We start from the raw sequence: 67,431 nt of genomic DNA, 5'->3' as shown, positions 1-67,431 counted from the left end.
TAGTATGTTACATGCTTGGGTTGACAGGCTATAATACGGAATTTCATCATCATTTAATGTTCATTTTATCATCCATTTCATGTTCATCGTCTGAATATAGATAAAATATTGCTGCTCAGACGTTAAACCCCAACCAACCAAAAAACAAACAAGCTACTTTTTGGCATGTGCGGTTTTCTCATCATACATTTGTGAGAGAGTAATATTGAAATAAATTGAAAATAGACAACGCATTATAAGGACGCGAGCTCTTTGCCGATCATTGACACTTTACTATGTATGAAGTATTCTCCTTTTACAAACGTAATGTTTTCACTGAACCGTGATTTGTTACTATAATTAGATTCCATCTTCGTAGTTAGAGATCTAATTTAATAGGATTATAAATTGTTTGTTGGGGTTTAACGCCCGAACAGCAATATTTCAGCTATATTCAGGCGATGCACATGAAGTGGATGATAAATGAACATGAAATGATGATGAAATGAAAAATGGGATGGGACACAAGGATAATGGGGTCGACAAATTTTGATTGCCACTGGAAATAGGGAGAGGTGGGTAGGGTCGGGCAATTTAGCCTTCTGTGGCGGAGCCCTATGGTTCCTACTCCGGTAGAATACCACAGTAGGGTTTTGTAACGTGCGAGGAACGTGGCATCTTTCCCAACACGGTGCACCACTATGGTTTGCGGTCAGGTTTTCCGTATTATACCCTGACAACCCCAGCATGTAACATACCAGGGGTACCCCATTCCACCACCTGGGGCACACAACCCAGTTGCTCTGTGGGCAGAGCGCCCTAGCCCCCGGCTTAAGTTCTCAGCACTATTTAGTCGCCTTTTACGACAAGGTTAGCGCTGCTGCAGGCCTATTCTTTTGACACCCGGACCTGCACAGGTCGGGGATTATAAATAGTATAGAATACATCAATATATTGCAAAATAAGAACACTTCTAACTTTATGGATTGTTTGATAAGTCATGTGTTATTTTATACACATATTCTGGTAACGTCACGTACTCAGCATTCTGTCATAGATGTTCTTTTCAATTACCTTTGATCTATATTTGGTTGTTTTCAACGCTATCTTTCTTAAACGAACTTTTTCTAAAGGACTCCAAGGATTCTTTTACTCTTATACATCGGTGAGATAAAAACTCTCATAACAAAATTGTATGATGCAGGAGATGTCTTCACTTTTCTAATTGTCATTTTTTTAAATTTTCTATGGTAATGTTATATTTCATCTGCTCAAGCGTATGCATGGGTTGCATCTCGCTGATGCTTGTATTGGTACTGGACTTAATTTGCCGACCCTTTATATTAAAAAAAGTCCAATGAAATATTTTTCACTTGTATCCCAGTACTTGGTGCAGTTGGGTTACTTCTTTACTTTGTTTCCTATTATGTCATAAATCGTATGTTTTTTTGCATATTGAATTTGACTGTTTCCAGGATTCATCCACGCATTTAGCCACTCGTGATTTTTATCTTATGGGGCTGATATTGGATGTCTGAATGTTTTTTTTTTCGCGCAATAGCTTATTTTTATTTATATTTCAGCAGCACAACCAAAAGCAAATATTATTAGTTGAAAAAATGCCTTGTAAAATACAATGTTATTGGGAAATTATAGAATCATTATTTTCTCCTAAAAGTCGAGTAAATAAAAAAAAATCCAAAATTTGGATCAATTATTTAAAAACAGAATCCAGGTACCCCCTTCCAATCCCTTCACATCAAAATTGATCTAAACAACATTGGTCGGTACCTAAACAATAGTAAAAATCATCAGGAATACAATGTATCAGCTAGTCATGCTTTATTATCTCATATGTTTTAATAAGGATCTTGCTTAAATACATTTAAAATATTTCATAATAAAAAAAATGCAAGAAATTGACGAAGTAAGAAAAAAACCACCAAAATTAATCTAAACAAAGATCGCAATCTATTTCGTAGTCAGATAGCATGAAGTTAATGTTTGCATAAAAAAATGACTATTTTTAAATTTAGATATCGGCAAAAAGACCGAAGCGTCAGTAGTGGGGTGATTCAAATTTTTTTAAAAAATGGCATAAACGTGAATACATGCATCAAAAACGATAAACAACACAAAGTAGTGATTCGAATAAAATTGGTAACACATAAAAACTGGAGATAAGGGAAACAAGACGTCACATATACAACTAAATCATTAGCAATATCTACTCCCACAAAAAAAATCGGGAGTGACATCAGGCGTTCTATAAGGGTAAGCATGTTCTCAATCAGGCGCTGTATACGGGCTAGCATGTCCTTAGTCAGGCGCACTATAAGGGTTAGCATGTCCTCAATCATCAGACGCTCTATACGGGCTAGCACATCCTCAATCAGGCGCTCTAGAGGAGTTAGCATGTCCTCAATCAGGCGCTCTATAAGGGTAAGCCTGCTCTGGTCCACCAGTGGCACCCGCCATATTGCAAGTGAGTATAAATGAACCTGAAAAGGTTTAGTGGAGGTGTTACTTTCCATTTATGATAACCGTACCATTATCTGTCTATTAAGCTTTGCTCGTAAAAATACCACATATGAAAATTCGTGTTGAAAACATTTAATATTGCACCAAAACGAGATAGTAATAAAGAATAATTTCAAATGTTTCTTTTCCCCAAATCAAGTTGCATTTAATGGATTTTTAACAGAGATATAAAAGAATTTTGTCACTTTTGTCGAAGATGCGTAGACAAAATCTGTCTAGTAAAGACAAGATATTTTTGTATGAATTAATCTAACTAATGTGTTTTGGAACTCTATCTGATGATTATGTATTATTTGCCAAGGTGATAAAAACGTGAACGTGTTGTATTAATGGTCGTTTCCTTACTTAAGTCGCGATCAGCAAATGACAGATCAAAGTCGCTGTAATGTTTAGAATAAATTCAAATCCGTTTATTACATAAAGCTTCCCAACGATCACGATAAATGTAACTTTCGCCGTTGCATGCCAGAAATTGATACACGATTTTCACCATTAGCAAACATATTTATTATAGCCTTAAATTGTAATGGTCTTCCGTTCACCATTGGCAAAACATATTATAAATGACTATCTGTACTCTAAGCTAACAAAAGAAAGAATTAAAATGTTTTACACCGATCAGTTTGAACTGATAATGTCATTTTAATGTACTTACAATAGAAAGTAAACAAATGACGATGTGAAGAATCATATTTGAAAAAAAATATTGTGTTTGTTCATGACGAGCAAATATCTTAAATCCCTGCAATATTTACTTTCTTTTATGTTTAGTATCATGCACAACAGTACGACTAGCTTATCTCACTTAAATGTTCTTAGAAAGTATTGAAATCAAAGAACAGATGCTGAAACGAATTTGAAAGCTTCATTCTTCAAAGACATATTGGGTTTTTTTTCGTTAATTTTTAAAGATATTTCACAGATAAAAATTCAACATGAAAGGAGAAAAATGATATAAACTAGAAACAAGAAAAAGAAGAGAAATAAAAAAAACTGAAAGTATATGAGCAACCCTTACTATGCTTAAACTTGAAAATAAACCGTAAAAAGTGCTGGTGCTGGTGTGAATTGAATAGAATAGGCCCGCAGCAGCGCTAAGCTTAAGATGGTGACTAAATAACGCCCAGAAAACTGGCCGGGGCTAGGGCGCTCTGCCGCCCATAGAACTGGGTTGTGTGCCTCAGGTAGGACACTTTGCGCCCCGCTTCAGTAGGCCAAATTGCCCGACCCTATCCGTATTGCCAGTAGCGACCCCCTATAATCCGCGTGTCCCATCATATTTTTCATCCTCATTTCATTTGTATTATGTTGAATATTATTAGTTGAAATATTGAGCGTTAAACACCCACAATCAATCAATCAATCAATCTATCGTAAAACGTGAGCATTCTCTGTATTGTTAAGAATTTCTGTCATGTCTTGTAGTATACGAAAAAAAGTTAGTATTGTAAACTTATCCCGGCTTTTTTTATTTAAGTAAGTATTTTTTTTAAGCTCAGTTATGTGTGTGGTGTACTGCTTCTCAGGTTTTATTGAATAGATGTAATTTTGGTTATTTCCAAATTGACGATTACTGACAATACAACCATACATATAAAACCTTTCGACGAATGCCGATTTTATTAACATCTGTTTTCTCTGTTATCTAAAGAGCTCTTCGATGATATTAAATGTAGACTATACAAGTTGTAACACCGTAATATTCATCAATAAGGCCCATGTCACTTCGATGTCTCCATGATGTTAACTGTATCTTGCGAAATTTGACAATTATGTGAACACTACATATTAGTTAAAGACGTGTATGAATAAGCCCAACATTATACGCGTAAAGGTATGAAAACAATAAAATAAATACAAAAGATCAAATTAAGAAACAAAAAATTGAAAATATTTTTCTATTCAATACCCGGATAAAATTACATATCTTACATTTGATAATGAATATTTCTTCCCATAAATGCGTGTACGTGTCTTGCAAGGCAATTTTATTACTGTATTAACGATTGGGGGACATCCAAGCCGAAGTCCACAATTGATTCTTTAAAGCAAGACAAATATATTAACATTGAATTACTAAAGAATCTTTAATTTCAAAGGCATGGTTACAATATTATGTTTAACAGTTTATTGTCTCTTTTTTTATTAATATTTTTTTTACTTTCTAGTCTTATCTTGTATCATGCTTCTTTATCGACAAATAAGAGTTTTTATTCAAGCAAACAGAGTTCAGAACACTTCTTGGGTGGGTCGAAGGTTTTCTACCAAAGTGAAAATATATATTGGAATATCTTTCACATGAAATACGACTCACCATAAGGTTAGCTCTTCTCGTTATACCATGTTAGAAATAACAATGTTACGATAATACAATCGGTAGTTTTATTTTACTTTGCGCTCAATTTTTTTTCTAAAGATTCTTTAAAGTATAAAAATCAGATTCTTGATGTTTTTCCTCACTTATTAAAGAGTAAGTAATCAAGGGAATCAAGGTTATAGCGGTAATCAAAAGAGTTTAATCCAAGGACAAATACCAGACATGGACAACAGATCTAGACATACACAACAAAGAACATAAAGTAACAAAAATCATACATACAAAGTAACAAAGCAAATGAGCAACTCGGACTCCACTAAAAACTGGGAGCATGGGCCAGGTGCACCGGTTGGGTAATTATTGTTTTAATCAAGTTACTCTTCTTATCATAAATAAAAACGATTTATTTCAAATTGATTTTAAAAAAAATAGAAGTTTTTTTTTAAATTCGTAGTTCATTATGTAGGATAGAGGATCAAATTAATGATGCATGTCACAACAAATCAATATTAGTTCATTAACGGTGTATTAATTTTGTTCGTTCAGTACCCGTTACCAACGCATTCAGGTCTTTGGAAATACGTTAGTGTTTTAATCTGACTAACTGTTTTGTTTGTCACTTAAAAGTCCTGATATAGGGAAAATTGCTGATATTTAAGATCTCTGATCAACAGTAAACGAATTATTTATTTTAATAGATTGATCTTTGTTGTCTAGAGGTTTTTTCTTTCAGAATATAATGCTGCGCATATGCATTTGGTTAATCTACGTCGTTATAGTCTGTAAACCTGAACAACAAAACTGATCTAATGCTGGTCTATTCTTAATTTATCCTAGATTTACAATTTCAAAAAGGAATGAAATACACACCTATGAAATAAATCACATGAATCCATTTAGTTAGTATGTTGCACAACACTTGATACTCAAATGAAAATTAAGAAAAAAATGCGAGATTGGATAATGTGCGATATTTTAAGTCCAAAATTCTGCAGAAATATTATGTATTATAGTAATTGATCTTACAATTGAAAAAACGATTACATTGTGCTTAATTGACTATAATCTATAGTTCACCATTCTTATATTATCAAAAATACACATACATATATATTATAATTATTAGTTTATTCAACTCCCTTTTTTAATCTGGACGATCTTTTAAAATTTAACATGATTAAGTCTTCATAATTTCTAGGTCTCACTAATCAAAAAGAATAGAGATTTGCATTTTACCAAGCTGAAGATGCGACTTAACATGTGTTTTTCTCTTGCTATGATGCAGAGTTTAAAAATACCTCCTATGGTTTTCGGATGTCTATGATAAGTCATGTGTTAAATTTATATCAGTTATTTAATTCACGTCAAACTTTTCACGGACTATTCAAGCCAATCAGATACGCATACTAAGCATACGAAACAAAATGCCAAAATGTCTTGACAGGGGCATACATGTAGTAATATAAGCAACATGTTAAACAAGAAAAGTGTATGGAATAAAGTGTACAAAGTAAAAAAAAAACATGAATGAGTACTTTGAGATAATTGGTTGATTGATGATAAAGTCCATTGATTTAGCGATCAATTATAGTTTCGAAGACTTTTCATGCATTCAGCTGGAGAGAAAACACATTGTTGCTTTCTTTAGATATATGATGAAATGCTGTTGTCATCGATTGTTATAAAATTAATTACAGCTCCTTTTTTTTGCTTTTGAAACTTTATGTGCTTTATTGCACTCTAAAAGCAATTTTAAGCAGTAATACCATTATTGTTTATTCCAGTTCATGAACAAGTGGATTGGATTCCTAGTGGACGTTCCGAGCAGCTGGGTACGTATTTTGTCTGGACAATTTTGTTTATTGTGTACATTATGTGTACCAAAGATTACCAATGGTTAGAAATAACATCCTTTATTACTTTATTTTTTAATGTATGGATCCACACCTTTTGCATCTAACAATTTAGCTAAGAATAATATACATTAAGAACTTTAGGATATTACGTATTCTGGAGAAAGAGGAATCAATGTGACCAGGATTACAACGCTATTCAGCAGAAAACGACAGGGAAAACAGACACTCACTCCAAAGAACCTGAAATCACCAAATAAACACGTACAAAGAAACCAAGGTAAATAACATGGCCTGTACTACCAAATGGAGCTTGGACCGGGTGCATCGGTAAGGGTACAGTTCTGGAAGACAACCAAGAATTGTAAGCTTTGTTAATAACCACTTCATTACTATATAAGTTAAAAAACAAATATATATATATATATATAGAAGGGTCTGAAAAATTCCCAACGATGTTGATTTATGATTTATTCCATTTCGTCCATGGGTGGACATAGGGCGACTACAGTTTCTCTCCATTCGCTTCGGTTTTGGGCGATGGTGTTACAATTCTTCCACGTTAGTCCTACTCTCTTCAGTTCAGAGTTCAAACCCCTCCTCCAGGTGTTCTTTGGTCTTCCTCTTTTTCTTTGCCCTTGGGGATTCCAATCTAAAGCTTGCTTTGTAGTGTTTTTATTGTTCTTCCTTAAAGTATGACCAATCCATTTCCATTTTCGGGTTCGAATGGTGTTTTCTATTGGTTGTTGTTTTGTTCTTTGCCAGAGTTTCTTGTTTGTTATTTTTTCTGGCCATCTGATATTCAGTATATTTCTTAGGCACTTGTTAACAAAGACTTGTATAGATTTCATGGTGTTTTCTGTTTCTCTCCAGGTCTCGCAACCATATAACAGGACAGACTTAACATTGCTGTTGAAAATTTTGATCTTAGTAGTCGTTCTCAGTGTTCTACTTTTTCATACTGGCTTTAGAATGGAAAAAGCCTGTAATGCTTTCATCTTTCTGGCTTGTACATCTTCGTCAGTGCCTCCAGTTGTACTCATGACACTTCCAAGGTACGTAAATTTATCTACATTCTCTATCTGTTGGTTATTTACCAATATTGGATCCATCTGGTTTTGTTGGATTCTCATGGCTTTGGTTTTGGCTGTGTTGATATACAATCCTGTTCTTTTAGCTGTTTCTTCGAGATGGTTGACCTGGTGTTGGGAATCTTGAAGACGATGCGATAGTGTGCATATGTCGTCTGCAAATTCGAGGTCTTCTAGACGAGATGTTAGTGTCCATTGTATACCATGAGGGTCGATATAGAGTAAGATTATACTGGATAGGATTTTACTAGGAATGGACAAAAGAGTTATTCCTCTCCAGTTGTTGCAATTGGATTTGTCCCCCTTTTTAGGTAGTTTTACCAAGAGTCCATTTTGCCAGTCTTTTGGAATTTTTTCTTTTTCCCATATCTGGTTTAATAGCCCAAGAAGATATTGAATGGTAGTGTCATTCATGGACTTGAGGGCTTCTGGTGGTATGCCATCGATTCCCGCTGCTTTCCCATTCTTAAGATGTTTTAGGGCTTTTCTTACTTCATTTTCGGTAATTTTGTCAGTCTCTATGTTAAGTGTTGGACCTTCTTCAAGTATTGGTGGATTTGTTGGTGGTGGTCTGTTCAATACCTCACTAAAGTGTTCTTTCCATCTGTCAAGCTGATCTTCTAGCTTTGTGAGGGTATTGTTGTTTTTATCTTTGACTGGTAAATTTTCATTTTGAGAGATCTTTCCACTGAGTTGTCTTGTGATGTTATACAATGTTTTGATGTCTCCTTTTAAGCAGGTTTTTTCAGCTTCTACTGCTAACTTTTCAGCATGGTTTCTTTTATCTCTTTTACAGCTTTTCTTCACTTCTCTGTCTTTTGCGCTGTAAAGGTCTTGCAGGTTTTTCTTTTGCTGTCTGGTTTTGGCACTCATCAACTTTTCTTTTATTTCCCTTCTTTCAGATATTGTATCCCATGTTTGATCTGACATCCATTTCTTTCTTTTCACTTGAATGAAACCAACTGTTTCTTAACGATGTTAACGATGTTAGAACTGTCAAATTTGCGAAGAAAATTTTTGTCGTTCTCTCCGCGGGACTCGACCTCGTACGGCTGTGACATCCATGGCAACACCGCCTGCACTAAGTCCAGCGCCCTAGACCACTCGGCCAGCTAGGCTATATAAAAATATAGCTTTCGCTGGCCGGGTGATTCCTCCTCATAGGATTAATCTAGGGCTGTAACTTAGTACACGATGTATGGTAGTACGGGACAGTTCTTCTAGGTGTTATTATGTAGGATAGAGGATCAAATTAATGATGCATGTCACAACAAATCATTATTATACAACGTCTCAGAATGTGACGACTCTATTCTCTACACTGCTCCATCGGATCAAATTGATACAGGGAAGATAACGTAAACTTATAGAAGGGTCTGAAAAATTCCCACGATGTTAGAACTGTCAAATTTGCGAAGCAAATATTTGTCGTTCTCTCCGCGGGACTCGAACTCGTACCGCTGTGACATCTATGGCAACACCGCTGGACTTAGAGAATAGAGTCGTCACATTCTGAGAGATATATATTACTTTACTTACTTACTGCCCTTTACGCCACTGGCATGTAGGGCAGCAACGAAGTTCCTCCACTCTTGTCTATCATTGGCAAGTTTCTGTAATGTGCCCCAAGTCTTCTTATGTTCTTTGACTTCTGCTTCAATGGTGCGTCTCCAGGTGATCTTTGGGCGTCCTCTCCTGCGTTTTCCCTCAGGTGTCCAGAATAGGGCTGTTTTCGTGTTGTCTTTTGGGTCTTTTCGCAGGACATGTCCTAACCACTTCCATCTTCGTTTCATAATGATGGTGGCCATGTCTTCTTGTTGGCATCTATTAAGGAGGTCCTGATTACTGATCTTAAGAGGCCAAAATATTCTTAGGATCCTCCTCAGACTCCTGGTGTGAAAGGTTGAGAGTTTGTGTTGGTCTAACTCTGTTATCCTCCAGCACTCTGACCCATAAAGCAGGATAGGCAAGACGCAACTGTTATACAATTTTAATTTTAGTTTGGTGCGGATAGTGTACTGTCCTGATCTCCAGACAGGTTGCAAGCTATTAAATGCTCCTCTTGCTTTTGAGATGGATGGTGGTTTAGGATTAAGGTGGATGTCGCTCTCCGTACCTCCATCAGTTGTAACTATACTACCGAGGTATGTGAATTTGTTGGTAAAAGGAAGACATTGTTCGTGCAGTTTGATAGGTGTTGGTGTGTTTACATTCAACATCATAACCTCGGTTTTCTTTTTGTTGATGTTTAGCCCAATTTGTCCTGCAAAATTCTGAAGTTTCTTGGTCTTTTCTTGTATGTGTTGGTGGGTGTGAGAAAGCAAAGCTGTGTCATCGGCAAAGTCTAGATCTTCCAAGATGGAGAAGGTATTCCATCTGATGCCTCTTGGAGTATCTTTCGTTGTTTGACGCATCACCCAATCAATGGCTATGATGAAAAGGGTTGATGACATAACACAGCCTTGACGGACTCCAGTTTTTTACATTGAAATACATGTCGCTGTTGTTTCCGACTCTGCATCTGAAGTTCGTGTAGAAACTTTTGATGACGTCTATAAGTTGTTGTGGTATTCCGTATGATCTAATTATTTTCCATAAATTTTCTCTATGTATGCTATCAAAAGCTTTTTCAAAATCTATAAAGTTAATATAATGTTGTCTCTGCCATTCAGTGCTCTGCTCAATAATATTGCGTAGCGTGAAAATTTGGTCGATGCAGCCTCTACCTGGTCTAAATCCAGCTTGTTCTTTTCTCAATAGTTCATCTACAGATTTTGCAATTCTTATGATGACAACTTTGGCTAGTATCTTACTTGGGATAGAAATCAAAGTAATACCTCGCCAGTTATTACAATCATTTAATGACCCTTTCTTTGGTAATTTTATGATGGTTCCTTTGTTCCACTCATCTGGTACTTTGGTCTTATTCCAGATATCTTGGAAGATGGGATGGAGAATTTTTGCGGATAGGTATGGATCGTTTTTAAAGAGTTCTGCATTGAGATTATCACTACCTGGTGCTTTGCCACTTTTCAGACTTTTGATTGCTGTTATGATTTCAGATATTTCTGGTGGTTCTATATCTATGTCAAGCTCTACTTCTGCATCTTTAATTTCCGGTTCTTGAGAAGGTGGTGGCCTGTTAAGTAACTCTTCAAAATGTTCTGTCCACCTTTTTTCTTGAGCGCTTTCTGAGGTTACAGTGATTACAGTGTTTTATCACTTCGTGTTAAATGGAAAGATGTGTTCAGCTTTATTATACCCCAACCTTACGTGTGAACATATGAAAGAGCACTGAACTGGAGAAATTTAATTTGTACACAAAAGCAAGTTAGAAGACTAATTGTACCCGTGCAGGTCCTGGTATTAAAAGAATAGGCCTGCAGCAGCGCTAAGATTGTGGTAAAAGGCGACTAAATAGTGCTTAGAACCCTAGCCGGGGGCTAGGGCGCTCTGCCCACAGAGCAACTGGGATGTGTGCCCCAGGTGGTGGAATGGGGGTACCCCTGGCGTGTTACATGCTGGGGTTGTCAGGCTATAATACGAAAAACCTGACTGCAAACCATAGTGGTGCACCGTGTTGGGAAAGATGCCACGTTCCTCGCACGTTAAAGAACCCTACTGTGGTATTCTCCCGGAGTAGGAACCATAGGGCTCCGCCACTGGAGGCTAAATTGCTCGACCCTACCCACCTCTCCCTATTTCCAGTGGCAATCAAAATTTGTCGACCCCCATTGTTCTTGTGTCCCATCCCTTTTTCATTTCATCATCATTTCATGTTCATTTTATCATCAATTCCATGTGCATTGTCTGAATATAGCTGAAATATTGCTGCTCGGACGTTAAACCCCAACAAACAAACAAACAATAGAAGACTAATTATCTATTATGCTCATGTCATAAAAAATACTCAAGGAAGATCTAAGAATTTTTGTTACAATTAAAATATATTTATTTTAAAAGTAAATGTGACGTAGGACTAGAGGACGTAATTGCTGTCTTTCATTAATTTCTGTGTATGTTGATGTATGACACCTTGTTATTGTAAGAGATGTAACTCTTTCAAACAGTGATATCGATCAATTTCATCAGAGGCCTATCAAGTATTCAATTGAAGCAGAATGAAAACATTCCAAATTATATACTATATGCTTACATTATATTTACGTAAAATAGTTTATACAGAACTACATGTTATTTCTAAAGGCTATGACTCTTATCGTAGGTCTACCTCCTTATATAATTAAGCTTGTTATTTTTGAAAGTTAATTAATTTTGTTGCTTCATTTGCCTTCCATATTTTTTTTTATATTTGTTATGACACGGTATTTTGGTAGGTAACACATTTTATTGGGTGCATAATTAAGAAAGAACTATATTTTTCGGCATTTTTTACAGTCTTATAATACGCTAAAATAAGCATTCCGCAAACATTACCTGCCATACGATATAAGTAAGAAAACAAGATTTTAAATATCTAATATTCCTATAAAGGCTGTTGACTCTGAATTTTAAATTCTAAATATACAAGACTTTATTTTTCCTACTGTTCCCATGATAATAGATTTATAATTTCCTCGTTGTTTTAATGGCAAAATGACAATGGTGATATACAAAGTCAGTTTTTGTTTAAACTGTGGCTTTAAAAAGGGCACAGGGATGAATTCCCAGGCATATCCATTATTGCTAGGCAATAATACAATGCAAAATACTTGTTTTGTTAATATCAATTACGCACTCCTCGATTACATGCTGTTTATATTGTTACATTAAACAAAAGGATAGACTCTGACAAGTTTTCTATCGTCTTGTACTAATCCGTCGTTCTCAATATATTGGCATTGGTATTATAAGATTTGTAAGAGAACGTATCGCAGGATTTTCCTTGTTTGATAAGGATCTGAGTTGTAACGGTGTGTCATCGAACAGAGTGTATTGTGCCATATTGACAGAACTAGGACCAAAGATGTCAGCTTTGATGTTGTGGAGGTAATGTACTGTGACTAAGGAATTTTCCTGTTCTCAGTTTCCACGCAATATCACAATTTATCAATAAGATTGCCGGCTGTCAACACTAAAAACCAACAAGAGTATACAATATCTAATATCGCTTATTTTTGTGTTGAGATAATTGAAGACACTCTCTTCTCGGCATGCAATAGTTACGGTTAAGATTTCATTACGGACTATTTTATTGAATTTTGTATAGCATGAGTCTTGAGTGTGAATCTGGAAATTCTGATGATATAAGTCTCTATCTTAACTATTTACTGAACATAAACTGAACATGAAATCGTACATGTACATTTTTAAAAATCAATAACATCGTTATTCAAATTGTGATGAAGTTGTTCACTTTCTAATATGTAGGTGCGCATGACAATATATATATATTCTTAATCTAAAACAACAACCAAAAGACAATGAAACCATAAATACTATGTACATCTGATTATTTTCTGAAGACTGATTTTCTTATCATTTCTGCTTTATCCAATATAACTATAAAGTATTAAAACTAACGAATGGTAAATTAGTAGAGACGAAGACTGAACTATTATCAAAAGCTTCGCGGAGTGCAGTATGGTGAAATCTTTCTGCGAGTGTGAACACGATATTTTGACACACTTAAGCATAGGAACTTACAGTTCATTAAATTGGTTTGGACACCATAAATCACAACATTTAAATTCAATCAAAGGTCTAAACAGTTCCACGGGAAGTGTGCCTATTAGGGACTTCAGCGTGCAATCATTGTTTCTTTAAAAAGATATAAATCTGATAGAAACCTGCAAGCTGGGATTTTCATAAGGAATCCAAGAAAAAAAAATCAAAATTTGACCCCCCCCCCAAAAAAAAAAAGACTTTTTGGACCCTCTATGGTCCCTTATAACAAAAAACGTAAGAGAAATCTGATTACAAAATGAAGACAGGAATCCAGTGAAAAATATTTCAAAATCGAACAGAAAATTAAAAGTTGATTTTCTTTGTTGTGGCTCCCTTTGAACTCTGATATTTCAAAAAATGTAAGAGATATCTATAATCTGATTGAAAAACGCAGGCAGAATTTTCCTCAGAAATCTGAAAAAAATCCAAATGGGACAAAAAACTAATTAAAAAAACCTTTTTTTTCATTTTTGCATTGCCCAATTATGTATTCCTTTCAATCCAGAAGAAAACTCTACTATGTACAAATTTAAACATAATTTCAAATGGAACAAATCGACATCTGATCATTAAAATCAGATTAAAACTTTTCCATCAACTATAATGATAACACCTTTTTTCCCTTTTACTAAAGGGGAAAAGGGTTGGGCAAAAATCTCACAAAACTATAGGGAACTCTACTCACTCCATATGAACTACTTATTGATATCATTATACGACCGAAAAAAATATTTGCGGTCGTATAAAATGGAAGTATTCTAGTATATAATTTTAAAATTGCAGTTGTGCAATATAATAATAAATCGTCCTGTTAAAAATTACGTAGAATAAAATGCAAGATGACTGATAAAGGTGTAATTGCTTAATGACAATAAATAACTATAATTGCAATGCATTTCCTTTCATTTAATGGTCACATGTTGTGTCTTTATTCTTTATACATAGTTCAATTCGAACGACAAAAATTCAACAACTAGCCAACGATGCCTTACGTGTATAGTTGAACAATGCAATCAGTGTGGTCTGCTATGAATTGTTTTCAGACCAGAGCTATTCCAAATACGTGACAATGACATGTAGAGTACGCATACTTAACATTTGTTTTTATCTTTAAACAAAATTTCTTTTGGAATTTTCTTTGACAAGTATGTGACAAACATAGTCTGAAATTAGGCAGCAATATAGAGGCATGCTTTTATAGATGGACATAATGGCTTTGGAATTGAATTAGCGGATGCATTTAAAACTCTGCTTTCTAACACTTTTTACTGGGACAACCAGATTAGACTAAAACATCATATTAACTCAACCTGGCGTTCAGTAAGGATCTTATGGAACCCATTAGCGCTTGGTATTTACGAACTAAGGAAAATATGATCACTTGATTTCAATTAATTCATTGTGGATCCGGATTTATACTTCAAACTGTTAAAATGCCGATTGACTTTACTTGTAATGGATGGAAATGTTTAGAATTAATTACCGTTATCAAAATCCATTGACTTCCATTATTGCTATAGAGGAAAAATGGAAAATTGTACTTAAAAACTCGATAATGTCCCCTTTCTTCATTGATTGTAGCACCGTATGTGCCTATTACGTTTTATGCATTCTATTATCGCTAATAGCTTTTTAAATGCAACATACAAAAGTTGTCAACTCCTAAGATATCCATTAGACTAAAATGTATGGTGCTAAAATACTAAATTGGTTGTTGTCTCCGACTCATTGCTGTACGAGTTATTCCACTTAGTATGGTGGCATTTAATGGAATTTCACCAATTTACAAGGAATTAGAAGTTTTATCTAATATCTGTTTTAAACAATATGTTTACATATTCTTTTGCTTCAAATTAAGTTCAACATGCAGCACCTAACAGCTGGGAAACTAGGAAAAATATAGCTCAACCTGTATGTTGTATTCAAGTGGTATACAATATAATTAGACAGTTGATTATCGAATGTACAGGGTCACAAGTGGTGGTTTGGTTAATAATTTACTTTACTTCAAACTGTGTTCACTGCCTATGGAACATTATAGCTACTTATTATAAGCTTGAAACATGAAATCGTGAGCAAAATAAGTATATTGATAGCATGCGTTATATGTATAGCCAAGTTATTATGTTGTTGTAGATGTGGTCAGTAACAATTGCAGAAATAAAACCTTCAAAAGTAAAAAAAATAATATCTGCTCGTTTTGTAATCATCGGATTATAACAAAAGGAATTCTTATATAACCGAGAAATTACCTCAAGGTTTTCGATATAACAAACTCGTAAAAATTATGCAATATGTTTTTCATAATGGCCTGGCCATAATGCAGTCTGTCCTGTGGTGTGATGGTTTCCTCGTCGACCAATGTGTGGCCTTGCGCTGGGCTACTTGTCTCTTTGACGTACTCAACATACCTATTCTCGTTATATTAATAGATTTACAGGAACAACAAAATTCTCAAAACTCAAATAATACCAGTCAAGTGTGTACAGGATAACAGCAAAACAATTCGAGAATGCAGATTATAGAAGAATTACGCAAACAGAACTTTAGATAACAGATAAATGTATTCTTGTTTATTGGTTTTTAAAGCATCAAACATAATAATAAGGCAAACAGCTTTACAAAAAGTGAAAAGTTTTAATAACAAATCTCATAAAGATTATCATTTTTACATTTTAACCACATACGTTTATTTAACTTCAACAAGCTTGCCAGGTGAGTGCGTAAATATGATAGGAAATATCTTATACAATGCCAGTGGTATATTACTACTTATAAAATGAGCGAATATTAACTATACAAAATAAAGTGACTCGAGTTTCATGTCCCTTCGGTTCTAGCAGAATATGCAGGTTTAAATGTTCTGCATAGATCATGACGTATTATTAAAAGAATTAACTGGCACAGACGGAAACAAGAAAAACATTGTTTTAATTAGTAAGTTAAATTAGTGAGAATATGTTTTTTTTCAAAACTGAGACACTCAAAGCGTACCACTTAAATTTATTTTATACATAAACAAATCGATTAACGTTTGTTATATGGTTGTTTTTGGTTGATTCTCCTATTGTTTATACCCGCGTCACCAACGGTGTAAAAGGGTCTAGAAGGCGCCCGATTCAGTTCGTTCGTCCTTCACGCTTAGAAGGTATCTACTTTGTTTAATCTGAAACTCAAAAAGGTATATATTAAACAAATATATTTCAAACTTTGCACAGTCTTTATATTCATAGTGTAGATGTGTACCTCCTATTTCGAGAAATTAGACAAGTATTTTTTAGGATTTTTTACGTATGGAACTTTGTCATTTAGTATACAATTCAGGCGTTTTTTCTTACATATTTAGCAAGATAAACTTTATTGGCCTTAATGATCAAATGAATGTGTATTTATAACTATAAAAATTATTAACCAATATATTTTAAACTTTGTACAGTGTAATACTAGTACTTTTAAGAGTTATGCACCTGGGATTTAGGGAAATTTGATTAAATTTTCTTACATTTTAGCATGTCTTCAGTCATTTTGTGACACTTTATGCTCTTTTATGGTGTTATCTGTAACTCAGGCGGTGTTGAACCAATGTGGTCTCAACCTTACACCGTGTTAAAATAGTTTTGAACATGTACACTTTCTTTTATTGACAAATTTGTCAAGTATCTATTATAATTTTTTTCTACGGAACTTTGCTTTCATAAATTCATAGTAGAAATAAATGGTAGCACATACTGTAATAGTTAACTTGCCTAGTTTTTTTTATATCCTTTATGTACATATTGACGATAATTTTAAGATATTGACGCAGGGTTTTTTTTTTATTTTATTTTATTTTATTTTGTGCGGTTGAATAGCCCTTTTTAAAATTATTTTTCTCTGAGTGCTTGTTTATTTTATTTTATTTATTTTTTACTTTTAGCATGACATTAAGTTTGTCATTTCTAGTCGTGTGTTCGGCTTTCTCTACTCTACTCTACTTTGTCCTAGTCTTTTTAAAATCTAATTTACCTGTAGATACCTATATTTTCACCTTTAACATGACAATTATTGTAAAAGGAAACAAATGTAAGGATGCAAGTATTGACGGCATCTTTTTAGTTTTAACCTAAATAGCTTTATAATAAACACTTACTTTACATCATGATCAGAAGTTAAATTGGAGCATGCAAAATGAAAAGCAGAAGAGGTCGGGATTAATAGTCGAAATTTAGCAGTAGCTGCAGCATGATATAGTAAAGTGAAAACTACCTTAACCGGACCACTTTTATTCTTTTGAATTTGGTTGGTTAAGTGCAGTGCCAAAATATATTTACATGAATATTGAGATTTAAAACTGTCTGATAAAGTAAGATATTTGGTTTAAACAGGCTTTACTGTAGTTTCAAATATCATCATGGTCACACTGTCATATAAGTCATACAGAAATATGAATAGTTAGTAATATGCTTTTCCAATACAATTTTCACCCCCGTCACACTGTCAAGCAGGAGAAATGTATGTGAACAGATCGATAAAATATGTCAAGTATTGCAGCTTGACCGTGAATTTTGGATGCTAAGTATTGTGGAACTAATGAAGTGAATTTCATTTCATTTTTGTTACCTTTTCAACAATTGCAGCAAAACTGTTACAGAAAACAAGGTTGTATGTCAAAATGATTGACATTTACAAAGGAAAATTTCTTTGATTTTGAAAAACAGTTTGTCAGAAAATGCTAAAGGAAACACTCGCTCTATTCATTTCATCATGGACGTATACCCATTATATTAAGCTTTCTTCAATTTTCTATTACATTGTAGGCAATTAACAATCTACTTCTTACTGAGCTATAATATTTGTAATGTTGTAATATAATTTTTTTTGGTCTTTATTTTGATTAACTGTATAAATAATACCGAATTATATATAAAATGCATGTGAAAAAATAGGTTAGATCTTTTTCATTCGTGAATCATTTACTTGATTTAGTGTGTAACTACAAAAGGTACATTAGAATCTGTTTAAAATATAGTTGAACCATATTTTATTGTCATACAACAGCGGCAATTGGATCAAACACAAGTAAATAGACTATGGGATCCTTACTATAGAACATTAGCTACCTTGACTGATTCCCCTGAAAATCGTAATCCTTTAAGGAGGTAGACCCTGGGTAAGGGATATGACTCTTGAAATCAGTGATATTGTAATGCTGTCTTCCCCATTTTTTCTGTATGAAATTTTATGTGTGTGCAATTAGATGTGATAATGAAGGACTAAGTTTCAGAGAATGGTGAAAACAAACATATTACTGCTGTTGATATGGGTATCAATTCATAATTTGCTGTCATTGATCAACGGCAACAATGCCGTAACTGTAACGAGCTATGAAATACTGAATAAAACTCTAGATCACTAATTGGTCAGTGTATGCCTATATAGTTTTGTAGTTTCGGAGTAGAATTATCTGCATATTATATGCCGAAACTTGTCGGGTGCTGTAAATTTAACCTCCGGTGACCATTTCTAAATTTTGTCACCGTCGCTGACTTTACTAACTTTTCCTTGTTTAATTTCAAAATTTAACGTCTAGAGCTGTAATTTCTATTAATTTCTATCTGGCGATACGGTATAAACATAAATTATCTCCAGATATCCAATTTATTCCAAACTGTAGGCCAGTGATTCACTTTATACATCCTGAATATCGTTTCGTTTATAAACGGCGCTGTCAATAAGGGGATTTCCCTATCATAGTAAGATGGCAGTCAGTTGGTTAATATGACTGCCATCTTAAAAACTGTGCTGTCATTGGTCAATCGAATGTATAAATGCCAGAAACATCACCGGAGAAAGGATGACGACGGATGCAGGGTGATGCGCATTTACAGAGAAAGGATATTGTTGGAAAGTTATTGTAGCGACAAAATTCAAACTGGACGTAGAAAGTCAAGTACCAAAAGTTAGTATTTAAATATATAGTTCGGTGACCTTCGCCGGTGACGGTGACGGTGATAACATTTCATTGGTAACGGTGACTTTTACCAATGCTATATTAAGGGTGACGTTGACGTCCGGTGATAACGGTGACGGTGATTTTGTTGTAATTTCGTTGTTAGTGAAAATGGGTAGCAATCTATGACCGCTAGTTGTATTGTTCTGGTGGTCGATACAAGCTTTTATAGATCAGTTGTTGATAGCGATGTCTTATTACCAGATCGTTGTGGGTTTTTAATGTGCTCAGTGATTTCACCAGGAATCTTTACGCAATCACGGAATCTTGATGTTTTATGTAGTGTAGTATTTTCAATCGTTTATGGAAATAAAGTGACTTGAAATTAATATAAACTGTTAGACCAATTCCCTTCCCGAGCGACCCAAGCTGACTAGTGACAGTCCAGCAGAACCAAACCATTGCCGAATATTCTAATTCTTATTTAATAAAGAATGTTAGTTGTATATTTTCTTTCTCTAATAAAAAAAAAACAGGTACCAAACGTTAATGAAATATAAAAATGTCCTGTACCGTGCTTGGACAGGCGGCATTGAACAAACACCCGTCCTTGCAACTTAAAGAACTCTATATATTTTTCTACATATATATATATATTTGATGTGGTGTTGTGATCTCTGGTGACCGAATCTAGCACCCGAGAGGCGGCTTTACAATATGTTTGTATCATATTCAACTTCACCGAAGCCTATCAAGTTTTCATTTGAAACAGAATGAAATCAGTCTTAAGTTACTTAGATGCTTACTTGAATTAATGTAAAATGCTGAATAATAACGATCCAATTATTTGTAAGAGTTGTGTCCCTTACCCTAGGTTTACCTCCGTAAATTGATCAGTGGAATGAATATGATAAATTAACTGTGATCTTCAAACCTGTCACATATTGATTGGATTTGTGTTAAGTATGGTTAGCACATTAAAATTTACCCGCATCATGTGCAAGGGCATATACAACAGTTCCATATACTCAGTGTATATTCGTTTTGACCATGTCAATCACATACGAATACTTTTAGCCTCCTTTTATCTGTACTATAGTTTTTAACTTTTCAATGACATATCCTTGCTTTTTTATCAATTGTCGCATGTCTTTTGCTGCTTTGCTTACATAAAATTAGATGAATTGAGAAATTCTGACACTCCAAACTGTTGATTTGTCAAAGCCCTTAAGCCGGTTATATAATTTAGAATCTACAATAGTAGCGAGTTGATTACGGAAATTTCTGACATCGAGAGTAATAAATTATCACAGTTTTGATATCAAGCATCCCGAGATATTAAAACTATGAAAATTTATTTCCCAATCATCCCATTCTGTTTCGGCCAATCAGCGCCTAAGTACCCGAAACTTTCTGGAGACAAGAAATATTTTTCTCACACCGGTCAAGAAGAGTGAATATCTATTTAAAATTAAAGAAGTCTATGGTTTAGATGATAAGTGATAGTAATATTTGCTGTTTCTCTTTCAAAAGAAACAGCAAACATTACTTTTGTTTCATTTTTCCAAAGAAAACACATAGAACTTTCGTAAAAATTATTTAGTTTGTCAGGATGACACTTAGTTTCAATTTAACTTTGTAAGAATTCCACAGTCATTCTTATATATACAAGTTTCTGTAGATAAGGAAAACGAGTGTTTTGAGTACTGTGCAGATGTTTTGAAATTTGTTCACGATTATATTCACGATCTACAATTGTGTTTTCCTCCTCCTTTACGATCATAAAGTGTAGTTTTGTCTGATTTATGAAAATTGGTATTAATAAAAAAAAAAAAGAAACAGGGTAAAAAACGAATATATAAGGTGCTGATAACCAAAATAATACCGGTACTTATTTCATTACAATTGTAAAAAATACTTTGATAAATTGTTTTGTTGTTAGAACACGCAACTGTGCTGCATGCCTGTAACGAATATGTTAAAACTGAGCGGGGGTCGAACGCTTGTTATCAATGAGAAATATAGTGTATATAACATCATTATGACAAACATTCTTCTTTTTTTTTTCATGATATCCATGACTAAGAATACAATATAAGTAAAATATGACTGATTTCCTGTGTGCCCCTTCAATTGGTCGTTATTCGTGATCCTTAATACCCTCCATTCACGAACAAGCTGAAATATCTGACATATGTTATCGATCTGTTCATGTTCATTTCTCTCGCTTAACAGTGTGACGGGGATGAATATGTATAGAAAAGGCATGTTCATAAACGCTCATATTTCTTTTTCTAATATATGTTTAAAATGGTTGTAAGTGCTTTCCTAAGAAATACAACGATAAATTTATTTCAATTTAAATCCAATTTTTCTAAAATTAAAATTATCTGGGTGTAAATCCATTTCCCAATAGGGATATTTCAGGAGACAGCAATTATTTTGTAAAAAAGAACTGTTCATTTTGTAACATGATGTCGGAATGACTTCTAAATGGAAAATTCTGAGAAATTGCGAATTGAATGAACGGCTCTGAAATAAAAGTCGCCGAATATCAAGTCTAATTTGTACAAAGAAAAGATAGGGAAATCTCATTTCACAATTAAACTGGTTTATTTTCTGTGGAAATGATTTCGAATGGTTGCAATTTTCAGTATAATAGATTTTTAATTGAATAATCAAAAAGAATGATTATTAGTGGTGGAGATCGTTTTTCTTACTCGGTAAAACTAATTTGCAGGATAATTACTCTCCGTATTGTGTTTCCAGAAAAATCAACACATTCAATATTATAGATGATGAGACCTGTTAAATTCTATATGATTTCTCATATGTAAGGCTTTGTTTATGACCGATGTGATATCGTTTGCTGCAGTGATTGAAACTAGGTTTCACACATTAAAGGGTCTTAAACAATCTCAAGTTTATTAAGTTTGGCAAGTTTATTCTGTACCTCAGAGAATAATGGGAAGAAATCAACTTCTTAAATGGGACAAATATACATCCATTTTTTAATGTTAATGTCAGTTTTTTCGATGTGCCATTTCACACTATTTCTTCAGCCAGTCTGTAGATTTATTTTTCAAAAGTTGTCTTTCTCTAATGTACTTGCTGCCAGTTTATCTTTTTACAGTTTTGTATTTTCGTTTTTGATCAAGATTTTTGCAGTTGATTAAAAACGTTTCTTTGGTTTAGAGCTGTTTATGCAATTGGCTGTACTTTGTATACTATAATGTGCACGTGTACTGTTCGATTTGTTCTTCATATGTTGTGTTCCTGGCATTGTTTTTCTTTGTATTTTTGTTTGTTTTTGTTTGTTTGTATTTTTGGTTTTTTTTTTTTTTGGTCCACGGATATCCCTTGTTTTTACCATCCGTTTTTGTTTCAAATAAATTCTTTAAACTTATAGGGATCACTTTAGTGCTATACTTGACGAAAGTACATATAAATTAAATGACCAGAGGGGGATTTCTTTGAAAACTACTAAAATTGAGATCGATAAGGTTTAGTAATGGAGATATCAAACTTATTTTGGTTAGAAAGTGCCAATAATTACTTGGAACAACGATAATTTTCTGAAATTTGTAAAAATTATGATAGTTTAGACACGAAATGACGCGAAGATTCTTTTGCGGAAGATGACTGCTTCCTGTGACCTATTTTATCTTTGAATGCTCCGAGACACTTACTTTCGCCTGAATAGCAATTTTATTATGTGTTTTAAAGTAGTGTGCAAACCGTGTTGAAGTCCTCCCAATGTTGGGTTTATAATAATATTACATAAATATGGAAGATGTTTTAATATTTCTGTGTATTTTTGGTCAAGGATATGCACTCCTTGCACAAAAACTTTATTTGACTTTATATTCCCAAAAGCATAGCACGAAGATTGAAAATACCTCCACAAGATGCCAAAGAAATAGTTAGTACCTTCTTCAGAATGAAATAGCTAATACCTTTGTGTGCTACTTTTTGAAAATTCTAAAAATATCAACAACAAAAAAATGATTGTGCAAGAAAAATCGCGATTTCACACAATTTGCATTATTAAGTATGAAATATCGGCAAAAATACCGAAGCGTCAGCAGTGGGATGATTGAAACACGTCAAAATCCAAAAGCTTGGCTTAAACGTGAACACGGGAAACAAAGACCATCTGCATACACAATGGAGCGAACCGAATAAAAAAATATTACATGTTAAACAAGACGTCAGACGCACTAGCAATATGAACTCCGACTAAATGAAAAACAGTGACATCAGGTGCTTCGGAAGTGTCCTGCTTAGCCAGCGGCATCGCCATATTGCATGCGAGTATAATCCGACAATAATCTAGCAACAATAATGCAGCTCCGCAATACGTGTCAAACACTTTTCCCATTGGGGCGAAATAATTAATTCTAGCTTAACATTATGTGCATAATGTTATAAAGTTCTGAAATCATGATTTTCCGACATTCTTAATTGTATTTATGTGCGTTCTAGATCTTGACTCAGAAAGAATCTTAAAGGGACTAAGTACCAGTCGAACTGTCGGGTCTCCCCTAATATTCAATTTATTTTGATTTAGAAGTCGAAACAATAATCACCATCTAAGTAAATGATCGCACTTAAACGATGTAAGTGAAAACTCTATAACCCTGTATTGCTTGAATTTCTTTACGTTGGTATCCCTTGATAATGGTATAAATGATGCAAAAAAAATTAAGTGTTCCACTATCCCCGATGTTTAAGCCATGAAAATACCGTTTTAATTAACAAAAAAGTAGGGAAAAAATTCGTACCCGTACACATCCCTTTGTCTTTATCCAATTTTATTTTCCATTACATTGTTTTAAAAACAAATGACCCCTTATGAGAGACAACTTCAATGGAATCTTATTTTGTCTGGTGTTATAACGGGTAAGAAAACCAAAACAATCTCTCATCGAAGTGAATTTACAACGAATAACAAAACTACTGGGCTTAATTCTGTTGTATTCATTGACAAGTACCTATCCATCGTTTTAAGGACCTTCGCTGATCATGTTCAGCCATTTTGTCAGATTTTAATGTTTGTTTTTTGTCTAGTGGCCCCCATTTTTCTTTTCATGATTTCATTAAACATACTTTAAATTGTTACCGTATCTATAAAATCTTACCGTTTTCCAAATTTAAAAACACGTAAAACACCGAGGCTTCATTCCTTGCATTGCATACTAATATTTTGATTATGATCTTCCTACATATTGCAGGTCCGAGTGTTAAAAGAATAAGCCTCCAGAGCGCTAAGCTTGTCGTAAAAGGCGACTAAATAGTGCTCAGAACCCTAGCCGGGGGCTAGGGCGCTCTGCCCACAGAGCAACTGGAATGTGTGCCCCAGGTGGTGGAATGGGGTACCCCTGGCGTGTTACATGCTGGGGTTGTCAGGCTATAATACGGAAAACCTGACCACAAACCATAGTGGTACACCGTGTAGGGAAAGATGCCACGTTTCTTGCTCGTTAAAGAACCCTACTGTGGAATTCTCCCGGAGTAGGAACCACAGGAGGCTAAATTGGCCGACCCTACCCACCTCTCCCTACTTCCAGTGGCAATCAAAATTTGTCGACCCCATTGTCCTTGTGTCCCATCCCTTTTTCATTTCATCATCATTTCATGTTCATTTTATCATCCATTTCATGTTCATCGTCTGAATATAACTGAAATATTGCTGCTCGGACGTTAAACCCCAACAAACAAATCTTCCTACATATTTGATTTTAATGCTGCTGATGAGAGGTTACTCCTTGAAACACGTGTATAGGATATCGAAATTTACAATATTTAAAAGTGGTATTTTTTGTATTTGAGAAGTTTTTTTTATGAATCCTTGTTGCTTTTTCAGCGATGTTCATAGATAAAACCTAATTAAACAATACAAATGGAAAATATAGAGAAATACTTTTACCGCCAAACTTTCAAAGGCTTATATCTCAAAAAACGAGTCCAAATATCCTTCTATTTTTCTAATATTGTTATAACATGAAGGATCTCACAACCCTTTGAAACCATTGTCATTCCTAAATAGACAAGCGAACATCCTTAACAAATATATCATTTCATTTTACTATTTTTTTACTATCATTAGAAACTCTTTATAAAACTCCAAACATAAAATACCTTTAGTAAACAGAAATCACAGTTTGGATGAGACAAGAAGGATTAAAAAGAATTCATGGCACAGAAAACACACTAAAATGGATCTCAATCAAAGTAATCAAGTACTGGACTAACAAACATCTAATTATTAATACCTAAATCTCAACACAAAATTTGTTCAACAAAAATTCATGCTTTAGGTAAAGATCTGAATGAAACGTCAATAGCTTCAAAATAGCTAAGTTTGTACTTTAAGTTTCTCATACTTTGTAATAAGTTATTTACTAGAAAATATCTGTACAAGAGATAAAAACAATCAAAATTTACTGATCAGTTATTTATACTTTGTTGTAAAATCGACCTTGAGGTACCTCCAGTCATCGTTTTTTTAATGTAAAAAAATTGTAATTGCTCAAGTAACAAAAGGAACATGTGTAGTTTTGTGTCAAGTGAAATATGGGACAGAGACTGATCTACATTGAAAACTTTCAATCTTATAAGTCTTTGATTTTGCAACGAAAATGTTGTAAACACCAGTGATCACTTTCATTCAAATTAACCCGTTGTGCAGATCTACCAGAGACAGCTTTACGAGAAAAGTTCAAAAGTCGGCTGTATAATAGCCGGCTGTCGTAGAGCTGGATTTTCGGCTTCCGCTGTTATCCTAAAAGTATTAAAACATTCGGGGTATATTGTTCTATTATATATGGAAATCAATCATAGCGATTATGAATGAATTCACTTTATTTATTTGGAAATCTGATCGAAGTTAATGCAACCGAGACATCGAATCGTTTAAAAACAAATTTGTTCACATTGATTCATGTTGGTTATCCCCAGAGCAAATTTGACAGTTCTGACATCGTTGGGAATTCTTCAGACCCTTCTATAAGTTTACGTTATCTTCCCTGTATCAATTTGATCCGATGGAGCAGTGTAGCGAATAGAGTCGTCACATTCTGAGACGTTGTATAATATTGATTTGTTATGACATGCATCATTAATTTGATCCTCTATCCTACATAATAACACCTAGATGAACTGTCCCGTACTACCATACATAGTGTACTAAGTTACAGCCCTAGATTAATCCTACGAGGAGGAGAATCACCCGGGCAGCGAAAGCTATATTTTTATCTGGCCGAGTGGTCTAGGGTGCTGGACTTAGTGCAGGCGGTGTTGCCATAGATGTCACAGCGGCACGAGTTCGAGTCCCGCGGAGGGAACGACCAAAAATTTGCTTCGCAAATTTGACAGTTCTAACATCGTTGGGAATTTTTCAGACCCATCTATATATATATATATATATATATATTGTAATCACAAGTTCTGGAGATCGACCTAATCTATTTATAGCTGAATTTACGAACGTGAACTTGTAAATACCGACAAACCTATTTTGCGGACGGTATTAATGTTTAACAAATCTCTCAGATTTGTGACCGCATCTTATGTCAATACCAACCTGTTAGTTAATCAACAAATAAGTGAACCAGGTAGCATCCCTGTTTTCCAATTTGTGTTTTATAACAACAACATTAAAAAAACGGCTACAGTATTCTTCATTGCTGGATCCGAAATTCACGAACCGCAAGCATTGTTTAGAACTGAATTCGTACCATTGCTTCAAACCTAGCTTTGGTTTATAATTCTTTTCAAAAATTGTTTTTATTTAAACCTAAAACATCAGTCTCTACAAACTCCCAATAATATAAACAAGATATAACATGGATTATACTAGACCACCAAATTTAGCTTTTATAATCAATCTTTTTTTTCTCCAAATGGATTGCAGCCCTCAAAATTGCCTCAATGCATTTAAATTAAAACAAGATATTACGTTGATTAAAGTGTTTCGTCAAAATTCTCTGTAATTGTTTAAATATATAATGTGTATATTTTGTCTTTTTTTCTGCACTTTGTTGAGGTCTAACCATTGCGTCACAAATGATCACTCAAGTCTGAAAAATACTATTTGTGACTTAAAAAACGTAAAAGACTTTGATTGGTTAAAATGGATATTAAGAATATTCTCAGAATATATATAAAGTATGTTTTAAAATTTTGTAGTGCTGGGACCTACATTTTCTCTATCAGAAGCTTTGTCTTTTTCATTACTACATTTGCTTCCCTTGCCTCGTGCTCAATAATTTTACATACCAACGACAAACAGCTTATCATGAACAAACAAATTGCACTGGTATAATCAATTTAACTCTTAGTCAAACTCAACATGTCAATCAGCAGTATGAATTACATTTCTATCAAATTTGTAAATTTCAACAAAACCATTCCATTTAGTTGGATGCTCTATAATGGAGCATCTGACTTCGAACAGGGTTATTTGATTAAATGTAATTACCTTTCTCTTCAAAACGAAATCAAACAATAATAAACAGAAATTTTTGTTGAAAGGGAAAAGTGATTTAACTTAATTACGTTCCTTCCACTTCAAAGAGAGATTGAAAACGCTAATATCTGCCATTACTGTACTGTGAGATAATGGCCAGAAAGGCAGTAGCCGATAACACTGCGCCTGTCTCTAATGGGTCTAAACACTAACGGTAAAATAGTTTTCACTCAGATCAAAGATGGAACACTATTTCACTTTCAATTGACTGAAATATTCCCCGGTCTGATTTGATTGTACTGCATTTCAATTTTCCTTCATATATAACCATCAGGAAAATTGCTTCAAATTCAAAGTGGTATTGAAACAATTTAGGAAATTATTTTCAATTAGATCCTAATTGTCGAATTTGGCTTTTCTTTGAATGTATAGAAACGTCATGAGAATCGATCTTGGTTACATTTGATTTCGTCAACGGAAGAAAATAAAGGCAGAGATAATGGAAAAACAAATTAAAGTAATCGTAAATAAGGACTATCGGGCAAATAAATAATGATGCGTCTACATCGCAATTGATAGTAATTACAACAATTTCTAATTGTCCTCTCTAAAAGATTTCTATCCTACCAATTGATAAGAATTGTTAATTTTCGACTTTTTTATTTTTGACATCTTGTTTTCTAGTTCAGTAGAACTGCATTTTTTAACATTGCAAAAATTACCAAAGGCTGTTAACTTCAGAAAACAGAGGGTGTTCGAATTATTTACTTTCACAGCAAGATGGTTCATTTTCTCTGTATATAAAAGATTAATATTTTATCCCCAATTCCATTTGATCGAATTTCAGTATTAAATTCTCAATTACATGTACAGCGAATACCTGTTCTACTATCATATAAAACAACGATATTTTAATAGTATATAAATTATAATTATGTATTAGGTCGTTGAATCTATCAACAAAGTTGAATTTTAAAGTCAACATATCAGTTATCATACTTAATATGAAAAAGTAAATAAATCCAATGGTTTACTGATTATAGATGCATATATGGACGTGCGGTTGGAATAGATGTTTTTTATGTCATCAAGTATATGAACAGGTATGACGGATTGAAGTCTTTATGTATGTCTTAGTGGTAAACTTGATAAAAAAAAAGCAATCAAGGGCCCAAGATTCTATTGGAAATCAGAAGAATGCAATCCAGGGACAAAGACCAGACATGGAAAATAGACAAACACAACAAAGAACATAAAATAGCCAAAATCATACACAAAAAGTAACAAAAGTAAATGAGCAACTCGGATTCCAATAAAACTGGGAGCATAGACCAGGCTCCGGTTGGGTAAGTATAGAGATGGGTGTGGATTTTTTACAATATATCTCTTTGCTTGATTTGAATTGATAATTGTTTAATTGATTCATCTCAAGAAATGACGGCAGTGTTACCATTTTTGTTGGCATATTATATTAATGCTTCATATAAAACAAGTATATTAATCAGTTAATGTCTTTAAATTTCCAGGTACATAAATAGGCGGGAAAGAATACTTCTGGGCACAAACCCATGCCAGAGTTCACAGCAAACGGTCCACCACCATTGGGTTTGGATAGCTTCAGTGCCCATTTATGTTTTTTTCCATTTTTAACAGATATTCAAATGACCTGGCGTCAGTGTGAAATTGATCGTAAACTATGACTTCACAATGCTTTTTTAGGTTATGTCTTCATTACTTACAATCAGTTTTACACTACGACTTTTTTGTGAAATGGACGCCTGGTCGTTATTTAAGCCTGTCTTTATCTAGTTGATGTCCTTGGATTTTCTCCTTTTAAATATCGTCGTTCGAATCCTAGTTTCCTTGCCTTTCCTAAATATAATGTCAGGTATGTGCCTCTTGTTTTTGCCATATAATAAAAAAGTTCAGTTCAATGATCTTTGCACTTAACAACAAGATTGTAGCATACACTTGTCTGTATTCAGATTACCATAGATTTAATAATTCAGTTGGAATTATTTACTATATTTCAAAGGTTAAAGAATAAAGGTCCTGTTACAATGTTCAAAGGGATGAATAATTTAAGTAATAACCAATAATGGTGCTTATAATCATAGCAAATATGATACAAATTACAGTCAATTTAGCATCTAGATTTACAAGAACAAAGGTGATATTGAATATTTCATTTGATCTTTTAATGTGATACACTATTCTTGGTTTCCTCTTCAGCTTTTTTGAATTTCGATGATGATCTAAAATTTACATAATTAAAGCATTTCACGTCGTTTCAAAGAAATCTGCTATAATGTCTGAAATATATAAAAAGACATTGTTCCTTCGAACAAAGAGTTCAAATCAATTGAATTGGGCATTATTCAAAATTATTTAAAATTACTTCCGATGCTGCCTATACGAAGACGAATGTTTTCACTTTCAAGTGGCCTTTTAACTTCAAAGTTAGGAAGCTCAAAACAATGGTATACGTATTGAATTCACTCTAGTATAACAAGAGAATGTAAAAGGCCTTGTTTCATTGCAGTATAATTTCGCCGGTGAATAGGGCCCAAATGGTATATCATTAACATACTGCATGAGATAGAAGTTTTTTGGGGTTTTTTTTCAGACAACTATTTACCATATAACAAAAACAAGGTTGGTAAAATATAGAGTACTTACTTATTCAATATGCATGTAAGCGGGACAAGGCCACACAAAACTTGATACTTTTGGTTTCATGTTAATAAGCACCCGATTGATAACTTTCTTTGTTACAATTTTATATTTTTCCAATAACTACGTATAAAGAAACTTGAGGGTGGTATAAGTCTAAGTTTATTACCTGTGAGCTTAGTCGAATTTATATTTATGGCAAAAATAGTTTTTTTTACATTTCTTCTGTATTTTTTATTTCACTCTTTATGATTGGTTGTCGGGATCTCTGCTATCTAAAGTACCAGTTTTTCATGCTAACTCAGTATATGATGTTACTTCCTTTCAGACTCAAATCAGGCTCTCAGGGGTATTACATTCATATAGATTACCATTATGAGAAATTCGTCCTCTAATACTAACCTGATAGACAGTTTGATTTCTTACCTTTTAAAAAGGATCCACTTTATATATAAAAATAAAATTAATGTGTTTACGGGCGATTTAAAATCATATGTGTTTGGTTTTTAGTGGTTCAAGACCAACTGTTGTATCTTGTTTGTTGTCATAAAAATAAAGTAGTTTTTATACCACGAAGAATATTCCATATCATCCCCTACTCAAATATTATGTGGTTAGCAAGTGCTGCGGTGTCTCTAAAACATCTGTAGGAAAAGTGTAATGACCAAAGAATGAAAGTTCAAGACAAAAAATATGTTCCCACATTATACTATAATTATAGAAATAAAATTATACGTAAATTTTTAAATTTAACTCAGTTATGGGTAAATCTTATCACTTAAAATATTTTACCTAAGAAAAGTTTCAAGGATATTAAGACAAAACTTTTGGACACAGCCTAAATCTACACGTATTATTTTCGAAAGAATGAAAAATATATATTTTATAAGATGTTACCAAACGTGAGCTGATTTTCCCCATACAAGTGTTCCATGTGATCAAATGGATTTATGGGTAAAATATCAACCTTTCATATACAGAAAAAAGAGGAACCATCTTGCTGTGAAAGTAAACAATTCGAACACAATCGTTTTTCTCTGAAATTTACAGCCTTTGGTAATTTTTGCAATGTTTATTCTACAAAAAGAATTTTTTGTTAAAAATGCAGTTCTACTGAATTAGAAAACGACATGTCAAAAATATACCTTTCGTTGGCCGGGTCATTCCTCCTTGTAGGATTAATCTAGGGCTGTAACTTAGTACACAATGTATGGTAGTACGGGACAGTTCATCTAGGTGTTGTTATGTAGGATAGAGGATCAAATCAATGATGCATGTCATATTGATTTGTTGTGACATGGAACGACCCGGCCAGCGAAAGCTATATTGTTATATAGCCTAGCTGGACATTGTGCAGGCGGTGTTGCCATAGATGTCACAGCGGTACGTTTGTTTGTTTGTTGGGGTTAAACGCCGGAGCAGCAATATTTCAGCTATATTCAGGCGATGAACATGAAATGGATGATAAAATGAACATGAAGTGATGATAATGAAATGAAAAAAAGGGATAGGACACAAGGATAATAGGGTCGACAAATTTTAATTGCCACAGGAAAAAGGGAGGGGTGGGTAGGGTCGGGCAATTTAGCCTCCTGTGGCGGAGCGCAAATGTTCCTACTCCTATCGAATACCACAGCAGGGTTCTTTAACGTACGAGGAACGTAGTTCATCTTTCCCAACACGGTGCATCACTATGGTTTGCGGTCAGGTTTTCCGTATTATAGCCTGACAACCCCAGCATGTAACACGCCAAGGGTACCCCATTCCACCACCTGGGGCACACATCCCAGTTGCTCTGTGGGCAGAGCGCCTAGCCCCCGGCTAGGTTTCTGAGCACTATTTAGTCGCCTTTTACAACAAGCTTAGCATTGCTGCAGGCCTATTCGCTTGCTACCCGGACCTGCACGGGACACAGCGGTAGGAGATCGAGTCCCGCGGAGAGAACGACCAAACATTTGCATCGCAAATCTAACAGTTCCGACATCGTTGGGAATTTTTCAGACCCTTCTCCTTCTATATACATATATGTTCGATTTTCCAACCAAAACACAGACTTTGACTCGGTAAGAGCTATGAAAGAGTAATCAAGGGAACCAAGGTTATAGCGGTAATCAGTAGAATGTAATCCAGGGACAAAGACCAGACATGAAAAACGGACATACACAACAAAAAACATAAAGTAACTAAAATCATACATACAAAGTAACAAAAGTAAATGAGCAACTCAGACTCCACTAAAAACTGGGAGCATGGACCAGGTGCACCGGTAGGGTAAGCGTCCTCTGCCTTTCTAGAAACATCCGCCGAGTTGCTCATAAAATGTCAAGTCCGGGGTAGATAAACGAGGAAAGGAAAACTATGACCCGTTGAATAAATCATTTTCATGGTGCTGATGGATACATCATAACGATCCACGAGTTCATGATGACGACCATAAAACTTCTGTAGTGATGACTTCTGTAGCAACATAACCCTGTTCCAGAAGCTTATTTGTTAGACTTCTATCGCGATACAAAAAGTCTGCGTAGTTTCGGCAAGCTCTGGCATAGCGTATGAATTGTGATATGAACACTTCATACGCAGGAGCCGAAGGGATGTTGCCACAGATGAAAGGAAAGTTGACAATTCTGAATGAAAAGTCATCACGTTTGTCGTAAAGTTTGGTCAATAGTTTTCCTTTACCATCGATTTCTAAGTGTAGGTCAAGATAAGAGGCTGACTTCACAGTATCTGTAGTATCCTTTATCTCAAGTTCTTTTGGGTAGATGCGATGTATCAAATCCCCGAAATTATAATGGCTTAAAGATAATACGTCATCTATATAGCGGAAACTGAGATTGAAGGATCTAGCCAAACGATATTCTTCCTTTCTGATCAAATCAGCTATAAAGTCAGCCTCATAAGAGTGAAGAAATAGGTCAGCAAGTAAAGGAGCACAATTTGTTTCCATTGGAATGCCGACCGTTTGTTGAAAAACACGTCAACCACACTGGACAAATATGTTGTCGATTAAAAATTCCAGCATTTTGTAACCATCTTCCTCTGTATATTTGGAAGATGATTTGGAATTATTTCTTAGAAAGTATGAGGAATCTCTACCAAGAACTATATATTTGTATCTAGGTGTACCATCTTTTTTGGAAAAACAACGATGTATAATGTTTTTAAGTCGGGATTATAATTGAGTATGGGGAATAGAAGTATACAGTGTTGAAAAATCATAGGTTTAAATGCTATTATATTCAGACAAAAGTCTTGAACTGATTGTCTCCAAAAGATCTTTCGAATTTTTCAGGATCCACATTGAATTAATACCACTACGGGAGTGACAAGTGTTGTGGTATGACTGCAGACCCTCTTTGACAGTTGTGAGTATAGAAGTTAAAAGTTTTGAAAGAGGTTTGGTGGTACATTTTGCAGATCCAGCTATGAAACGTTGTTTGTTGGATTCTTGTGAAGTTTAGGAATCCAGTACATAGACGGCAAATCACAATCATCGTCCTTGGTAGAGATACCAAAAGAGGATAGCACAGATTTATGGTTTTCCACAGTCTCTTCTTTGGAGAGAGTGGTAGCAGTATAGGTCTTATCACTGTTATTATTTTCTACGTCTACCTCTGATAATAAACATTGGATATAAAATGTTTTGCAGACAAAAACAATGTTGTTTTGGGCTTTGTCTGCTGGTACGACAACATATTTGTCATGTATAGTAGACAATGTTTTTGCTACATCGGGGTCTTTGAAAACTGATGTAGCCTTGGCACTAATTGACCTACTTTAAACTATTATTCGTTTCAAAATTAAAGACCTCACGGCCTTTAACCACTCTGACAGATAATCAATATCTTCTTGTTCTCGTTTTATCCATTTTCTTGCATAGTCCTCGACGGCATCCATAAGAACTTTAAAGTTATAATTCCAATTTATGGAGCGTGGTTCACGGTACTTGGGACCTTTAGAAAGGATATTACGTAGAGATTCGTTTTTGATAATGGTTAAATCTCCCGTAACGACGTGACCAGAAGGACCATATTTGAATGGAGAGCTTTTGCAAGAACAGTCAGGTGGTTTAGCCTTGAAGTCCTCAATCTCGAGGTTCTGCAATAGCCTTTTATAATTGAAAATTTTGGATGCAATGGGTGAAGTATAGGAATATGAAATAATTGGTATGGATTTGTCTTTGAAATATGGGAGAATTTTGTTGGTAACGTTTTTGTGATGGAGGATGTTAGCCAAATTAATTGCATCTATACCTTTGTTGACAAACAGTAGTGGAAGAAATGATCGTTTTTCTTCATCTTGACTTTTCACACAAACTGGTTTAAAGAGTCTGTGGAAACCAATATCCAAAATGATGGCAATGTCTGTATAATGATGAGGTGGGGTCAGAAACAGGAGTGTCAAGACTTGTTTTGTAAAGGGAGTGTAGTAGAGTGAGAGGTATAGAATAAAGTTTGGTTCTAATGTGATGAAGTCCAAGAGGTTTTTGTATGAAAGGAAGGAGACCATCTATGGAGACATCATTTAACTTAGGTGAGGTATAGTGGCGATGGCCATGACTCCTTTCCCGTCTTGGATTTTTGTCCAATAAATTCATCACATTCATGCTATATAAAATGTGTTATTTAATTACCAAAAATAACTTCAATAAATATGCGGGTCTTTTTTCACATATTTTAATTTATATTGCTTCCTTTCGAAATTTGTAAAATTATTGGTGAATGTTTATTGATTTGACTTCCAATTTATAAACACATCTGTTTATTCTCAGATCATACTATCAATTAACTGCTTTATCATAATCACAATGAGGCCATTTGTAGACGAATTCTCAGCCGTAATTGTCGATAGTTTCTTAAAATTAGATTACTCCTAGGACCTTCTTGGAAGTTTTATTCAATAAACAATTACCATATCATGAAATATTATCAATTTCCTTATTATTCTTTCTACGTAAAAAGGGAGATTGCGGGTCAAAAAATCAGCCTCGCTCTGGCTTATCTTACTGGATGACACTAATCAAATCTATGCTCTTTTTGTAATATTCATTTTGTTGTACAAATGTTGCATTGGCATTTTTATTGCGTGATTTATTGTTAAAAGAAAAAAATCGGGAAAGATCATTACATTTAAAGCCAGATAAAACAAATTTCATTTAGAACTGGAATGAAATTTTTCCTTGGATAGTTTGATTTCGGCAAATTAAAAATACAATTTTCTAATAAAATCAAATTCTATCTTGGTCTATGCACGACAGAGAAGGAAATTAATTCCAAAAAGATTTCATTACACACAGAAACAAATTTTCATTACACCATTGAAACAACGTATCTAAATTATTCTAGAGGTCAAACAAGATGAAAACAATTAACTGTGCAGCTGTAGTTGCATGTTTTATTGTAATGCAACCTAATTGCATCTATGACCTAAACGCCCTTCTTTTCAGCAGCAGATTAAGAATGGTTAAGGGTGTATACTTTATCCAGAAAACTACAAAGAAGGGTTCCAGGTTATCATTTTCTAATATCATTTTGTATGAAATTATTAATAAGACAAATTTCCAAGCAAAGGTAGTTCGGACGAAATCTTGATCTTAAACAATATAAATGAATGTTTCTCAGCAGGTACTTTATCATACAGTTTTTTTCCCTGATTCTCTACAAATCTTAGCATATTTTTTTAGTCAAGTGTCATCAATGATAGCTTCTACTAGATTTTCAAGGAATTTGAGTAAAATCCAAAGACAAACAATCACATGTAAGTCGTCAACTTAATCACAAACAAGTAAAAAATAATGCGATAAAAAACTTAAACCGGAAATACTGTCAACAAGTCAAATTAACTCCAAGCCAGAAACACATATTTCAATTTGAACCTGAAGTTTAACCACTTCTTTCGTCTACCCCGGACAACACGCAATCGGAGGATATTTCTAGAAGAGCAGAGGAGACTTACCCTACTGGTGGACCTAGTACATGCACCTAATTTTAGTAGTGGAGTTTAGTTTGCCCATTTACTTTGGTTTGTTAAGGGTTTTTTGTATACGCGTTTTTTGTTTTGTTTTTTGTTTTGTTTTGCTTTGTTTTCGTTTTTATTTTGTTTTGTTTTGGGTTCTTTTTTTTGTTACTTCATGTTCTCAGTTGTGTATGTTTAACATACCTATCTAGTCTTTATCCTTGTCATATATTCTTTTGACTTCCGCTGAAATCTTGGTTCCCTTAATAATTCTTTAATGGTATTTTGGATTTCGATATCTGATTTCATTTTGTTTTCCTTATCAAGATAAATTGTTCATCCTTTTTTTTAGAATTAGAATTTCGTTAAAATATCATTGAAACTAAAGGCCGTGTAAAACAAATGAATTCGCAGTAACGAGTTTCATTCGTTAAGATTTAAATTAGGATTCTATAAATTGAAACAAGCGAATTTAAAGATGATAAAGAGTACTAACGATTACTGGCTACTGGCTTAATCGGGTGTGCTTCGTGGACCAGAATAACTATGATATAACAACCGTTTAACAGCTATAAATGTAATGTATATAACGTATTATTTTATGAACGTTAAAACTGTCTATTGTCAAAAATATTTTACATTCAAGTCTTTGGTCTCCCAATCCTTCTTTTTCATGTTTTACACCGAATCTGGAAAAATGCATTAAAATCAGAATATTATGGAACTCGTTTAATTTACAGAAAACCAAATCAACGTTTTGCTAAGCGTTTCACATTTCAGTAATATAGTTTTATTACATTTGTAGGAAGGATGTGATACTTATTCACTATTGCCTGTTACCCACAGATTGAATATCTCAGAATATGAAGTCGTTGTAATAGGGAGATTCACATTACTGGAGATCTATAGCTTTTAATTTTGATAACTGATTAGAGAAGTCGACGTAAGGTCTTCCATTAGCCTCCAATCAGCTGATTTAGATGTCGTTTTCAATATGTCCTTTACTACTCCAAATCTGACATTTCCAGTCTTGATTATTCTGACACGGTCGTTAGGGTTTCAATATGCAATCAACTAAAATTACATATTTGTATGTAAATGGAAAACTCAGTTTTACATTAAACAATTTCTTCTATCATAGAATGACCAAGAAGTCAACGATGGTTTGAAATTGGATGCACTTACGAGTTAATTTAGACATGATATTTTATTTCACCTTCTCTAAGGAAGAAGTTATAGCAATGTTAATTGGAAAACTAATTGATGTAGAGTTCGTTTAATATTAATGTAATTGACGCAGCGATGGTTAAATTGTTTTGAATTGTTATTTGGGAAATTTTCAAACTCGTAAACCATTACTTTTTTTCAAAACACAATATTTACATGTACTATCAAGAATGGCTTATCGACAATCCTTGAAAGCATCATGGAATATTACTTCAAAGCAACTGATATCAATCTTACGGGTTTTCCCATGAATTTGGGATTGTTTGAAGGGTTGGTATAGTAGATTGTATTTGAGTAAAAAGATATGCCATGGCAAGTCCATACAGTTTTGGAACTGAAACAATGATACCTTCAACCGTCTGTAAGTACTCCCGATGCACTTGAGTATTTTAGTTTATGTCTTTGAAGAATGTATTAATTATTTTTGTCATAATGTTCTTTGAACGTGGACTTCTGAATCTTACCTACAAAAACTCGCTGACTGTTATTTTTTTTCGTGACCTATATTAGACCATGTTCAGAATTTCTTTTTAATGACTGCTATTAAATTGAATTTCAGTTTTGAATTTATTAAATAAAATGTCACTTATTAAATACATTGGCTCTATCGTGTATTTTTTTTAAATAACTAACTATTGACTGGAAATGTAATTAAAAATCTGTACACAAGAATAAAAAAAAATCCAAATTTTTGTAACCGTACTTTTTTGATAAAGATAATAATTTATGATGGTATAGACTTTGGTATGACGGTACTAATGATTATTTCATGGAGAAATTCAGTATGTTTAAAAAATAATTTTTCATGTAAAAAATCAGAAATCTATTTTCGGATTGTTTTCTATGCCCTTAGTTTCTGCGTGTATTGTTTTGGTAAATTTGTTTTGTTTTTTTTTTTGTATGTATTATTGTGTGTATTCTTTCTGGTTTTTGAATTTGGTTTTTGTTCAAGTTTTGGTTTTGCTTGTTTATTTCATCTTATTTTTGTTTGTTTGTTCTACCTTTGTTTGTGTGTGTTTGTTAGCTTTTGTTTGTTTTGTTTTTTTGCTATGAAAGGGCCTTAAGATAACTTTTATTTCCGTGTATTTTTCTGTGTATTGCACTTTATAATAATTAAGAGATTGTTTTAATTCCGAAAAATGTTATTAAAGTAAGAACTTTTTCTTAAATGACGGAAAGGAAAGTGGGAGACAACGATATGTTTACCAGACTAGATAGAGGCAATGGTCTTTTAATGATATATCTCCCTTAGCTGCAATGGGAAATATCTACAAGAAAATTATATTTCCCTTGGAAAGGGTAATAAAAATAGTTATATTTCAACTCACTGGAAATGGTGCTGGTGAAACGTTTCCCTTCAGAATGGGGACAGAACAGTATCTCCTTTGTAAGGTACAGACGAGAAATAAAAAAAATTATACCAACCGCATCGGGGAAGGTTTTGAAGTTGATTTGTTTGAAGAAACATTTTCAATCTGGAAATAAAACATGCATTGCAACAAATAACCTACTGTGTCTGTCAAATAACATACAGAACCTGTCAATTTCTCATCATACAGGCACCTGACATTTTCGTCTCCATCCTTAATGATCTCATTAGCTGTTTTAATCATTCTAAATTCACAAACTTTTTGTATCTATAAAAACAGAACCTACAGCCATTTGACATGCTGCGATAATTGGCGCAACAGTTTTTACTCTGTTGGTAGATAGTATGCATGTAATATTGGAGAAATTAAGCAAAGTGTAGTTACATACATGTTTATTTTTTACAATAAATTGGCTAATTTGACAGCTTAAAACCAGATACCTCTTGGAATGCTACTAATGATGTAAAAATTTATAAACTATACCAATTAAGTGAGATTTAAGGTAAACAAAATTATTTCTTCTGCGCAGGGACTAATTACTCCGTGTCAAGCCTCTTTCCTATGTCTAATTGCCAATTAGACCCCAAAGGGCTCAGAGTTAACGATTTCGTCGAGCTCATTAGCCCTCCTAGAAAACATCATGTGCCGGTTCGGTGTTAATTATTTTATCTCTGGCGGGGTTTTACTAGTTTAAAATCCAATTTATTTTTTACTAACTTCAGAACAATTTGAACGACAAAAACTAGATAAGACATCATTACAACTAAAATTTGGGACTTTTTCATCAATTATGATAAAGCTCAGTGATACGGATATTATATATATTAATCCTCAACGAATAAAACAAACCAAAGCCATTACTGCGATTCGGACTTTATATATAAACGTCTCAGAATGTGACGACTCTATTCACTACACTGCTCCATCGGATCAAATTGATACAGGGAAGATATATAAACGTATAGAAAGGTCTGAAAAATTCCCAACGATGTTAGAACTGTCAAATTTGCGATGCAAATATTTGGTCGTTCCCTCCGCGGAACTCGAACTCGTACCGCTGTGACATCTATGGCAACACCGCCTGCACTAAGTCCAGCGCCCTAGACCATTCATCGTGTACTAAGTTACAGCCCTAGATTAATCCTACGAGGAGGAATGACCCGGCCAGGGAAAGCTATATTTTAATATAGCCTAGCTGGCCGAATGGTCTAGGGCGCTGGACACGTGCAGGCGGTGTTGCCATAGATGTCACAGCGGTACGAGTTCGAGTCCCGCGGAGGGACGATCAAAAATTTGCATCGCAAATTTGACAGTTCCAACATCGTAACATCGATCGACATATATATATAAGGAAAAATCGCAGAACGGAAAAAGCTAATTCAATAAGACCATCATTTGTTTGAAAGAGTAATCAAGGGAACCAAGGTTAGAGCGGTAATCAAAAGAATGCAATCCAGGGACAAAAACCAGACATAGAAAACAGGCATACACAACAAAGAACAAAAAGTAACTAAAATCATACATACAAAATAACAAATGCAAAATTCATGAGGTTTGTTATATTCCACGCATGTAGTGATCATGCTGTCCATTCGCCCGTCTCGTTAAACTGTCTGTTATATAAAGCATATAGCTCAGGTCAGGATCAACTTCGAGCAATTTTAGAACAAATTACACAGTTGCTTTCAAATGATGTATGTGTTTTGAGATATTAATAAGTTTCATTTTCTTTTTTCATATCGGAAAAAAATTAAAATTTGAGATTTTATTTAACACACATAAAGAAGACAGTTTTATCTACGGTGATGAATCTTTTACGTGATGTTATGTGTGCCTTTAATTTCGGTTTTGTGTAGTTTGCAATTTTCTTCCTTGTGTCTTAACCAAGCTTAAAACCATTTATTGATTATTTTAAAGGGGACACCTTTACGCACATTTCAATACTACTCATTTTTTTTAAATGAGCAACAATATTTCGGAGTGCGTGACAAAAATCACGATTATTATAGTAAGGTACGTATTTCGGTCAATTCAGAGAAAATAAATTTTGCATAAAGACTTTTTTTCCGAAAAGTGGACATAAGTATGTAACATCTGCAAATCCATGGTCGATTTTTTTTTCATTGCAGGTCATTTTTATTTATAAGACTTGACGTTGGTAATCTTAGTAAGATTTTTTTTCTATTTATTTTCATTGTACACTTTTACTTTTGACACAGTAATCTCCCTTGAAGGTATATCAGTAACAACGAAAAAAGTATTTAACACCGAAAATGACGTCGCTTTCATGTATCTCAGAATGGACAGACTACTGAAAGACGTCATCAATATGTGTATTAATTTTGCACCTGGATTGGTGCACTGGAAGTAACATAACGAACAAAAAAATAGACTTAACATCATTTTATATATAATGTGTGCGCTGTACTGCTTGCTTGTGCTATACCAGCAAGCCGACTATGGCTACACCAATTGCTACCCTTAATTGAGAACGTCTCTTTGTCGTTTTAAACCATTATTTTTGGGGGGTTTTGTTTTCATATCAAAGTACACCATCATTTTACTAAACCGTACAGCCCCGTGCAGGTCCGGGCGTTAAAAGAATAGGCCTGCAGCAGCGCTAAGCTTGTCGTAAAAGGCGACTAAATAGTGCTCAGAAACCTAGCCGGGGGTTAGGCGCTCTGGCTACAGAGCAACTGGGATGTGTGCCCCAGGTGGTGGAATGGGGTACCCCTGGCGTGTTACATGCTGGGGTTGTCAGTCTATAATACGGAAAACCTGACCGCAAACCATAGTGGTGCACCGTGTTGGGAAAGATGCCACGTTCCTCGCACGTTAAAGAACCCTGCTGTGGTATTCGATAGGAGTAGGAACCTTTGCGCTCCGCCACGGGAGGCTAAATTGCCCGACCTTACCCATCCCCCTTTTTCCAGTGGCAATCAAAATTTGCCGACCCTATTATCTTTGTGACCTATCCTTTTTTTTTAATTTCATGTTCATTTTATCATCCATTTCATGTTCATTGTCTGAATATAGCTGAAATATTGCTGCTCGGACGTTAAACCCCAACAAACAAACAAAACTAAACCGTACATATGTATTAAAAAAAAAGTCATGTATATTGCTAAATTTCGATTTCACCAGCATCCAAAAACATATGACAAACTGTTGTTATCAGTGGACGAAAATACTAATCCTTTTTTAATTTAAAATGTTTTACCCTTATTAATTTTGTTTAGAATTTTGTACTTAAAGGAGAAGACCATGTTATTGTGCAAGTCATGAATATCGAAACTAATCTATTAAATATTCATGAAAATTAAATTGAAACAAAATAATTTCCTTTTCTTAATTAATTAAAAGAGATTTATAATTAGGAAATTTGAATTTCCCGCGCCTATGGGTGCCACCATGATCGGTTGAACTGTGACGTCACGAAGTCGGTTTGTAAAGTGAAAGTAAATAGATAATTGATTATGATGTCCCAAAAATCGCAAATTTGGGACTTTTCCCCTATAATTTCAACCCAAAATAGATAGAAGAAGAGATCGGGGCACAACATGTAAGCAAATGTCAGACATCATTGACGAACAACGGGATTTGCAGCCAGATGACTAGTATTTGTAAGGAAAATCTTATGACTACTTCCGAAGAATGTTCGTGTTGCTGGTAAAAAAAAAACTTTTAGAACATTTCTCCTTTATCATTTGTGCAATCGTAAGCTTGACCAGTCATCATGTTTTGGTGATTAGATAAAAAGTATCGTAGAAATATTTACGGAAAATTCTTTGTTCACATATTATTTGCAATAGTTGCATCAGTACCAAACGGACTTAGTGACGTCACGAGCCAATCGGAAACTGTCGGTACAAATCAATAAAATCTGGCTATGATCTTCCTTCAGATAGGAGAGTTCTGCAAGATGGCTATCCACTTATATTTCAAGGATTTTGAACTTTGCATAGCCTTGAGCATTTTATAAAAGCGCATTTTGCATTAAAGGTTATTTATTTTTGTTTACGTGGGTATGATTTATCATAAGAGCCTAACTCAATGCAAAGGTAGTATTTCCCTTTAAATATCGGCACGTAGTTCGAACGACCATTCGAAAAAGAAAAAAAACTTCATTACTGCATCATATTCATGATATTTGACTTGTATTATCTTCAAATTGATTAAAGTGCTTTAATTTTAAACTTGATAAACTTGTCCAAGTAGTGAACATGTCTTTCATCAAATTATCGGTATTCCATAGAAAACAAATTGTGCCTAGGTCTAACCGATATATTAAAAAATAAGAATAGTGTTATTGTCTTTTCCATAATTCTCGATTTCCGATAAATTGTATGTCATTTGATGGTACCTTGTAATTGAACAAATAAACGGTCCCGAAATCGACAAGGTTATTACAGGCCCAGTTTTTACACACTCTCTTCAAATCAATGGGAGAGAAAACCCAAATGCATTCCGTAGTGTAGATATTTTACACATCTGTGATAACATCCATATGCTTCTGGAAAATTCCTTTATAGACACACACGTTTAAAGAAGTTTTAGAAACTTCTACTTTAATGTTAAACTTCTTTAAAATTTGCAAGGGAGATTACAAATGAATATGGCCCCGTGCAGGTCCGGGTGTTAAAAGAATAGGCCTGCAGCAGCGCTAAGCTTGTCTTAAAAGGCGACTAAATAGTGCTCAGAACCTTAGCCGGGGGCTAGAGCGCTCTGCCCACAGAGCAACTGGGGTGTGTGCCCCAGGTGGTGGAATGGGGTACCCCTGGCGTGTTACATGCTGGGGTTGTCAGTCTATAATACGGAAAACCTGACCGCAAACCATAGTGGTGCACCGTGTTGGAAAAGATGCCACGTTTCTGGAACGTTGAAGAACCCTACTGTGGTATTCTCCCGGAGTAGGAATCATAGGGCTCCACCACAGGAGACTAAATTGCCCGACCCTACCCACCTCTCCCTATTTCCAGTGGCAATCAAAATTTGTCGACCCCATTGTCCTTGTGTCCCCTCCCTTTTTCATTCCATGTTCATTTTATCATCCATTTCATGTTCATCGTCTGAATATAGCTGAAATATTGCTGCTTGGACGTTAAACCCCAACAAACAAACAAACAAACAAATGAATATGTAACGTCGATATTTAAGTCAACATTAGATTTTTGGTCGCATCTATTTATTCAATCACCGACATGGTGTGTCTGTCACATCTATTCCTGTTGTGTCAGATTTTTCTATAGTAATTTCATGAACATGAAATCGGCAATTCGGTGTATTTTTTAACAACGATGTTACCTTTAATTGTTTTATGCTTTTTCTTTCGTATTTACTTTTACCGCTGTTCTATATTGATGCTTTAAGCGTTTAAACTTTGATTAAAGTAACATGTCACATGTGTTAATTACAAATTTATCTTATTTTACTTCTATTCAGTTTGTTCTTCATGTAAAATACTTCCTGGGATTTATTACGAAAGTCATCTCTGGTTTATTAAAAGTGTGATTGACAGCTTTTACCTTTAAGGTAGATATTTCCCTTCTTGTGATTTGTTTTATAAATGCATTGCTTTCGTGGTGGAATAAAGGTTAGTTGTGATCAATCTTTATTTGCTTATATTCTTTCTCGTCTGAAACTTTATTTCTAATTATCATTCTTTTACCCTACCGGTGCACCTGGTCCATGCTCCAAGTTTTTAGTGGAGTCCGAGTTGCTCATTTGCTTTTGTTACTTTGTATGTATTATTTTAGTTACTGTTCTTTGTTGTGCATGTCTGTTTTCCATGTCTGGTCTTTGTCCCTGGATTACATTCTTTTAATTGCCACTAGAATCTCGGTTCCCTTGATTACTCTGTAAACGTCATTGATTTCAAAATTGACTGTTATCACATGCACAATGTGTAAACTAAACGAATCTAAGGGCATAGATCATGCAGTAGCATCAGTAGAGTAAGAATCCTCTGATTTTGTTTCTTGAACTGCTGATCAATTTGATAATGTCATGCTTGTTGATAAATATGTTTTATCATTTGAAAAATTGTGGTAAAACAAATCTTTGCTAATATTGAATATGTACATACCAAAAGACTAGCGAAAATCCTGATTGAGACTGTCGAATATTTAAAATGATTGGTAAACTAAATCTTAGGTTAACATTTACCTGCCAATAAAGCTAATGTTTGGTACGTAAAGTAATCAGCCTATAATGATAATAGTTATTGTTTCACTTTGTTCGATTAAACGAACATCGATGCTTTAATTTTTGTACTGAAATTCTTTTCTTTTGTAATGCACATCTGGTCCCTGGATCTCTTCATAAAACACCCCATATCATGCCTTGATATAGACCTATCTGTAATAAATGTAATAGTACATAAATGCAGCTGTAATCGCAATGCCATTACATTTTTAAATTGTCAGTTCGATTCAGTTGTTATGGAGAACTCCATCTTTTATTTGCAGACGTTTTGCTTGCAGAATTCCATAAGGAGGGTTAAAGATCTATCTTAAATGGTAGGATTAAAAAATAAACTTCATTTAACAAGTGAAACGTTATTTAATCGTGTTATTTTTCGTACATTTCCTTACTTTTAATAGCCATATTAAATATTTTTCATTTTATGAACAATTGCCCATGAACAAAAGGTTAAATTATGCTGTTAAAAATCAAATATAAAAACTGAAAACCTTCCTAACCAAACTGAAGAGAAGATAACAGTGTCCATTACTTTTTATTAATTTTCCAGTCCTGGTTTTAAATATGATTCGTGCTCGATTATGCTATTAATATCCTCATTGTTCTTCTTATCTGTGATTTATTTTTCAAAACATTGGGAAATTCCAGAAGACCCATTTTTTTCTCGTTTTTAAGCCATAAAATGATGCACCCGTTTACGTCTACTAGTGAAACACGAATTTTATTATCCGAGTTATAATACCAATTAACTGGAAACAATTGAAAAAAAAAAACTCAATTCTGTTTTAAACGCTTCATTAATATTACAGTGAGGTAAATTAATAGATTCAAAATACTATCGTGAAAAACAAAATGCTTTATAGATTTTTTAAGTTGTTTTTATTTTGATGTAATGGATAAATGAAAACCAGCTATGGGAAAAATCCATGTATCTAGTAATCACATTCATAATCAAAGCTATTTCATAATACAGTTTCGTCTTAATTGCGGTGCAGTCTTTATGCAGATCTTACATACTTCCTCGAGAAAATTCATTTGTTTTCAATATCTTGCACAGAGGGTAAACTGTATTCTCTTTTCCTAAGCCTTTTCGTCCCTGCCACACTAATAATCATAAAGCAAAGCACATTGTCGAACAGATAAAAACGAAAAAAGCTTTTTGGTTTGTCCTATGTATTAAATAATGCTCACGCTTTGTGTAAATGTGATTTTTTTTCCGATCCTATATAGAAGGGCCTTTGAACTAGTGAAATTACACTAGTAGGTGATGAATCAGGAATCAGTTAAAGGTTTGCAGAGGAGATTGCCTACATCACCTAAAACAAATCTTCTCACAAAGAATTCATGACTTTTCTGATTTCTGACTACTCACTTTAATCGATACTAATGGTAGTACAGGTAGAACCTGCTTTCGAAAATTTTACGGTTTTCAAATGAAAAACAAGGGAAATCATTTCTATACTCAATTCTACTCATTTAGGTTCATATATAGACGTTAAAATCCGAAATTGTCAACAGATCTATACTCAAATCTACTCATTTAGGTCCACATATAGACGTTAAATTCCAAAAGTGTTTTCATGTATATGCTCAATTCATCTCATTTATGTCCATAGACGTTAAATTCCGAAAACGTCACCAGACATATGCGGTTTAAATTTTTTTATCAGTTATATTGAGCCTTCTGGTTGATTGGTGTCTTTGAGCAACATCGGTTCTTTTGGTACTGTGACGAAATTTACATCGATTGGTCTACCAAACTCAGTAATAAATGGACATGCAATCCTTAAAAACATTGTAGCTGTTAATGATAAAGCTAAAACATTTCGCCCTGGGAGGTTTTATTTTCACACTTTCTCAAAAGGGGCAATTATGAAAGTATTATCGTCATGGAGATTACATGTAGGAAGAATGTCTTGTGTTTCTTATTTTTCCACTTTCTGTCCTTGATGTCACTTGTTTACATAATTCTGTGTTGACTGTTGAATATTTCATTTTTGGCTCAGTCAGATATATTTGTCAAAGTGGGGGTAATATGCCCACCTATGGGCTTTTGCTTCTGTGAGCTAGCTAAAAAAAAGAAAGAATCCAGCTAAGAGTGTCGGACGCTCTCGTGCTGAAATTGATGTTTCTAGAAACTTATGTCCTCTTTGTTTTGCAGTAGTTTTATTTGGTTCGTCAGCGATTTATTTATTTTGTCTTTGTCAATAGTGTAATTTTATGCTTTGTCTATGAGTGACGGTGCTATATAAGTGCACTTCTGCCTTTTGTTTTTATATTTCTGAAAAAGGTAAATAAAATTCATTGGTTTTGCCTTTGAAACTGATTTCGTGGTGACAAATTTTCGTGCTTCAATGATTCAAAGATAAATAAAATTGGAATATAGTCAAAAAATATATTACAACGACCAACCAAGAGATTCAAACAATTGAAAATATTTTGTTCTTTAACTAGACGGTCTCAGTTGTAATATTAGAGATGTTTACTACACTACAAAACATGGTTTATCCTCACCATTTCTATTGGAAATGCCTTTACCGAGTCAAGATCATTGTGGTAGTTTCCGGTCAATTTTTACTCTGAAATTGACATTTGTTATATTTTCCTTTTGACTTTTCCTTTTGACCATAGTTTATAAGTAATTTTGTTATTACCCTTCACGGTGTAACCAGAGCGTTAAATACAATTAAGAATATATATATTTATTTAACTCTAAATTTTGTTTTGTAACAAAAATTACCATGAGTTAGAGCAATGAAAAATCTGTAGTTGTGTGAATTTCTATGAGTAACATGTGTATCAAATTTCTTGATTTGCCAAATTCTTTAGTTTGAGGAGTTTTATATTCGTTGATTTTGGGTAGAGTCTCTCTCACGTTGTTTGAAATTTTGTTTCGTAGTTTTAACAAACCACGATTTCTACGAAAATTTATATCGCACTTACACTGGTATTTCGCTCATTATTGTGTTTTCTTGTTCGAGTGTTTATTGCAATCAACTGTGATATAATTCATTGCTTTAGTTTTTTTTCACAAAACTTTTTTCTTAATAGACAACAATTTAATCAATTATAATAAACATTACGACTGCTAATGAAATCGAAATCATCATTGATTTATGTTCCAGTTCGTCAAAATGTTTGACATTATCAATGGTGTACACATGCTTACACAGCATTTCTCCAGAAAATTCGTTCATTCTTGTCTCTGAATATCGATGCTCAGCTGGAAATATTGCAAAAAGCTCTATTTTTCTCTTTAAATTTTAAAACCTTTATAAATGAGAAAATCTAATTTTGAAAACAATGAATTTCTATATAAAGAAGTAAGCACGTTTTATTTAAGAATGATATCAACAGTTGGATTCAAAATACTTACAATATACTAGTTTTATATCTAAATATATTTTCGGGTTGTTTTCTGTTATCGTTGTCCTTGTTTTGTCTTTGGTCTTTATCTTTTTATACATTGCATCTACCCAAAGAATTTGACGGATACTACAGACACTGTGAAGTCAGCCTCATATCTTGACCTACACTTTGAGATCGATGGTAATGGAATATTATTGACCAAACTATACGACAAACACGATGACTTTTTATTCCGTCTTGTCAACTTTCCTTTCATCTGTGGCAACATCCCTTCAGTACCTGCTTATGAAGTTAAGTTTTCATATCAAAACTCATACGTTATGCCAGAGCTTGCCGTAATTTTGCATACTTTTTGTATCGCGCTAGACTACATGCAATTAGGCTTCTGGAACAGTGTTATGTTGCTACAAGATTGAAGTCATCACTACAGAAGTTTTATGGTCGTCATCATAAAATCGTGGATCATCATGTTGTATCCATCTGCACCATGAAAACTGATTTGTTCATGTGTTATAGTTTTCCTTTCTTCTATCGTCAACTCCGGACTTGACGTTTATAAGCAACTCTGTGGGTGTTTCTAGAAAAGCAGAGGACCCTTACCCTACCGGTGCACCTGTTCCATGCTCCCAGGTAGAGTCCGAGTTGCTCGTTTACTTTTGTTACTTTGTATGTATGATTTTAGTTACTTTATGTTCTTTGTTGTGTTTGTCTGTTTTCCATGTCTGGTCTTTGTGCCTGGATTAAATTCTTTTGATTTCCGCTAGAATCTTGGTTCCCTTGATTATTCTTTCTTAGGGGACAAGTAATATTATATCAGAAGTCTACAGTAATCATGTGTCAGAGTATTCTTTAATCTTCGTGTCCAGTATATTTGTACGACTTTTCAGGCCAAAAAAATAATAGTCTTGTTTCCTGCTATAAGCAAGAAAAAATAGGGTAGGTAAGGGTAGCAGGTAAGTGTACATTAATTTTTCTTACCTAATATGCAAAATTTGGGCTCTAATAATGGTCTTCAACTTTAAGGAATGGAATTTTCAACTAGTTTACACTACATGTTTTATGTTGAAATTATTCAATTTAACCCGTTTCTATGACAATATATGTCTTCATCTTTATGATCGTTTTGTTTGTCTACATAAGTGTTTCGTTTATATGACCAACATTTCAATAATTATGTTTAAGTATTACACACAAAACGTTTTGCAGGGAACTGTTGGTAATAAATACAAATGTAATCAACTGAAGTCATACCAACGGTGTAGCAATTTGTACCAAAGGTGTACGTGATTTTGTTTTGCAAAACACCAGGAATTCGCCAACAAAAAAGAACTGTGCGAAACTGACTTGTTTTTTCAATATACCAAAATTTTGTTTATCTATGTTTATTTATTGGCTTATATATTTAAAATAACTTACATGAAATTTCAAGATTTTTTTTTACATACAATTGCCTATCTCCCTCTTTCTACTGTAATAGTTGATTTCAAATACAATGTCCCCAATTACTTCGTACTGCAGTTTGTTTATTGACATATTTAGTTTGTTAAAAATTACATTTAATGATATAAAATGAATAGAGGTACATATGATATTATTCTAATCTTTTCTGCTGTCTGTCACGTTTCAACTGTTGGTATTTTCACTGATTTCTTCCGTTACAACATTGATATTGATGAAGTAGTTTACACTTTTCGTGAAAATATCGTTTACAAGGGGAGTGGTTGGATAATGTAAAGGATATTAGCCTTGACTACTCCATTCAATAACTCTTACATGGACGGGATACTGGTATATAAGGGATCAGTTACTTCGTCTAAAATATTTCACACGTTTTAAAATAGTATTTGAAATATATAGAATCATGTCTGCTTTTTGAATTCCGTCCAAATGAACAAAAAAGTGTCTTTCTTTTGAATTAATGGATCTTTATAATGTATCCATCTGCACCACGAAAACCGATTTATTCACAGTGTAATAGTTCTCCTTTCTCCTTCGTCTAACCCGTGCTTGGCACTTCATGAGTGGGTATTTCTTTAAGAAAAAAGGCAGAGGACGCTCATCCTACCGGTGCACCTGGTCCATGCTCCTATTTTTTTTATTGAGATCCGGTTGCTCATTTACCTTCTTTATTGTATGTGTTGTTTTATATGTTTCATGTTTTTGTGTCTATTTTTCCTGGCTAGTTGTTATCCATGCACAATGTTTGAATACCGATTTCCTTGGTTACCATTAGTATCCCTGCTACATGTAAAGGGAGTAAATGCCATTCAAGTTATTAATATAACGAGAATGGAATTGGTGAATATGCAAAAGAGACAGCAAACCCACCGGGATGAAATATGTCAGTTCAAGGTCACTAATGGGTCTTCAATGAACGACGTGGAAACCCTCAAACCACAGGGCAGACTGCAGCTGCAACATAATCCACATGTACAGCGAAATAGTTGCCCCTATACACTTCAACAACACAAAAGTAAACTAAAAGTGAACCAAACAATACATACATAGGCCAGAAAGCGCTTTGTTAAAACAGTAATAAAGAAACTGATCAGTTACACAAATGAACAAAGAAAGGACTACAGTTAACTGACATACCTATCCAAGACTAAGTTTAAACATACAAAAAGTTATGTCCTCATCGTATGTAAATCAATCCCAATACTGCTAATGCGGTGTTGAGAACCACGGTACATCATAAGCCATGCGATACGGACACAACCTGTGTCATGCCGAAAACTGCTTTCCATACACTGTGTTAGTTTCTGAATCTATGTAAAGACCCTAATGTAAATACCGAAAAATGCCACTTTAACGATTTGACAACAACACCATAACTACCTTTCTTTTACAAACTTTGTTCATTTGTGTTACTGATCAGTTTCTTTATTACTGTTTTAACAAAGCACTTTCTGGCCTATGTATGTATTGTTTGGTTCACTTTTAGTTCCTTACGAATTAGCCTATTCAATGGTTCAGTCAACTTATTGGATGAGTATTGGGCTTTCCGTGCTTTGTGAAGAATATTACCATAAAATATAGGATGGGAGATATCCGCACGCATTAATCGTTTGCAAGAACATAAGTATTTGAGAATGAGCTCCTTGTATCGGTTGAAAAAAATGTGAATTTGATATCGAAAACCTCGATGTAGTAATTTCTTATATAAAAATTTCTGTCGTTAAAATCCGAAACTTTGTTACAAATCGAACCATTTGTGGTACATAAACACCATATGATGGTAACAAGGGGGGACACCGTCTCAAAACGGATAGTCAACAATGGGCAATGAAAAATCATCGCTTTCATCGTAAATTTTAGTATCAAATTTACCATTTTTAAATTGATATGAATTCTTAAATCAAGAAACGGATATTCTTTATTATCAATATTTGTTTTATTTAAACACATTTCTGCAGCATATATATACACATATCTTAATATAAATATTTAAGTCGTCGTTGTGAAGAGCCAAAACATCGTCCAAATATCTGTGAAGGTGGTGTTAAATTTATCTACCAAATGTTGTTCGGAAGAATCTTAATTTATGTGATTCGTAAAAATACAGAAAGAGGTCCGCAATAAGTGGTGCACAATTGGTCCTCATGAGGCAAAAATGTCGTCTAAAAGGAATTCTAGTGCTATAAGCATATCAAAAGCAGGCCAATTAACGTAATTTTATGTTAAGAATTCGAAAAAAATATATCACAGGACTATCTAATAAGATAAGCGATTTATTTTGGTTTTTTGTTTTTTTGTTTTGTTTTGTTTTGTTTTGTTTTTTTTTTTTTTATGAGATTATGTGGAAGTGTTATGGAAATGGAGAAATCAAAACCTTGGACAGAATCGAAAGATCCCACATGCCCATGTAATCAAGAACTCAAGCGAGCTTTTAACACCCCAAAAATAATTATTTCCACTATTTCAGAAGCTTTGTTACAAAAACTTATAATTACATTGTTTATGGTATTGAGTGCATTGGTAAGTAAAATAGATAGTATGATTTTCGAGCAATGACCCAGCATGCAATAGATACTTTCATGCTACTAGGTTCGCCTTGTAAAGAGGTAGCGACGAGTTTGTGTTTGTTCACTTTATTAAAATCTAGTAAGTTGAAATGAAGGTGAATTCGTAATTTTCAATATAAGAGGAGTCTACTCTGGACACTGCCTCGACCCACTCAGTTGAGTTATGTAAGTTTAGTGTCTCAGGTCGCCGACTCATTTGAGCCATTTAAGTTGAGTGTCTCAGGTCACCTACTCTGGACACTGTCTTCATCGACTCATTTAAGTTGAGTGTCTCAGGTCACCTACTCTGGACACTGTCTGCATCGACTCATTTAAGTTGAGTGTCTCAGCACTAGCCTACTTAACTGTCTATATAAAAATGGTATTCCTTAGATTGTTAATGTTTAGATTTAAAAATAACAATTATTGTACATGTTATAATAATTTTGGAAAAACGTTTCGGTTCTGCGCTTACTAGTATTAATTTGGCATTATGTATTGAAGGTTGTTGGTCACATACTATAGTTTATTGAAATGAGGATAATTTTATCAAGAAAAAGGCATTTGGGTCACTTTTAAAATTTTCATTGCTTCATCTAAGTTTCTGTGATTTTTGTCTTTCCCGGCAATTTTAAAACGTCAATTTGTTTAACTATATATCAGTTATATCTGATTTAACACCTCGTTCCTAAATACAGGCCTGTTGCTTTGTTTCTGTTCATCCCCCCCCCTTTTCAATTCCATATATCAAATTAAAGCCAAATGTATATAACCTATCGAAGGATTTCTACTATAATACAAAAGTAAATGTTTGGGCTTACTTAAATGTATTTCTTATTCCATAAAATTTAAGTATTAAGAAAACAGAAAACAATGAACTGCACGTAACTACAGTGAATAAATAGCCATCTGCCAAAAAGATTTTGAGAATGACTCTATTTGTGCCATGTTTTGAATATGCGGGTATTAATAAAGTCCGCTATCGTGCAGTCTGATCAAATTGAGGAAATTTTAATTATCTCAGGTTTGACACTAATGCGTTTTAATAATCGTTTTATTTCTGTTCCCATTATTAAAGCCGATAATTTTAATTATTTCCTCTAGTTTTATTTTGATTAAAATAATTGAATACGGTCTTCCAATAAACAGTCCAGTACTACACAAAACTAATTAATAAAAAATAGGCTTTAACAGAGTCGAGATAAACATCGCGTTTTAATCAGAACATAATTACCTATTTAAAGCAACAATCATTATTAACATTAATAATATTGACAAATATAAAATCTGTCAATATCCTGGTTGGGCGGAGCGCCATTATCTTCTGTCCATTCATACGTATGTAAGACGCGTTCCGATTGGCTGACTAAATATAAAACCAATCCACTCGTAAAGTCGATGTAATTCATAACAAAAACCACCATAAAATTATCTGCAATTCTTATTATGAACCTGTTTTGTTGAGAACGCGTGCTTTACCATAAACATTACTGTCGTTGATTTCGTTATATTTGGGAGTTGGCTATATTATTGTGTTGGTGTAAGAATTAGAACGCTGACTTTAATTCTGGGGTGTTGATAGACTCTCTAATGACTGTGGCAGGTGTGTTCCTGAAATATTAAAAAAATATTGGATTTAATGTGACACTTTCAGGGTATACACGTGTTTGACTTCCCCACAAAGTACTCCACAAGGATACACATCATGACAAACGGTTTGTATTTTAATCACTAATGCACTAACACAGATATTTCCATTCGTTATCTCCAGAGGTTTTCTAGTACACGCATACTTTGAAGTAAAATTTATTTAACTTGTAAGAAACGCCGTCTTTGAACTTCATTATTGTGAACAATTTCCGGGACTAGCAATTAATTAGTCTTTCCATTACTACATGTATGAAGGAGTATAAAATATTCATATCTTCATTGTAGTTTTTCTATTGATTAAGTCATTAATGCCCACAAACAGGAAAAGGGGTATAATTGTAAGTTACTACCAAGTACAAATGTCTGTACAACTCCACTGTTAGCGTTTTTTTTACCAGTCATTACTTGACTCTAAATGCGCTGAAACAAGGATATCCAATACGTATGGGATACCCCTGGCTAAAGTGAAAATACCATTCAACAGGGCTAGTTTTAATGTGTTTCATTTCCACTTTATCTTTCTAGTTTGTTGCTTTAAAAGTTTTTGGAATCTATCACGGGTTAGATGGAGCAAACAAAAACCTAATTATGTCATTGACAACATCGGGTGTCATCCAATAGACTCTCAACAGTATCGTACACCCTCTGTCCATGCACTATTGATCAAGGTACACGCTATAGCGCGTTCGATTCGCTGAAATCCTACAAACATGTGGTACATGTATTTGTTTCTGATTTTTCTATTCATATTGATTTCATGTTTACATTTTGCATAATTATGTAGTATTTTTTAAAGAAACACTTGTTGTAATGAGCTACATGTATGTCTCAGCAGGTACTGATGAGAGTTCCTCCATGATGAACAACGGCGTAATACAAGACATCGGTAACTTGGCAAATAGTGTCAGTGGTGATGGAACATCGTCCTACGGCAAGGCATGTGCTGGTTGTGGGGGTCGGATTCTTGACAGATTCCTGCTACATGCCATGGAGAGATACTGGCACACAGGTTGTCTGAAATGTTCGTGCTGCCAAACAAACTTAGAGCAATTGGGATCGTGCTTCACACGATCGGGAATGATACTATGTAAAAATGATTATCTAAGGTAAGGCGAATGGCTTTCCTTAAACTTTTCAGGGCATTTCCTATTTTAATGATAACTGCCAAATGAACGTATTTGTAATCTGCAGGTCATCATTGAGTAGGTATATTTTTGTGCAGTGATTAAGGCTTTCTTTGTATTTCAACCACTGGGTTCTTGGTCGTCAGCGCATGTGTTGCATCTTGTTCTGCAATTACCACGGGATTGTGTTAGTGATGGCTTTACATTTATTTTTCCTTGTAGATGGTAATAGGAAATTATGTGAATCATAGTGCTGATAATGTACACAGCTCGTGGGAAATGTTTAAACTTGTTCTCTCACGCGTGTGTTCGTTAACTTCCTTAATTAAGATATTACAGCATTCTTGTCCTTTACCATCTAAAACGTACGGCTTCATATTCGTTAAAAATCTCTAAAAGTATGCAATTGTATTCTAACCACATTTACTATCGATATCAGCGATTTGTACACGAACTTCAAACTTAAGATAAACAAAAGGGATATTTAGTAGTAGGAAACCAAAGAAACTGAAAACTACCATGCAAATTCAGTGGAGAAACAGTTGAGAGGTTTCATACACAGGGCTTATTTAACTTTCTTCGATCCAAACTTCAGTCCTGTTTTAATGGTCTCTCTATGTTTGTTGTTCTGCCCTTCTCAACTTCGTCGATCTCACTTCCCTTTCTCTGCTAATCTTGAGGCATTTCTCTAATTATTTGTCTGTCAGTGCTACAGCTACTCACCAGAGAATAAATTAGCTTTCTAATTCATTAAGCGAATGGTTATTTACGATCGACTGAGAGATAAATACACGTTTGAACCAATACAATAGGTCAATTAAGACATATTATCTGCAACAATTACAATACAAAGTAATGCCAATCTATAGTATTATACTAACTAGCTTAACTTAATGAAAAGTAAATTGGTTCCTTTCATAACAGCAATAAAAGCATTCTATGCGTTGAGAAAAGAAGAATAAATATTAAACGAGCTTATATAAATTTGTTAAAATCTGATATAGGTGTCAAAAGAGAAAAGGAGTGATTTGATTAAATCTGGTTTAGAGAAATAGGGAGATTTATGTATGTTTTAGTTATATCGATTTGTTCTGTATAAACAGTTGAATTAGATATTTGTCAAATGATTTGTGGAGAACAAAGTAGAAAAGCCACAGGTGTTCAGGACAAGGAAATGAAAGATTTGTAATATAAAGGGAAAATAATGTTAAAACAGTAGAAATTATGTTTTAACGGTATTAGGTTGGATCAGGGTGTTACGCTGTTACTGATGTAAAGTATAAGTAACTGGTGCTAGTTCCTACAGACATTGCCACTCGCATTTCTATGAAGCATTTCATCGAAGACTAGAATCTTTTCATTGACATTTCTTTAAGAATATATGTACTCTGACGCTTAACGTTTGTATATGAACTGGTACATTTTTTTATTCTCAATTCGAGGGAGGGCATATGCTGCATTTTTAGCCAGAAAGTTAAAACCATGCAAGCTTACATCGAACCATTCAGTTAACGGCTGTAACATTTGCCTAAACATAATTACATTTTAAATTGAAGCTAAATTGATTTCAGTTTGCCCCCATCTAAATTAAAATTACAAATGATATTTTTTCTCGACAGATGTCTCGTTCACAAGACCTCTAGAATGATAATGGACTCTCCAAAAGTCGGTGTAATTACGCGATAATACATAGAGAATATTGCACTTAATTATCGTGTTAGCATTTTCAGTATAAATGGCTTGATAATTAGAGGAAAAACGTGTGCTCCATTTAGGATCGATTTTAATTAATTTTCGAGATTGGATTTGTTCGTCAACAACGAGCTAAAAACTCAATCCCCAATATCAACAGAGGTTAATTTCAGCAATCAGAATCAAGGCCATATTAGTTCAATTGAAGTCCAGGATATTACGATTTAAATTAATCACTATATCCATATTTCAAAAGACCTTTCAATAAAAGGTTTTTTTTCCGAAAGATCGTGTGAAATTTTCATTTAATCTTTTCAAGTGTAAGCTCCTAAAAAGTCTGCTGAAAGTTCATCTTTTAACCAGCCGCTTGCGAAAGACTTTCACGAAACAATCATACTTATTCCTTTCCCTAGTAATTTTCTCTCTTTCAATAAAGTACTGCAATATCTTAGGGACCAATAACTTTTTAATAAAACGCAAAGCCAAATTGCGAACAGATAATTTCTAAAGAGGGAAATTAATTAATTTCGGTAGCATTTATTTTCACTAGTCTCGCTGTTGGCAAAGGATATTAAATTCTACCCTTGTACCGTATATCACTGGTTAAATCACAGATAAATAATTGATTGTGAGAATTTTGATTAATTGATTGATAAGGCCCCTTATATACCGTTCTCCAATCTGGAGGAGATAAATGAAAAACGATAGATCACGCGATGTAATATTTATATTCAATAATGATATTACGTTTATAATATGAAATATAATTGACAACAGACTGCAGATATTAAATTTAATCATCTTTAAATATCCTGGGGTCTCAAAACGGGATGGGTTTCATTGATTGTACTGTTACAGCACGGTAGTTCATACATTTCATATTGTTCCCGTACGAAGTGCCATCGTGATGTTTATATTCATTAAAAGGAGATTTTGTCAATACGCTTCAGGCATACTACAAAAACCTATCTATTTATATTATAATTTACAAAATGTACATACATGCTTACCAGGAATCTCATACAGTATATGGTTGGTTTTACAGATGAAATCCGTTGTTTAATCTATCAGAGAATCTAACAACAAATCTGGCTATATAAAGAATTTGTATTAAAGTGTTCATGTTCAAAAACATGTAAAACCAACAAATCTGGTTATACTTCGAATTAGTCTAAAAGTGGTCTTGTTCTAAACTACATAAAAAACGGTTCCACACTGTTTCGACAGTTTCTCCTTTATTTTGAATAGACTGAAAATCGTCATATCACAACACATTTGTTATTTTAATGATTCGGAAAAATAACAAATGTAAATATCTCTTAACTTTAAGCTTTTCTTGCCACGGTTTTGAATTTTATTTTCCAAAACCATCATTGATGTAATTTCTGCTACGAGTATAAACCCTAAGGCTTCGCCCTCGGAAATCTATTTCTTCTTATTCATTTCATATATCCATGATCAGTGTCTGTGGGCCATCAGAAGTAGTTTTTTTTAGCACAGAATTAATTACTTGAATACCTAGAAATCGCGATATACTGTTACAGTTTGTGAGTTTTGACATTTTTATTTGGTTTTCTGTAGGGGTCAGTAATTATAAAGTCTTAAAGTCATCGTGTTGACAATAACGGCAATGAATTTCTCACAAATATCCTGACCTTCCTTATATCATAAGAATTGTTCGGCATATGAGGTGGTGTTTGACAGCTTTAAACAAAGGTAAAACGAACGACTCATGGCAGAAGTACAAAGTAAACTAATTCTATGTAGTAAACACTGATTTTATAATGCGATTATATTTCTTTGACAAAGCAGGAATTAAATCAAATCGAATTACCATAAATCTAAAACTTAATTCATTTCCACACATTGAATTAAATTAAGAAAGTTTTAATTACATTTCCCCCACCCTTTTCGCAGAATTGTTTTACTGATATAACACCGTGTTACAGAATGTCTCAGGAATGTGCCATGTATTGTCTGTACAGTTACAAGTACAAAACTATTTGACTATGATTGTGTTATGCAAAGCTTTACTATGATACACGAACATTTTGTACCTGGGTGTATTTTTTTTACCCTAGACCCAAGGTACCATGGAATTCGCTGCTTTTATGACTATACAATAAAAGCCATTTGGCATAAAATTGCTACCGATAGAAGTATATTGTTCAGTAGTTCGAAAGTTTTTGGCTTGGATAAGGCATTCTGGGTGTTTGTTTTCTTACGGTTGAAGCTAAGGAACAGTGCTGGGCAGAATATGTCAGTCTACGAGTTTGGAGGAATATACATATAAGTGAAGCTTACGAATATTGTTGATCAGAAGTTTGCTGGAAAGTGAGGACAGCTAAGGGTCAGTGCTGATCACAAGATGTCAGTCTGGGAGTTTGCTGTAATATAAGTGTAGCTAAGGAACAATGCTGATCAGAAGATGTCAGTCTGGGAGTTTGCTGGAATATGGGTGCAGCTAAGGAACAGTGCTGATCAGAAGATGTCAGTCTGGGAGTTTGCTGGAAGATGGGTGCAGCTAAGGAACAATGCTGATCAGAAGATGTCAATCTGATAGTTTGCTGGAATATGGATGCAGCTAAGGAACAGTGCTGATCAGAAGATGTCAGTCTGGGAGTTCGCTGGAAGATGGGTGCAGCTAAGGAACAGTGCTGATCAGAAGATGTCAATCTGGTAGTTTGCTGGAATATGGGTGTAGCTAAGGAACAGTGCTGATCAGAAGATGTCAATCTGGTAGTTTGCTGGAATATGGGTGCAGCTAAGGAACAATGCTGATCAGAAGATGTCAGTCTGGTAGTTTGCTGGAATATGGGTGCAGATAAGGAACAGTGCTGATCAGAAGATGTCAGTCTGGTAGTTTGCTGGAATATGGGTGCAGCTAAGGAACAGTGCTGATCAGAAGATGTCAGTCTGGGAGTTTGCTGTAATATAAGTGTAGCTAGGGGATATTGTTGATCGGAAGATGTCAGTCTACGAATTTGCTGGAATATAAGTGTAGCTAAGGGACATTGCTGATCAGAAGACGTCAGTGAAATATGTTGCACCATCTGCTACTTGACATGCATCAGAGATATGCATGTGTCAAGGAATTATTGTGATACAAATACAACATGCATTATTACGTAAAATAACAATTACCAAACAAAACTGCACTTCCGATCTCTTGTTTCCTGGCATTGTCTGAGAGAAACTAACTGATAATGAAGAAAAAAACAATAGGGCCAAATTACCAAGTTGATTGTTTTCTGCCTGTCATGCGCACAGTTGGTTTTCATCACAGAAATATTTTCTAATTAACAAGATCATGGCGCGTAAAATTGAACATTTTTTAAGAGTAAAAAATTCCTACGCTAGTTACAAGTAAGAAGGCATTGTTTAGACGAAGAAAGTGATTCGTTCGTGGTTCAAAGAGATTTACCTCTTCACTTTGTATTAGTTTACGTCTAATTTGACAAGTAATTAGTAACTAATGATTGATTACAAACATTCGGATATTTTAGTAACAACCTAATTACTTATAATGGCAATACACTAATACACATACTTTGTATTGATTAGGATGAATTTGCTTAGTTTTCACTTTATGTTACATTGTGATATTAGAGATAAAACAGTTCACCCTTGCTGAGCTACGTTCCGCCTATTAATATTGATGTACTTGGCCTGTGGAGGCCTTTGCTCCTAGACTTTGTGGGCTACCAGTTATATCCACGCAAGAAACGTTACATTGTATATCAATATGAAGCTTCCTGCTTTTCATGTTGATAAATTATACTGCGATATAGGATGCTAAATCGATTAGATCATTGATGCATTTCCAATCTGTTCATGAACAGGTGTTCAATAAACTGCTGCAGAAAAATGCCATGATCTTTCAAGAGAGAAAAAGTCATAACAATTCTATGTATTTGATGGTTGTTTTGAAGTCTCTTTTACAATGCTGTAAAGACAGCTGTTCTCTAGATCACTTGGGTGTTTATGATGACAAAAGTAATATGCAGGCCATAAAACACATTTATGATGTTCAGAATTGATTCACATCTACAAGCATTCATGTATATAAATACTGAGATATAAATGAAAAGGCGTATTATAGTGTATCTATTAAACAGACTGGTGAACGTATTTTGTAATACGATATCAAAAGATAATTGGGTTGGGCGATGAGAAAACGTAAAAGCATATTTTTGAATAGTCACCCGCAATCCTACATTCAGATTTTAAATCTGAATTTTTGAATATGAGTGCGTTAAATCGACGAGAAATAATAATCAGACAAAAAGCTTTGAAATTAGATTTTATGAGGAGAATTTAATATCCCAACATTTTAAAATGTCGACTGTTTCATTTCCTAATTGAAACAATTTTCGTTCCATTATCAAATGAATTTTATTGTGACTAAGTTATTTCGATATTGACTTACTTGGGCCAGTAAATGAAATTAACTTTTATTAATCTCGCTGTGTATTATTCGACGGGTGATCTTGGAAATTGCTGTAATTTGTTGTTTAGTTTAATCTTCCTCTCCGAACCCATTTAAACAGATATGCCCTTTCAATACTAATTTCATTTATGAGCCATATGATTTCAACATCCAATTCTCAATAGTACTTGCGACTTGGAGCTAAATGCATTAAGTAATAAGTTAACCGCCTCACTTTACTGAGATGGCATACAGTAAAATATGAAGTGACAAGGGATACACAAATGCTATCCATTTTACTACCATGTTTGTCGACTTTGCTGAACCCGAAAAAGACCGAGTTCTACCTTCGAATGTTGAATATTTTACCTCAAACAAATAGCAAATGACTTCCTAAAATTGTTGATGAACATGGTTCATGCCTCCATGCTATTTTGTTTGTTGTGAATCGTTCATTAACGTGTTTTTTGTTTGATTATTCTTCGTTTTGTGGTTTTTATTTGTTATTCTATATCCTGTTTTTGTTTTCTTTGCTTTATTTATTGTCTTCGAGTTTCGAATATCATCTTAACCTTGGTTTCTATTAAATTTACATTTGAAACGCTCGTCTTTGGTGTAAGAATACCAACGAAAGTAAAATAATTAGTTTTGTCTTAATTCTGAGCTCGCCATTTGGAATGGAACATTGGACGGAAAATCAAATGTTCCCGTAAACAGGACAATAAATTTATTTTATTCTCCCAATTTGTTAAATGCATCAAATACATAAGAAAATAAGGAAAAATATATTTTGAACGCTTTTAAATAATTTTATCATCATAATTGTAATGATAACATATTTAAAAATATATTACTTTTACAGGATGTTCGGTTCTGGTGGATTGTGCTCGGGTTGTGGACAAACTATTCCTCCCAGTGAACTAGTTATGAGAGCTCAAGCAAACGTTTATCACGTGAACTGTTTCAAATGTGTAACATGCCACAGTCCGCTTGCTCCAGGAGACAGGTTCTGTGTGATTAACGGAGGAATATTTTGTGAACAAGACTATCCTAAGATGCTGAAAGGACACATGCAAAATGGCTCACCCAGAGGTAGTCATAAAGTGAGGGAGATGATTCCAATGTCTAATTGACCTGGAAAAAACTAAGGCACGAAACGTTCTAGTCATGTTCATCATAAGGGAAACAACTCTCTGTACATGTAACTCATGTATTGCGAGGGTCGATTTCTTTTTCTAGGCCAGACTGAATTACAGTTTTTTTCATTTTTTTGGATTTTGCAGTTCAATTGTGAAAGTGTAGCATTTTTTCGGTATTAAAGTATTGCCATATCGCTTGGCATGCAAATGCTGAAGTATCCTAAACTTTCTTGTAACTTATCGAAAATCTTCACGAAAATCAAATATTTGCCAAAATTTATTTTGTATTAATGAAATCATTTGCCCTTTCAACAAAATTAAGACTTACAACCACTCGAAAACATAACATTGCATACATAGTCATTTAGTTCGTTCTTTTTCAAACTTACAAATGTATTTCTTCCTAAAATCCAGGAGACTGAAAAAAGGCAAATTTGGTTTAGCCTACTCGTTATCTGGTAAAACATGATGGTGAAATATTGAAGCTGTTTTGCTCAGCGATAAGGAGCATACATACAAGAATGAAAAACCAATGATGTTCTGGTATAATAAACATATCCATCAACTATATTCTATCAACCTAAATATCAATTCTGACTAAAATATTTATACGTTTTATTATTGTAATATTGAATATCATGTTAATTATTGTTTCATCCCAGAACAAAAATTATCGAAGAGATTTAATAATACCGACAATTAACGTAAATTACCACTGGCTTCAGAGTGAGGCATTCGTTTAACATGGTCCTATACAGGTTCAAGGTATAGATAGTCGAAATTCATGGTTTATAGTCAAAGAAAAAGTTTGTTGTTCAAATGGAATCAGAGATTTAGTTAAGAATCGAATTACATGTTTTATCAGATGAATCGTCATTTTTTTAACTTTTCCAATTATTTACTGAAGACAATGTGCTATTTTAAACACATTCTATTGTTTTTAATGGAGACATACTCTGAGTAATACTATGTTTGATTTCTTGTTTTTGTTATACAATGTATATTGTTAATTTTGCAAGTGCTTCATATGGCATCATTTGTATATACATGAATTAATTATTGTATAATAAGGTTTTTTCAGGAAAATAAAATAATTTATGAACTATAGATTGAGTAAAATTTGATTAATGTTTACAATGGTGTATAATTTCCCTACAATCAATGCAAGCTCCATGTAGCGGCACACTTTCGTTTCCTCTCTTGCTAACCGCTGCAAACAGGCCTTTCGTTAGACAATCGTAAAATAATTCCTTTTTTCCTAACTTTGCAAGATGCTTGCATTTTCAGAGAGGGCTGACTGCAGCGTCTATAGTGAATTTCGAACGCCAGGGGCTGTTATTGAAACCTCTGTATTAACATATCAGGAGTTGATTGCAGACAGCTTAGTTAAAACTTGCGTAACTGTCCAACTAAGAATCATGCTGGGGTGATTTATGTTTTTAATATCACATGCTTGCTTTTCTGCTATAGTGTTGTAAAATGCTTCACAGTATTGAAATTAACCAAAGGTTACATACATGTATGTACATGAATTCTTTGCTCTGGTAGTGTAAAATTATATTGTTAAGGGGAAATAACTCTTACTTTTGCGAACAAAGTCTTATAGAAGTCCGCATATGAAAAAAATATTGTTAATTTAATTAATAAAATATCTGAAGCATACTTGTATCAGAGGTACGAAATCTGTTGCGTTTTTGATGAATCACAATATATTTGACTTTTGTATGATTTTTTTTTTGGTGGATAGCTCCTTTTATAGACTATTGAAAATGACACCAACACTATCCACTGAAGGATGACTGTTAACTCTGATACCCTTTGTCCAAGTATGTACCATGACAGCAGTGAATACCAGTGTCCACATTTTTACATTTATTGGCTTGTGCCACAACTTTTTTATGTATAATGCATAACAACGAAGGAGCAAGTAGAAAGTTCATTTTTATGTTTTCTCTTCAATTTTAGCACCAGGAGAGTGGAAACATAATTTCTGCACCAACATAAGCAACAACTGATAAAACAAAAACACAAATATCTAAAACAAAATATAATGTATTAAACTGTAGGGCAAATCCTGGCCCCGATCATATTTGTTGAGATCGTCATTACATTTTATCAGCCCTTTAGATCTATTAAAATAATCTGCAACTTGGATAGTAGTACATACTACGGTATCCAGTTGTATTTTTTTTTAAGATACCGCTATGTAAATAACACCCTGAGGGATTTGTTGATAACTTGTATTTTTATGTTGATAGCGGAGGTGTCACCGATACTTGAACGATAAAAATCAGAAGAATGAGCCGAGAGGATGAAACGTCTGAACAGCTAACCTCGTGGACACATAACTGTGAGAGCACAACCTCTTGACACGGCACAGACGCCTGTTTATCTCGAAAAACATATGCTTAATTATCTCCAATTTCTTATCTAGAGCTCCTGAAACGTCAAATTTTGTATATATTAAAGCGATCATATTCTGATAAAAAGAATGGCATGAACCTGATTTAAAACAGTTGTGCGTTTTGGCAATAATTGACAAGATTATCAGAAATGCATGTAAAAACTCATAGCCATTAGTTAAAAAAAACATTTTGAGTGCCCATTGAGACACGCCAAATTTCAGTATTGTGATTCATTCAAATTCTTAAGAAGTATTTGTGAAAAATGCGAAATACAATAGTTATTCACAATAAGACAGACTTCCGACAACCCGAGTTTAACCTATCAAAGGTATTTATCTGAGGGTACATGTAAGACAAACTTTTAAGCTCTCGTAAGTATAATCCGGCCAAACGTGTGAAGGTATTGCAACATGCATTAAACTGGCATACCCCATGGTGGCAGGACTTTTTAAAAAAAAAAAAAAAATGCAAATTATTCTGTGGGAGAACTTCTATTTCAATGTACACACGAAGTATAATTCACGTGATATAGTCAAATGTTTACATTTGCTATTTTAAAATTATGAATGAATAATAAATAATAAAAAAAATCTCTCCGATTTGACTATTAAAACATAATTCTTAAGAGACCTTAATGAAGCCACCCGTTACTAGGTAACAGCGTGCTCATCTAATGGTCATATAAAATGTTTATATGGAGGAGTGGTGTTTAATAGTTCTAGGTACAGGTAAATGTTCAAACCTCATAAAAAGCAGCAAATTCTCAACAAAACTGTTTGTTTTGTCATCGTAGTGATGCGAGAACCAGACGGGAAATACGAACGCAGGGCACGGTCTCACAATTTCATTTTGTTAAGGGACGTTTTTGTACAAATAAAAGACTTCCGGCGCTTGTTTAATTCGCTATTATCATTAGTATAAACTAACACATTTACTTTCATAATATTTAGAACAAACAGTGAATTATATTTAAAATAAAGATAGCCAATTTCCAGCGTTGTGTACATAGATATTAGTGCCCCATTAGTCTATTTCTATAATTCCCCTTACGACCATTACTACTACAAATAAAATAAACGCCGTTTACGGGAAATGATATAACATGTGTATTAATCATGATGGTTATTAGGTGGATTCCCAGTGAATAGCGTCTTAGTCACTAAAACTCTTTAATATATTAGAATAAGACTACTTAATTGTTAAAAGCATTTTCATTTAGTACTTCGCAAAATGTCCCAGAAACTAGGACAAGAAACATTTAAAGTTGTAGGTATTAAATTTGTATAGAATATTTTGTTTGTTTTATCATCACGTCCACAAAAATCAGGGTTATCAAAGAATTTTTGAATTAAAAACAATTTCTTTATCGGTCGCACCTTACCACTGCAAACAACGTATCGTTCAAATTAAGATATATTTACATAACATGGTACACGCGAATATATGTACCCAGCAATTTTCTTACTACGTGTAATACTTATAACAGATTTAACAAGTGTCAGAGAGCCGTCTTGAAATGACATTTGTCTGAATAAGTTTTGAGAAGACGAACGATTAAGAATTTAAGAATTTATGAGCTGTTTCAAAATGGGAAGATAAAAAAAGTTGACAAATATATGTTTTGTTTGTTTGGTTTTCTTTAGTGGGGGGGGGGGGTTGTTAGCAAAACAATCTACTAGTAGTTGGTTGGGTTGTTTTCCCTATGGCATATTCGCAATATCCATTCTCGTTATATTGTTGATTTTGATAACATCGAACCATAGAAAAGATAACTTCGTTTTTAAAAGACCATACAGTGAAAATTTGGAGTCCACAAAAATGAAATTTGAAGAAAATAAAGCCGAACGGTCCTTGTTCGTTATTGTCAGTGAACACACTCGTCTCCTCTTCTCTCTAACAGTTTAAAAACAATTCACACAAATGAAAGATTTATATGTTGACTATGTTTATATGTTGATATTTCTTGGCTTTTTTGTAAAAGAAAACCAGCTCGAATGTAGAAAATGAAGATCCAGACGAACTCGGTAGATTGTATTGCCGTAATCAAAAGAAGAAATGTTTTTAAATTATATGCATTGTCTAACTCTAGCGTATATGTATAAACATACTTGCCTATATCGTTTACGAAATTAAAATTTTGGCCTCACCAAATTATACATCTTATTAAAAAGAACTGCGCATCCAATGGAATAATGGAAAGTATGCAGCGCTGTTTTGTCACACAGATTCAAATAAAATTTATATAGTTACTGTATGGTTCAAACATATTTCGGAAGAGAAACAAAGTATTGCCATGTCGAAAAGATGGATGTGTTTCCCATGGAATAAGCGATACTTGCATGG

General features: G+C 33.9%; 1 protein-coding gene across 4 annotated transcripts; it reads left to right on the top strand.

The window, feature by feature from the left end:
* Positions 1-12,584: 12,584 nt before the first annotated feature.
* LOC148611246 (LIM domain transcription factor LMO4.1-like) lies at positions 12,585-63,790 on the top strand. 4 transcript variants are annotated; one of them, XM_088591572.1, is made up of 4 exons: positions 12,585-12,770; positions 37,284-38,066; positions 55,132-55,405; positions 62,407-63,790. In XM_088591572.1, exons 2-4 carry the CDS (start codon positions 38,015-38,017, stop codon positions 62,675-62,677), a joined length of 597 nt encoding a protein of 198 aa, XP_088447698.1. In that variant the 5' UTR covers positions 12,585-12,770; positions 37,284-38,014; the 3' UTR covers positions 62,678-63,790. The 4 variants fall into 4 exon arrangements, with proteins under 4 accessions (XP_088447698.1, XP_088447702.1, XP_088447699.1 ...); XM_088591576.1 differs by lacking the exon at positions 37,284-38,066 and having other exon boundaries at positions 12,588-12,770; positions 55,135-55,405; XM_088591573.1 differs by lacking the exons at positions 12,585-12,770; positions 37,284-38,066 and adding an exon at positions 54,030-54,364.
* The last annotated feature ends 3,641 nt before the right edge of the window (positions 63,791-67,431 follow it).

Source organism: Perna viridis, chromosome 7 (assembly GCF_037379345.1).
Source record: "Perna viridis isolate PV_CMFRI_1.1 ecotype Kerala chromosome 7, ASM3737934v1, whole genome shotgun sequence".
In the NCBI taxonomy this organism is placed as follows: domain Eukaryota; kingdom Metazoa; phylum Mollusca; class Bivalvia; order Mytilida; family Mytilidae; genus Perna; species Perna viridis.
The sequence above is the reverse complement of the archived record's forward strand: the minus strand, read 5'-3'. Positions and strand labels throughout refer to the sequence as shown.

Bases quoted from the DNA above. Each gene is read 5' to 3' on its own strand.
- LOC148611246 (XM_088591572.1), top strand. From the start codon at position 38,015: ATGGCAAGTCCATACAGTTTTGGAACTGAAACAATGATACCTTCAACC. The intron at 38,067-55,131 runs GTAAGTACTCCC...TGTATGTCTCAG, and splicing joins AATGATACCTTCAACCGTCT to CAGGTACTGATGAGAGTTCC. The intron at 55,406-62,406 runs GTAAGGCGAATG...TTACTTTTACAG, and splicing joins TGTAAAAATGATTATCTAAG to GATGTTCGGTTCTGGTGGAT.